We start from the raw sequence: 69,216 nt of genomic DNA on the forward strand, positions 1-69,216 counted from the left end.
ATGTATGAGAATATCTGCTTCCACACCCCAGAGTGTTATTAGCTCTGTTTTCTTTTCTTTTTCTTTTTTTTTTTTTTAGAAAGGAGGGTCTTTTTTTTTTTAAAGATTTTATTTATTTGAGAGCGAGAATGAGAGACAGCATGAGAGGGAGGAGGGTCAGAGGGAGAAGCAGACTCCCTGCTGAGCAGGGAGCCCGATGTGGGACTCGATCCCAGGACTCCAGGATCATGACCTGAGTCGAAGGCAGTCGCCTAACCAACTGAGCCACCCAGGCACCCAGCTCTGTTTTCTTTTCATCTGTGCCAATTTGGTGAGTGAAAATGGTAGGTACCTCCTTGCTCTTTATTTTGCATTTCTTTGAAATGCAATTCAGGAAAGAATTTTTTTTTTCCCATTGGCCATTTTTATTGCTTTGGTGAATTGCTGTGCACTTATACTCTGTATTCTTTCACTTACACCCCCAAGTATCACATGAAGCAGATGTTACTATTCTCATTTTGGAAAACTGAGAAATGCGTGGATTAACTGACTTGCCTGGGATCTCAGTGGCTGGTGACTGGCAGAACCAGGGCAAGAACACGAGTCGGCTTGACTTTGAACCGGCCCTCTTTTCTCCTCAGCTTCTCATGATCTTTTTCTGTAAACTCTAGGGCTGATAGAATTCAACCCACAGAATGGCTGGCACAAGAAAAGACTAGAGCTCGAGTTCCCATTTTGCTCTTCCCTAACACATGGTGCATAACTTGGTCCACTGAAGAGCAGACGAGTTTCCATCACCTGTTTCATTTAAATATTAAAAACTTACTAACAGACATTATTTTCTCTTGATGGTCATCAGAATCTTCTGGTTTTCCAGCAGTGCCACCCAAATTGTATCTGTCTCTAGAGCCTCTCAATGCCTTAGTTTCTTCATTTGTAAAATTAGGTGTTGGACTAGATCATCTTTAAAGTTCTTTCTAGGGGCGCCTGTGTGGCTCAGTCGGTTGGGCGTCTGCCTTCGGCTCCAATCATGATCCCGGAATCCTGGGATCAAGTTTCGCATGGGGCTCCCTGTTCATCTGAGAGTCTGCTTGTCTCTCTCCCTCTGCCCTGCTCATGGTCTCTCTCTCTGTCTCTCTCTTTCTCTCAAATAAACAAATAAAATTTTAAAGTTCTTTCTAGTTCTCTCTTTTTTTTCAAGATTTTATTTTTAAGTCATCTCTATGCCCAACGTGGGATTGAACTCACAACCCCGAGATCAAGAGCCGCACTCCCCACCCACTGAGCCAACCAGGTGCCCCAAGTTCTTTCTAGTTCTTAAATTATATTTTTCTACTAATTTTCTGTAGAAAAAGTTAGCATGCTCCCATCTATCAGCTTTAGTTAATGAGAACTGCATCTAACAGTTTGTGAAGTCTAGGAAATTCCCCTTAGTAATAGCATATAATGCAAGCATTGAGAAAACTTTGAAAGTTTCTTTCTGTGAAATATGATATACTCAATATCTAAATCTGAGTCAGGCATGGGGGGGATCAATGGTTAACATTGGATGTTTGTGTTTTATGTTTATATTATGATGTTCAAAATGCAAGTATAACTTTATATAATTTTAATATTTGTCAACTTGCTTTTTTTTATTCTTATGTTAATCCCCATACATTACATCATTAGTTCTAGATGAAGTGTTCCATGATTCATTGTTTGTGCATAACACCCAGTGCTCCATGCAGAACGTGCCCTCCTCAATACCCACCACCAGGCCAACCCATCCTCCCACCCCCCTCCCCTCTAGAACCCTCAGTTTGTTTTTCAGAGTCCATCGTCTCTCATGGTTCATCCACCCCTCCGATTTCCCACGCTTCATTCTTCCCCTCCCGCTACCTTCTTCTTCTTCTTTTTTTTTTCTTAACATATATTGCATTATTTGTTTCAGAGGTACAGATCTGAGATTCAACAGTCTTGCACAATTCACAGCGCTTACCAGAGCACATACCCTCCCCAGTGTCTATCACCCAGTCACCCCATCCCTCCCACCCCACCCCCCACTCCAACAACACTCAGTTTGTTTCCTGTGATTAAGAATTCCTCATATCAGTGAGATCATATGATACATGTCTTTCTCTGTTTGACTTATTTCACTCAACATAATACCCTCCAGTTCCATCCATGTCGTTGCAAATGGCAAGATCTCATTCCTTTTGATGGCTGCATAATAGTCAACTTGCTTTTACAAAAGTAAATCCTAAATTACTAAACAAAAAAGAAAAAAAAAAGAATGCTTTTTCCTTTCTGACCTGCCTTGTCCTTCTCACTGTCCTTTCCTTTCCCCTTGATATGTTGCATTATTTTCCAGAGGATGTTCCTCTCTTTGTCTCTCTGTTCCCTGGATTTGGATATTCGCCCCTCCCCACCCCAGTTTTGTTTCCATGGTCACATTCTGTGTTTCTACTTTTACCCTTTACCATTCTCTAGATTCTTTACCATTCTCCTTGCTTTACTGTTCTTTACTATTCTCTATGTTCCTCTCTGTGGAAGCTGCAAGATAACCATAAAGCCTGGGAACATAGCTAAAGCTTACTTTTAACAGAGTGAACCCCCTTGATTACTTCTTCTGGGGTATGTAGGTTTATTCAGTGAAAATGAAAGTCAAAGTCAAATTACACAAGACAAGACACCATAGACTCATTTCAGGCATTGATAGAAACTCCATTAGCACTGCGTGCACTGTGGACTGGCCTATCACATTGAACTAAGCATTCCTAATGAGGGGCATTCTATTGACCATATGATGTAATGTTATTGAACATAGCATGTATTGTAATATTTGTAAGTCTTTTATTATGTATATTTGCCTATGTTTCCAGGTTTTATAGCTACTTGTAGTTCATCAATGGATTTTTTTCCTTGCCTTTTCTCTCTCGTTGCGTTATCCATATTTCTTCCTAAGTATGTTCTTCATTAGAACTGGCCCTTGTGGGGCGCCTGGGTGGCTCAGTCATTAACTTGGATCATGATCCCAGTGTCCTGGGATCAAGCCCCACATCAGACTCCCTGTTCCACAGGAAGCCTGCTTCTCCCTCTCCCACTCCCCCTGCTTGTGTTCCCTCTCTCGCTGTGTCTCTCTCTGTCAAATAAATAAATAAAATCTTAAAAAAAAAAAAAGAACTGGCCCTTGTTTTAATGATTTAACTTTGCAAACAGAACCAAATGCTTAAGTGGAGTCTATTGAGAACCAAAAGTTGTAGAACAGTTCAGTTCTATTTTGGCCCTTCTATGTGTCTGTCAAGGGCCAGAATTTCTGTCCCAATTAAGAGGAGGAAGTTACTCAAGAGAGGCCCCTTAACAACACTCAGTATCCATTTAAAAAACTAGCATATCAGCCATGGCCTTTTTACTTATCTGAAACAGTCTGAGAAATTATTAAAAACAATAAAATATGTCTCTACAGAGTACTACTTCCTGAGGCCTTTAAATGTTTATCTGTCATTCCTTTCTTTCCTTTTTCACAATATCATTGAGAGACAAGAATTTATTATTCCCACAGCACAAAAGAGAAACTGGATGTACAGATAGGTTTTGAATTTCCAAAGCTTTCAGTCCGTTGGGCCAGATCTGAAACCAGAAACTGGGTCTGTCTGCTGGCTGAGTCTCTCATCCCGAGCTTTTTATCCTCCTACAAGAAGCCGTCTGATTCGTGTAGAGGATGTGGCTTGCTTATTCATTGCTCTTGGGAAATGAACCTCTCTCTTCCTTCCCACCTTTTACCTCTTAAAAAAAAAAAAAGAGCCAATAATACCCTCACTTTATTAAATAAGCAGGAGAAAAAATATAAAGAATCTATAGCGGCCTGCCCTCTGGAATGGCTCAGGTGATAGCCAGACACCTAGAGACAGGGAAATGGCTGCAGTCACTGGAGATTTCAGTGATTCTTTCCACCACCAGCTGTCATCACAATTTCCAGAAAAACTGCCAAGAAAAAGCAGGAATTTGCATTTCATAGAACCCCCCTCCCCCATGCTATTATGGACCTTGGAACTTTTCCCGACTGCCCTTTGCCCTCATGCCTTCATCCACCGCCACCCCCACCACCACCATTCCAGATAAACAGGCAAGGTATTCGACCTCACCTGCGTTTGAAGAACTCAGTACTCATGGAGGTGCCTCCCTCCTGCCAGAAATCCTTACTGAGACCCAGTTATTATTTCTTTCCCTAATCTAGGATTGTTTTCTTAAAATCAAAACACCCAGGGACAAGCACCTTGTCCATACTTTCCCTTTCTCCTCTTGTCCTCTCTCACTCCAAACAATACACTTGGGTCCTTAGTACTGAGGTACTTACTTATCACACTGTAGTAACTGGCAATGGAAGTGCTTATCTTCACCTCTAAATTATGTGACTCATTTATGTTGTACCCAAACACAGCACAGTGCCTGGCTCATTGTTGGGACGCAGTGAATGATTGTTGAATGGAACTTGCCTAAATTGGCCTTAGGCATCTCCTGAATATCACAGTGTGCCGAGTTCCAGGGAAAATGAGACTAAGCCAACTGCTCCCTTCCTGTCTGGAGAGACCCACCCAAAGAGCAGAACAGGGGCGGCCACACCTCTACAAAGAGAAAGGGCTTGACTGATGTCCCCTTCTGCCGGTGATCCCACCCCATACTTTTTCCTCTGCTGCAGGCTAAGTAAGGCAGTCCTCAAACTTGTTTTTTCCAGGCATTCCTGTGGGGCAGAACTGCTAATAGAACAGGCTGTGGGCTAGATAGGGATCAGGGTAAATAGTGGAGCCTGAATTGTATCACGGACATTGCTAAGAAAGGTTAGAATTTGATGAGGACCTAAGTAGGACTAATCTCCCAAGAGAGGTATCTATCTGTATGCAGGGGTTAAGAGCATGATCTCTATAGAGGTCTACCATCTAGGTTCAAACATTTTTTGCACTTTTTAAATGGTGTGACCTTAGAAAAGCTACTTAACTTCTCTATACCTCAATCCTCTCACCCATGAAGTAGGGATCATAATGGTACCTGCATCATAAGGTTGTTGAAAGGATTAAATAGGTTACTACATGTTAGTGCTCAATATTGTTGTGACTAAGGAGGATGGCTTTGGATGGTAACAAGTTTACCCTGTGAGGTTTGGTGTGCAAATGCAGGGCTGGGGCAGAGTTAAGTAGTGGAGTCTGGAGATAGCAGAATTACTTTGCACAAACAAATGAGAAGAATTTGGAGTTCAAGGTAGGGGAGCAATCACAAGAGAAGACAAGGAGGAGAAATGAGGGAGAAGGGAGAAATTAAAAGCAATTTCAGATTTTCACTAGTAGAATGGCAATATATCTTTTTTTTTTAAAGATTTTATTTATTTATTTGAGAGAGAGAGAATGAGAGACAGAGAGCATGAGAGGGAGGAGGGTCAGAGGGAGAAGCAGACTCCCTGCCAAGCAGGGAGCCCGATGCAGGACTCGATCCTGGGACTCCAGGATCATGACCTGAGCCGAAGGCAGTCGCCTAACCAACTGAGCCACCCAGGCGCCTGGCAAGATATCTTTTAAGAACAGTCATATTTAATTTGAAATTCCTGATGTTGCTGAGATCGAAACTGCCACTAAAGTAAAATGGTGCAACTCCTTGGAGAGCAATTTGGTGCTATCAAAATTAAAATGTACATATCTTTTGATTCCAGGAATCTATCTTACCTTAGTACTTGCAAACAAATTCATGGCCTCTTTGTTTGTAATACCAAAAGCTTGGGAACCACCTAAGAGCCCATCAATATAGTATATCTACACAATGGAATATTACGTAGTTACTACAAAGATCGAGGCAAAGTTATAATACTATTCATGGAATAATACCCAAACTAAAAAAGACAGTTCTATTATAGGCAGAAGGGAAGCACCAAGGAGCCAATGGGAGGAGCCATGCCCAAGTCCAAGCTAGAGTCTATATTCTAGAGGAATATAGAGACATCGTGTTTGGAGTGGCTGGTGGGGGTGATGAGGATTGGGAATAACAATACCTTGGGATGGTGGAATCACAAAGCCTCCCATAAGAGTTGCGTGTAGGCAAGATCCCCAGGACAGCAGTTGGGGAATTAGCAAGAGGGAAGGTCTCTGATGATTCCTTTAAAAAACAGCTGGTACTTGTGGTACTTGTGGTTATCCATATAGAAATTTGTAGTTGTGTGGTGCCTCGGTGGGTTTGTTTTGCTTAATGGGCCAGGGGCAGATCAGAGAAAGGTAGTAAAGGAGCAGGAAGATGGGGCTAAGAAAATGAGGCAAGGGAGTTGTGGGTAGATAATGTAGATTTTTAACTAGCCTTTCAACTGAACTCAAAGGATATTGATTAAAAGATTGATATCAACAAAGAGAGGCCTCACTGTCCTATTAAACATTTTTAAAAATCAATAACTTGCATGATGATCTAGCTGGGAAAGATAATTAATAGAATGGATGATAGCGGTGAGATTTAAAATCATCTTGACAGATTGGAGCAAAGAACCAAAATCAACAAGATGAAATTTGACAGGGATCAAGTGAAGACTTACATTTAGGTTTAAAAACAAAAAAACAAAAAAACACTCCACTGTATAGGAAGTAGTGGTACTAGCTTGGCAGCATTTTATGTGAAAAAGGTTTAGGACTCACCAAACCCACTGCAGTCTCTATTTCATGAAAAAACACAATGTTCGGGTGCCTGGGTGGCTCAGTTGGTTAAGCGACTGCCTTCGGCTCAGGTCATGATCCCGGAGTCCTGGGATCAAGTCCCGCATCGGGCTCCTGGCTCAGCGGGGAGCCTGCTTCTCCCTCTGACCCTATCCCCTCTCATGCTGTTTCTCTCTCTCTCTCTCTCTCTCTCAAATAAATAAATAAATAAAATCTTTAAAAAAAAAAAGAAAAAACACAATGTTGAATCAAGAAAGGTAGCAGTCTCACCGTGTTTTGAATTGGCCAGTTCCGGGAACCCCATATTGAAAAAGACATCAGTGAACTAGTATATGCCCATTGAGAGAACAGATTGGAGAAGGATCCGGTAACTTTACCAGGGGAGGAAGAATTAGTGGAGTTGAGAGATATTAGATATGTGGATAAATAATAGCTGTCCTCAAATAGCTTACTTTGTCAAGTATAAAGCTAACAATAGGAAATTGACAATATTCAATCATTTTAATCTATAAAAATGACAATTTCATGTGAATCAACCTAAGTAGAAGAGGATGTAGCCTCACTTTATAATGTAGCAGAGAGCCAATGAGAGTCATTGGGTGAAAAGGGGAAGCAAATACAACATCAATATAGGAAGGCATTTGTCACAATCAGATGCTTGCGAGCAGAATGAGCGGCCTTGCCCTAGGTTTCCTGTCACTGAGAGAGCCCAAGTAGAGCTTTTTATTTAGTGGGAGACTCTCTGTGATCCAGCCTGAGTCTCCAACTTCTCCAGCTAGACACCACAATATAGGGACAACCAGATTCCTGAGTGCCCTGGCCATTCTGCATTCTGAGTCATCCACAGGGGAGAGCACAAAATTGGAGGGGGGAGGTACATCAAAAACAAAGAATAAAAGGAAAATTCTGAGGTGGGACAGCCAGGACAGATAAGTACATGTGAAAGATACAAGAATGGGGAGGACAATAAATCCTGGCTAAGGGTTAGGAAGGTGTGGTGCCGCTGGGCCAGGATTTTAGGCTTGCAGATCTGATATTCTTTTCAGAGTTTGGGGTTATAGCCCTGTAGCTTTCTTCTTCCCTCCCTATGGCTCACTCTCCCTTCCTCCCCTGTAGGCAGCCCTTATGGAAACTCTGAAACTCTTTTTCTCTTTTCTTCCAGATGGGGAGCTCTGGCAGAATGTTCTGGCCTGTGTGCAATGACTCCGTTCTCTCTGCCAAGGGATAGAGCTAAAATCTGCTTTCTTGGAAACCAGCTAATGTCTTTAGGAAGCATGACCTTAGTTAGGGAGAGATTGGGATCTTTGAATAAAGGGGAGGGTAAGAAAATAATGTTCAGCATCCACTGGCACAGTGATTCACAAGGATATTAGGATCTGAATACCAAAAATTGATTTAAAAATGGAATCTTCAGTCTTGAGATGTAACCTCACAAAGAAGACTATGTTGGTCTTCTTTGAATCTTAGATAACTCTAAAAGGGTTTTCAGCAATCTGTGGAGGAGGCAACAAATCTAGCTCACATTTCCACGGGACAGATATTGAAAGGGACACGTATGAAGCCCAGAAACACATTACAATCGATTTCTTATTGAATCCTCAGGAATTTGGGGATTATAAGAACTTTTGTAAAGTCTAGAAAGCCCAGAACATTGCTATAGGCCATCGGTAACCAGGCTGAGGGAAAGAGAATGGAATTTGGGGTGGGGTTAGGAAACCTGACTTCAGTCACTAGATAGGCCCCTGACTCACTATGTGATAATGACCAGTCACTTCCTGGCTCAGCGTTCCAGTCCTCTTCTCCCCAGCCCCTGTCGCTGTCCAAATAAAATAAAAGAATGCTTTTCTTCTTTCTTGAGAAAGCGAAGCATGATTGTTTCTATAAAAGCAATCTGGAAAATAGCCAATCCCTTAGTGTAGCAACGTGAGATGATTTTGTTCATTTTATAACCAGTGTAACCTCCTGGGTGGTACATAAAGCCATGAAGACCCTAAACCTCTTCTTTGTTTCGCGGATCCTCAGATGGGGATGAAATAAGTGGGTGGTCTGCTTTCTTCTTCTGTCTCTTCTGCCTTCTGGGATGACACGGTCCTGTTGCTAAGGAAGGCTTCTGGAGAGAGATTTGGGAGATAACTGGGTAACACCCAACTAGGTCAGGGAATGAGTCAGGGCTCAAGGACTCGATACCAACCTCTCCCACTCCTGCCAGGAAAGCTCTGGGGTGAGACAGATGAGAGAGTTGCTGAGGGGCGGGCCTCAGGCCGCCTGCCCTGAGGCCTCTGGCTTGTGGTTTCACCCTGGTTTGCCCTGTAGCTGTAACGTGTCTGCTGACACGCAAGCCCGGACAGGCCTTCCCTCCCCCTTTCCCAGACTTCTGCTCTGGCCCAGAAACAGATGGCACGTTCCACCCTAGAAGTGACTATGGGAGAAAAGAGAAGAAAAGGGAAGAACGGAACCAGGTGGAGAAGTGATGCTTCAGAAAACACAGGGCAAAATTAAGAGACTTTTGTCTCGGAGGTGAGCAGGAAGCAGAAACTAAACTCACGTCCAGGGAAAGCAGAATAAGAAGAGGGCAGAAGGGTACTGTGGCTGGGCTGACATGGGGGGGGGGGCGTGTAGGTAGAACAGGACTGAGGGCTAAACCTGAGGAGGACCCAGCAGCACCCTCCTGGAAACCTGCAAGCCTCCAAGCAAAATGGCAAACAGCGACATTTCTCGTTTGGAGGTACTCAGCTCTGACAAATCCATCTCTCTTTCCTCAGCGCCATTTCCAGTTTGTGGCAACTCTTAGGACTCTTCCTCCAGGGTGAGAACAGTGTTAGTCACCTACTATCTACCGATCACATTTCCCTATATGAGTTCACTCAGGGCTCACAGCAGCCCGACGAGGTCAGTTCTATGATCCCCATTTCACAGATGGGTACACTGAGTTTGAAGTAGTGGGTCCAGGTCTGTATCAGTTGCCAGAGCCCTCATGGATTCCGCTACCCCAAGCTGCCTTTGATTTGAAGTCAAATCAAATCAAAATGATGCCAAAGGAGTAGAGACTTCTTAAGCCTTCCAAGGAGCAGGCAGGAAGAGACCAGGTAAGGAACAATGAGCAGAGATCTCTAAATCTCTGAATGGAGGTATTTGAAAATCCTGGAATGGTTAGTATTACTAGGCCTCCCCGCAGCCTGAGATCCCAGTGCAGCCTTGGTACCCTCTAGTGGAAGTTTCCTGCATTCACGCAGCTTCCCTGGCTTCAACCCCAAACTGCTGGGAGGGAAGCCCTCATTCAGTCCCTGGAGAGCGTCCCAGAAGAATGGTCAGTGGGAAGATACATGTTTCTATGTCAGGGTCCATGGGGGGCAGAGGAAAGAATACAGGCTGGAGGGGAGGCGTACTGAGCACTCGGTTCACAAGGGGCTCTAAAGGGAGTCCTCGCTGGTATATAAATGAACTCAGGCCTTTACATTTTTTTTTTTTTAAAGATTTTATTTATTTATTTGAGAGAGAGAGAATGAGAGACAGAGAGCATGAGAGGGAGGAGGGTCAGAGGGAGAAGCAGACTCCCCACCGAGCAGGGAGCCCGATGCGGGACTCGATCCAGGGACTCCAGGATCATGACCTGAGCCGAAGGCAGTCGCTTAACCAACTGAGCCACCCAGGCGCCCAGGCCTTTACATTATTAATAGGAGTTCAGTATACATCACACGGGACTTTGGCTTTTAGGGCTCTAGAAAGAGACTTTTTTTTTAATGGGCAAAATTAGTGATCAGAGACACAAAGTGACTTGCCTGAGGCCACAGGGGAAGTCAATGTCAGCAATGGTGGGACTACATCCTTGTCTCCTGCCTCCCAACCCAGAGCTCCTTCTACTCTATCACGCTCCCCTATTTGTGGGTTGATTGATTTTAGCCATAGTCGGTGTGCATATAAGGATATGAGGTTGTATGTGTAATCAGGGAATTGCTTTTGCCCACAATTTATTTCCTGCCCACAATCTGTACACTTTGCATTCTTTTGTTCAACACATTTATAGAATGCCAGTTATTGCCAAACATTACTCTAGGCACTGCTTTTCAAGTTTGTGGACCCTTTCCCAGGATGCCCCAGCATAAGAGAATAGGCTCCCACGCTCCGGAACCCCATGCTTACAGCCCTCCAGGGAGCCCTCCTGGGGCGTCTTCCTCGGGTTTCCGATGCTAAGGTGTTAGATTTATTTCTGTCTCCCTCCTCCTGCAGAGGTAATCCCTGAGAATGGAAGTGGGTTAGAAACAGATTACTCTGATCCAGGGGCTTTGCCCTCTCCTCCCTGAATGTGGCACGGGGGAGGAGAGGGGCAAGTCACAAATAGCCTGAAATTCCCTTTTAGGATTATTGCTTGATTTCACCAGCTGGGGTGAATGGGGGGGCAAGCAGAGGCAAGGGATTACTTCTAGACCGAGCTTGAAGAGCAGGCTACGTGGGCCTCTTTTTCTGGCTGAGCCCAATGAGCAATATCTCTTCCTCAATATACCTTTAGAAATAAGGAGTCTGAGGCAGGCAGAAAAAGGTAACGGAAATGGCCTTTGTCCTCAGCAGCAGGGATGAGTGGACGGATGGATGAGAAAGAACAGCTAGCAGAAGAAAGGTAGGCAGCATGGAAATAAAGGGTCACTTGTGACCTCGGAAATTACCTGCATCTCGGTAGTCTTAGCTTCAACAGAGGTGAAAACTGCTGCTGAGGGGAAGAGAGCTAACACACAGGGCTTCCCCCGAGGATTTCCAGTTCATATCCAGGTTAAAGGACTCATGGTTTCATATCCTTGCTTTAGGGACACTGAACTGGGATGGACTCTGGGGGAAGGGATGTTACCTCTGTCCAGAACAAAGAGTGGTTACACTTACCAGGACTCTGCTAGGCTCTGTGTATACCTTCAGGACTATCATGAGGCTTGGGAGCAGTGGCCATAACTAACCAGAGTGGGAACTCATTTAATGAGTTATTAACAATTCTACGATTTAGGTGTTTATTTTATTATTTTTTTAAAGGTTTTATTTATTTGACAGAGAGAGCATGAGTGGGGTGGTGGGGTGGGGAGTAGAGGGAGAAGCAGGCTCCCCTCTGAGCGGGGAGCCTGATGTGGGCTCGATCCCAGGACCCTGGGATCATGACCTGAGCCGAAGGCAGATGCTTAACCGACTGAGTCACCCAGGCACCCCTGTGATCTGGGTATTTAATTATTCCCTTTCTATACGTAAGAAAAAAGGGTGGGGCTAAGATGTAAATTCAGGCACTATAGTGTTCTTAAGTACTATAGGAAAGCTATAGACGGTTAACTCTTGGAGTGATAGAGAAGATTTGCTAACATTGTTAGCTAAAGATCAGTTGGGAACATTTCTTAGTAAGTCAGAATTCTTGGTTTCCTCTGTCATTTTATCTTGAACAACTCACTTATTTTGCTTTTCATGCTTTCACTCAAGAGAGGGAAGTACAATATAAACACATGGCAAGCCTATTACTTGCTTCAATCCAAGTATCACATTGTTTACTATAATCAATAAATATTATAATCAGAATCTTCCAGTTCTCCAGAAGGATTTTCTTAGTTCAAATCAACCGTGCGTCTCCTAGAATGTAGGTCACCAGGCACAATTTCAGAAGTTCCAATCTCTGATGTCATCTGCCACTGGGAGGAGAAAAAAAATGCAAGTACATGTCCCACTGCTCAAGGGATATCCCATTCTCTTTGGCTCCATTGAGAAATTTCAATAGGAAAACAAGGGATTCCAGGAACCCCCTGTATTTGAAGAAACAGGAAATCAACTTTGCTATATGCCTTATCATATTCCATCTGGGATTCTACTCATCCATCTATTGAATAAATAAATATTTGAGTGTCTACTATGTGCAAGACTGTTTTTTGCAAGGCTGAGCTCCCAACCACCTTACTCCTTCCTCTAATTGCTCTTATTTTGCCTTTTCAGAAATGCGAACTACTAGGGTTGTAGGATTCAAAAATATCCTTTTGGTGTTTGGTGTTATTTCTCCAACAGCTCCCAATTTTCCAGGGAGTTAATGAGGTAGGAAGATAATATGAATTTTCCAAACGAGCAGCTATTTTAAAAAACCTACTTATGATTCATCTCAGAATGAATTAATTGATATCAACTCCCCTTATTATTTCATCCAGGCTGATATAGAACAAGTTTGCATTCCATGAGAAACTGATCACAGGGGCCCCTGGCTGGCTCAGTCAGTAGAGCATGCAACTCTTGATCTCAGGGTTGTAAGTTTGAGTCCCACGTTAGGTGTAGAGATTACTTTTTTTTTTTAAGTATTATTTATTTGACAGAGACACAGTGAGAGAGGGAACACAAGCAGGGGGAGCGGGAGAGGGAGAAGCAGGCTTCCCGCCCAGCAGGGGGCCCAATGCGGGGCTCGATCCCAGGACCCTGTGATCATGACCTGAGACGAAGGCAGACGCTTAACGACTGAGCCACCCAGGCGCCCCTACTTTTTTTTTTTTAAGATTTTATTCATTTATTTATTTGAGAGAGAGCACATGCGCACAAGCAGGGGGAGCAGCAGCCAGAGGCAGAGGGAGAAGCAGGCTCCCCGCTGAACAGAGAGCCCAACGACTGGGGCTCCATCCCAGGACCCTGGGATCATGACCTGAGCCGAAGGCAGACGCTTGCTTAACCAAATGAGCCACCCAGGGGCCCCAGATGTAGACATTACTCAAAAATAAAATCTTAAAAAAAAAAAAAGGAAAAACAGAAAGAAAAGTAAAATCTCTCCCACTCCCCCCTGCTTGTGTTCCCTCTCGCTGTGTCTCTCTCTGTCAAATAAATAACTAAAATCTTTAAAAAAAGAAAAAAGAAACCGATCAGAGGGCAGACAGAAGTGATCTGGAATGTATTTGCTACTATGTAAAGCTAATACAAAACTCAGTGATGGAGGAGATAATCTCGGATAGAGTTTCTCAGCATTCTGTATTAATAACCACTCATCATGGAATGGAATTTCCTCACTTCGGTAGGGAGACCGGTAGAAAAAAATTCGCATTTTATTTTCTGGGGCATAGAGTCTGTTAAGAAATAATGAACTATCTCTCATTTAAATGCTTAATAATATACATTCTTTTAACACATACATATAGCACCCTAATTTCATGTCCCTATTAATGTGTCATGCTATAGGTTCAGTGCTGTGGCTAGAACTGTGGGGATATTCTTACCTTTGAATAATTTACAGTATAATTGAGAAGCTAAGATTTAAGGCAATACAAGTGATCCTGAAACCCAAAAGTAATCTATCTCCTTTGATAGTCCGTGGCATTTTATCTGGACTTTCGTAACAGTTCTATTCCAGCCTGTAAGCTCTTGTATGTGCATACCACAAGCTCTTAACTCATTGCAAAATAGGTAAGTGCTCAATAAACACTAATTGGCAGAATAAGATAAGAACCTACAGGTAAGTGTGGGAAGTGTTTGGCATTCAGCAATCATGACAGCATTGGATTTTCCAGGATGATCCCAACATCATAAATCCTTTAACAACCGAACGTGAAGCAGTATAGCATAGTAATTAGAGCATGGTTTCCGGATTCAGTCAGCTTGGATTTGAATCCTAGTTCTGACAGTAATTAGCCGTGTGACCTTAAATAAATTACATGCTTGATTTCTCTGTGACCCAACCTCGTAGGTAGGAGTATTACTCTTGTTTGCAGTGAGGAGTGATGAGTTAATATATGCAAAATGCTTAGAAAATTGCCTGGCACCTGGTAAACATTTCTAAAGTATAAGCTATTATTTGTTATGATTAAACCCGTGCCTCTTTCCCAAAAGGACAAACAAGAAATGTTTTTATCAGTCCATGTGTCTTTTGCTTCAAAAACACAGTATTATGTTTGTCCAATAAACATAGTAGACATTAATCTCTTTAATTTGACGGTAAGAATTTTCTTCACATGGTTCAGATTGGGAAAAGTAGCGCTGTTTAAGGTTACATAGCATATTGAGGTCAGATACAGATCCAGAAACCAGTCATTTTCGTTCCGTGATCAAAGTAGGCACTGAAGAAAAACACTTGTCTCCGAAGGGCAGTACCTCTTCATTCTTTGGGGAATGCAAGCAAGGTGCAGCAACATCCCTATCTTCACAAGTACGCAGCAACTCCTTGCGGCCAGAAGGCCTCGAGCGCAGGCGCAGTTCGCGCCCCAGCGCTCTCTGGCGCGTGACAGCCGTGCGCTCCACCCCACCCCCAACGCCGCTAAGTGCGCACGCGCGCAGTCCGTTCTCTATCCACCCCCACAACGCGCACGTGCGCGTTCGCGCCGCTCACACTTCGGCGGAGGGCGCGCGCCCCGGAAAATTCCACACCCGGCGAAGCTCCACCCTATGCGCCCTCTCTCGTGCCCTCGGCTCGTAAAGCCTAGTCGCCATCCCAGTGGCCTTTGCGGCACCAAAATGGCAGCCCCCGTGCCGCGGGGGTTGTTTTGTTTATCCAAAGCTTTAGGATGGTGGTCTCGTCAGGTGGGTAGGGGCCGGGTGGGTAGGATTCTAGGGGCTGGAGGAGGCCACAGAGTAGAGGGGAATACTCGCTTTGCAGCTGTCCTTGGTGGGCTTGGACGATACAAGTCACACCTAGTTAGGAAGAGTTTGAGGTAGACGGGACCCAGCTACTGAGCTAAGTGGCGGCGTGAGGAGAGCCCCTTAAAGGCCCCACGAGGACGAGCACATTCTCGGGGATGAAGTTTCTCCAGTTTGCTTTGGGTCTGTGTGGCGGGGGAGGTATTAAAGGGGAAAGAAGTCATGATTTGGAAGCTGGGCTCGCTTCCCCTTGGTTCTTACGCATGCGCTAAATTGAACAGTTGGAAAGGAGGGAGTTTCATATCGTCACTGTACTGACAGTAAAACTCACGGTCAGAGAAGAGGTCTGGCTTTTAAAGACGTTATTGATCTTTTGGGAGCTAGAATGACAGAATGAAGTTTACAGTTAGGCTCCCAACAGAATGAGCAGGATGTAATCCGAGTAAATATAAGGGAGATGCCAAGAAGAGGACTTTTCTTATGCTTTAATAATAGCATTGCTCTCTTTTCAGTGTTGGGTTGATGTTTAAGTTTCCCATGGGAGTGAAGGTTCTTTGAAAGCAGAAGCCTTGCTTTAATCAACTCTGCATCCCTGGGACTTGGCATAGTCGTGTACTGTGGAACGTACCAGAGGAAAGCCTTTAGATTTTATTTATTTATTCATGAGAGAAGAGAGAGAGGCACAGGGAGAAGCAGGCTCCCAAGGAGCAGGGAGCCTGATGCGGGACTCGATCCCAGGACCCTGGGATCATGACCTGAGCCAAAGGCAGACGCTTAACCGTCTGAGCCACCCAGGCGCCCCAGGAAAGCCTTTAGTAAATGTTGAGTGGTGTTAGTAAAGGTTGCTTACAGGCTTCTAGTTAAGACACCCATGAGTGTTTCCCCGCTGATACGTGGCTTTATAATTGTTCCTAAGTCATTCTTTGGATGTGCCCTTTCTGTCTTTGCTTAGAGTTTGTTCAAGGTAGATTTCTTTCCAGGTCACCTTTATCCTAACCTTTTCCTGTCTTACAGCCAGTCCTGGTGACTCAGTCCACAGTTGTAGTTCCAGTGAGAACTAAGAAACGTTTCACACCTCCTACTTACACACCCAAATACAAATCAGAAAAGGAGTTTATAGAATTTGCCCGGAAAGCAGGTCTGGTCATTCCCCCAGAACGTTTGGAGCGTCCCCTACATCTGGCCTGTACAGGTGAGGCATGGTATTTCTGAGACCCTGACTGAATCTCCTCCTGTCAGAGATATTCTGGAAAATGGAATGATTTAAACCATGATGGACTGTATTTAACTAACTACGAAATCAGCTCAGCCCCAATAATGATTTACTTTGTGTGTACCATATTTTTAAAATATTTATTTTATTTTTATTAAAAGATTTTATTTATTTAATTTACAGGGAGAGACCACGAGAGAGGGAACACAAGCCGGGGGGTGGGGTGGGGGGGTGGGCGAGGGAAAAGCAGGTTTCCTGCCAAGCAGGGAGCCCAATGAGGGGCTCTATCCCAGGAACCTGGAACTATGACCTGAGCCGAAGGCAGTCGATTGACCAACTGAGCCACCCAGGCACCCCTAGTTTATTTATTTTAGAGATAGAGAGAGAGCATGCACGTGCACATGAGTGGGAGGAGGGGCTTAAGGAAAGAATCTCAAGCAGACTCCCCACTGAGCTTGGAGCCCTACTTGTGGCTGGATCCCATAGCCCTGAGCTGAAATTAAGACTCAGATGCTTAACTGACTGAGCCACCCAGGCGCCCTTCATGAGGTCATCTTTGATCTTGTTTACACACCTGTTCTTAGAAGGCAAGGGTGAAATTTCTCCATTTTGTACAAGAAGAAATTGATGCTCTGAGAGAAGACTTAAATTATCTTATTCTGTTTTTTTCTAATGTAACAGAGTTTCCTATACGTGGAAGTCTACTTTATTGGTCTACTTTATACCACAGTACCTCTCAATTTTATATGACCTCAAGATGACTTTTTCCTCAATTTTTCAATGCCTTCTTGTTTTCTTCTTTCACTACAGCTGGTATCTTTGACACCTACATTCCTCCAGAAGGTGATGCTCGCTTGTCATCTCTTGCAAAGGAAGGATTGGCACAGAGAAGTGAGCGATTGAAGAAGAAGGTGGCCTCACAATTGTCGTAGGTGTCTGGGACAACTGGGAATTAATATTAGAACACAAATTTCTTGTTGCTATTTTATTCCAGAGAGGCCATCTTAGGTGAATTGTGTTGGACATAACTCCTTTGATAACTTGACAGTGTATTTTTCTCTGTAACAGAGTTTAATTAATGTAGAAGAATATGGGCTTTTTGATTCTTAGCCTCTCAGCCTTCATTGGTATTTTTGTCACATCAGTTAGGGAGGTGACTTAGAAGTTTGTAGAACACTTTTTTGATCATATTTTAAAATTTTAAATAATGATAAGAGCATATTTATATGGGAAGTACCTTAGAGTTTGAACTACAGAGAATAAAAAGCCAAAAAGGGTCAAAAAGACAGACCTGTTTTACGGAGCTAACTAGGTCTTAACTAAGGAGCAGAAACCAAAACCTTCTTAGTCTCTCTCTTAGTTGAAAGGATGGAAACATTTAGTATTTGTCACTCAGAGGTTCTTTGGGATTGTTTATAGATTTCTGTGCAGAAGCATATTGAGTCTTTATTAATTCTTCATGTAGCCATGAATTTATTTCTCTAAATACAGATCTTATTATATCACTTTTCCATTAAACCTCTTTTGTGGCTCTCTATTACTTGAAAAATAAAATCCAGACTTAGTGGTATTCACAGCTTTTTGTAAATCTGGCTCTTGTCTTCCTTTCCACTGTCATCTTCTTCCACTTTTCTCATCCTAAATCAGCATTTCCAAACTAATTGCCAGTTCCTTGACAGTGTTGTGCTGTGATTCTGTGTCTTTGTACATTCTTTCCTTTGCCTTGAAAATGTCTTTTTCCTCCTTTACTTGATAACTCCAACTCATTTCTCAAGGACCAGTTGTGCATCATGTCTGCTTTTAAGCCTTCCCTGACTCTTTCTGGAGCTGCCTGTACTGTAATTGTAACTGTGCACCTACACTTACTATTTTTTTCTTTTTCTTTTTTTTTTTTTTAAGATTTTATTTATTTATTTGACAGAGAGAGACACAGCGAGAGAGGGAACACAAGCAGGGGGAGTGGGAGAGGGAGAAGCAGGCTTCCCGCGGAGCAGGACTCTGAGATCATGACCTGAGCCGAAAGCAGACACTTAACGACTGAGCCACCCAGGCGCCCCTACACTTACTATTTCATTTCTGATAACTGATTTCCTCTCATGTATTTCTCTCCGGGATTGTGAGCTCTTTGGTGGTAGGGTCCATGATGATGATGAACAAAGCACATATGGTTTTATCATGGACTTATCATATAGGGGAGGAAAACAGCCATTAAATACTGATTGCACACAATTAAATAATTACAGGTATGGTGAAGGATGAGTGCTATGGGATCACATGACAGGGAAAGAGAACTTGGTCTGGGAGTTCAAGGAAAGCTTCCCTCAGAAAATGACATTTAAAGCTGGGACCTAAAGGATTGCTTGCATTTAGCTAGGTAGAGGGGTGTTGTGAGGAATAGCATTCTAGGAACACAACAGCACAAGCAAGGCTCTGAGGTGGAAAGAATGCGGAGGGGGTGTCAGATTTTGTCAAATGCTTTTTCTGTGTCTATCGAGATAGTCATGTGATCATTGTCCTTTATTCTATTGATATATTGTGTTACATTAATGGATTTTTGAATGTTAAGCCAACCTTGCATTCCTGGGATAAATTTCAGTTGGTTACAGTATTTCTCATCCTCCAATATATTTAACTCTTTGATTAGATCAGAATTCCCTGTTTACATTATTATAACTATGAAAAAATACTGTTGACAGCTGAGTCGTGCAGTACACTATCATGACTTTTCCTGCATTTTTTTTTTTTTCTGGAGTTAAGTTGTGTTTTGGTTTTTTTTCCTCATTTGCTTACAGAACCTCTAGTTGTATAAATTTCTTCTTAGCGCATTGAAAACGTTAAGTATTTTATTAATTTCATCTTCAAGAAGAAATCCCTCTTGACCTTTCTTACTTGTTTCTGTCTGGACTGATTGCTCTTTAGACCCACTGTACATCTTGGGATCTACTTCTCTCATCCTCCTGATAACTCCTTTTGTCTCGCTCTGGTGTTGTATTCCCTGTTTCCTGGATTTTATGTCAGTCTCTCATGGTTTATGCTGTTATTTTGGTGGAGCACATTCCTCAGCAGCTTCCTGAGAAAGGGTGCATAGTAGATACATGAAATCATTCAAGTCTAAGAAACACTCTTTTACTCTCCCACTTCATTTATAATTTGCCCAGGTGTGCAATTCTGAGCTAAAAATAATTTCCTTAATTAATAGCACTGCTCCATTGTTTTTCTAACTTCTAATGTTGCTAGAGTTAGAAGCCTGATGTCATTCTGATTCTTGAGCCTTTGTGTAAAACCTGTGTTTTCTTTCTTAGTGCTTATAGGATGTTTTCTTTGATGCCAGAATTCTGAAATTTCGCTATAAGAAGCCTTGGTCTTTCATTAAAATGATTGATGTGTGAATTAGAACGTTGAATTTACAGGACTTAGAACATTCAGGAAACAATTATTGAATAAGTGGACAGACATTAATGACAGTTAACGTAAGTTGTGAGTTATGGATATTATATGAAGTTTTTAGAAATGATTCTTGGGGTACCTGGCTGGCCTACTTGGTAGAGCATGCGACTCTTGATCTCCGGGTTGTGAGTTCAAGCCTCACGTTGGGCATAGAGCTTACTTAAAAAGCGAAAAAAGAAAGAAATGATTCTCATACTTAATTTTACAGAATCCGGAAGATAAGAGAACATGATCCGAATTTTAAAATAAAGGACTTCCCTGAAAAAGCTAAGGATATTTTTATTGAAGCTCACCTTTGTCTGAACAAGTAAGTGAATTCTATCTTATACTTGTTATGTTTTCAGCAGCTGTTATTCTAGGCACAGGGTTTTTTTTTTTTTTTCCTTTGGTTAAGAGTTCTAGAGTGACCTAGATAAGTCTAGGTGTGTGTTTGAGCCAGCCAGGTGGCCCTAGGTTCAGTTTTTAATGTTAATTTCTTATCTTAGGAATTCTTACATCATATAGGTATCATAAATTCTGTGTCCATGTCTGAGTATAATGTGGGCTTAGGACTTTAATTTTTTTAGTCCCCCCAACTCAGCCCCAGACAGAGAGAAGCTTTATCTCTCTACTATTTTTGTAGTCTTCCTTTGTTGCAGGTGCAGGACTTGAAAGTCAGAGCTTCGAGCAGAGATCTCAGTTCCAACTCCCTGCTCTTTGAGGGTTCAAGGATTTAGGAAGAGTGTTCCTAGCCATCAGATCCTATTTCTAGATCCGTTTAATCATCCCATATGCTGTCATGATGTCAGGTTGTGTTCTTTCTATTCTGGTTTTAGTTCTCTTTCCTTTTAGCATCTAGGAAATTTACCTTTCTTGTGAGCTAGAGCATTTTAAAATGTATGTGTGTCTGTGTATATTATATTCCATCCAACATTTCTAGATGTTTATAGTGGGAGTAGTTTCACATGAGCTCAGTCCATTATGTTGGCCAGAAGTGGATGTCTTCCTTTTAATTTTTAAGTGTAAGTTCTATTGTAAATGGTAAGTGAATTCCTAGACAAAGGAATTTATTTCTACTGAAGATCTCTAGGCTAGGATAGTGAGAAGGAAGAGTTCGTTGAGAGGTGCCAGGCCTGGTGGTGGTTGTAGCTGTCATCAACACTCAGGTTAGTCCAGCCTAGTCTAGCCTAGAGCTACAGTGGGGCAAACGGCTTGGGGGAAATGACCTTTTCTGTTAGGAGTAGAGGTGCAAGGGAAGCATGTGGACAGAACTCATCCCTTACCCACTCTGGGATTAGGGACAAGATTGTTTGAAGGAACAAAGATTTAAACTTCCCAGGAGTTATTAAACTGTGGGGAAAAGTCATGAATGTGTATCTGAAAGACACTAATTCATGCCTGATCTCAGGTTTATTTGAAACCCCTCAGCTAGGAACCTTCTAAAATCCTGTATGTCCAGGAGCTGGGATTTGCTGTCTGTTTTCTTACTATTACTGCATAGAATCAGCATGACTAGGTCACTCTGGTAGCAGCAAGGATTGGGGGAGGTGGGGGGTGGGGTGGAAGGAAAGGACCAGAAAAGACAGCTGCTTATCTTTTGGCTAGGTTCACAGACAGTGTGAGATGTGGGACACCTGGCTGGCTCAGTTGGTGGAGCATGCGACTCTTAATCTCAGGGTTGTGAGTTTGAGCCCCATGTTGGGTGTAGAGATTATTAAAAAAAAAAAAAAAGTGTAAGGTGCAAGGCCAATCCAGTTGGTATTGATGATGTGTCTGAGGTAAGAGAAGATGAGATGAGGTTTTGATTTTTTGTGATGGATTTGTGAGGGTCTCTTGCCCTTCTTAAGGATGTATGGTAATTTCTGAGAAATTTGTTTCTGCTCTTGAGTTTCAAAAATAATTTCACTCTGCAGTTAGATCTCAGGGTCTTTTAACCATGTTCATCTTTATGTGCTCAGGACTTAGCATATTACCTGGCTTATTGTAGGCATGCAGAAAATGTTTGTAAAAAGAATTGTCCATTTTGAGGGCCATTTTCAACTTTCAGAAGGGGTATCATAAAGCAGGAGCCAGTGATCTATATCTTTTTCTTTTTTAGCTCAGACCATGACCGGCTTCATACCTTGGTAACGGAAAACTGTTTTCCGGTAGGTCTTCAACCTCCTCAGAACTGTGGGATGCCTGAATGGGCAGATTCTAGACATCACCTCCGGTTTCTTAAGAAGGATCGGTTTTGCAAGTACAGGAAGTTTAAGGCAAAAGCTGAGGTTCCTTTGTTTTTGGCTGAAAGGTCCTGACTTGATATGGACTTTGGTAAGGGCCTTGCGGATCAGGAAGGAGGAAGTCCCACAGTAAGCAGCACTGAAACCTCAGGCTATGGGGGCTGAGGTCAGCGTGTGGGCCATATTAGGCAGCCCTCTGTGCACCTACAGTATAATAAAGGATCTAGCGAGCATTCAGGAGGCTTACATAGTGTGTTAACCAGGGTGCTAGGTACTTGGGGAGATGCCCCAATATGGGGACTTTGTGGTTCAAGAATAAGAACTTTAGGGATGCCTGGGTGGCTCAGTCAGTTAAGCATCTGCCTTCGGCTCAGGTCATGATCCCAGGGTCCTGGGAGACCAAGCCCTCTCCCTCTGCCTGCCCCTCCCCCTGCTTGTGTGCGCATGTGCTCTCTCGCTGTCTCTGACAAATAAATAAAAAAAAAAAAGAATGAGAACTTTAGTTTCTGTCAGCTCAACCTCATCTCCCTGTGGTCACATACAACTGATGTGGTCCTCGCAGGCTAGCCTTTCTATCCCTGTAAAATCCCATTCTTCAGTGCTAGCAGGCGGGGGGGATAAGACAACATATATGCAGTCAACAGATATACATGCAATAACTAGCAGGTTATAAAAGTGTAAGGGAGGGGGCACCTGGGTGACTCAGTCATTAAGCGTCTGCCTTCGGCTCAGGTCATGATCCCAGGGTCCTGGGATCGAGCCCCACATCGGGCTCCCTGCTCTGTGGGAAGCCTGCTTCTCCCTCTCCCACTCCCCCTGCTTGTGTTCCCTCTCTCGCTGTCTCTCTCTCTATCCAAAAAAAAAAAAAGTGTAAGGGAGGGGCGCCCGGCCAGCTCTGTTGGCAGAGCATGCAACTCTTGATCTCAGGTTGTAAGTTCGAGTCCCATGTTGGGTGCAGAGATTACTTAAAAAAAAAAATCTTTAAAAAATAAAAAATATATTTAAAAAAGTGTAAGGAGGGGGTAATGGTGTATTAGATAAGCTGACATTTTGGAGTGTGGTTTTCGCTGATTTGGAGAAGGTTCCTTAAGAAGGTAGGTGGGTCTTGAGTTGTTGATTTGGGTCATTTCGAGGTGGGCTTAAGCAATAGCTTGATCAAAACTGAGGAAGGAGAGAAATGGCAGGCACAGGAAAGCATTTGGTGGGATATGTTGTGTGATGGCTGTAGTATTGATGGAGGTGAGAACAGGTGTGGAAGGACGCGCCAGCTTTCCTAAGGGAAAGGAAAACCCCAGTTGACCTTTTTCTCCTCTGCCCTCAGGACATGGTCTGGGACATCACATATAAGACCGTCCGCTGGAGCTTCATAGAATCTTTAGAGCCACCGCAGGTGGTTCAGGTTCGCTGTTCGAATCTGCTGAACCAGGGCAACGTATACGGCCAGGTCACTGTCCGCCTGCACACCCGGCAGGTAGGGTCACCAGTCTGCTTTCCTCCTAGCTTTTCTTCACTCTCAGGTCAGCTACCTACCTCTGGGGTCCTGGGGACAGCTTCCCAAGACTGGGCTCTAAGGAAAGGTTCACCATGGTCTTCTTTGCTCGGTCAGTGTGCCCTACGCAGTGCTAGGTGTTAGCTCTGCTAAGACAGGTGTGAGGATACTCTCTCCCACCCTTCCTGATCCTCCCTCTCCCACCTCTCCAGCCCTGGTCAAAGACCCTCCAAGAGGAAAGTGTCAGTAGTTGATCACTTAGTCTAGATTCCGAATTCCGAAATAATTTGTCCTGCCCATTAAAAATTTTTGTTATGGTTGTTTAAAATGGTTTTGTGGCATAAAAAATAAAAATAAAAACAAAGAAAAATAGAAACAAAACAAGAAAACCAACTCTGAGTACTAACAGACCAGATTTGCTTTCATCCTTGCAGACTCTGGCCATCTATGACCGGTTTGGCCGGCTGATGTACGGACAGGAAGATGTGCCCAGGGATGTCTTGGAGTATGTTGTGTTTGAAAAGCACCTGGTAAATCCCTATGGGAGCTGGAGAATGCATGGCAAGATCATTCCCCCATGGGCACCCCCTAAGCAGGCCATCCTTAAGGTAAGCGTGATTTAAGAGAGCTGGGGCAGTGCTTATGCCATCTTAAGCCACTCCTGTTGGGCTCCACCTAGTGGAGGGAGGGGGTGATGCAGCACCAGGGAAGGGGAAGCCTCCATGGAGGAGGTGAGGGTGAATCTCTTCTGTGTAAGTCATGGGCTCAGATGTAGGTAACTCAGCTTCCTGCTCTTTCAGACGGTGATGATTCCTGGGCCCCAGCTGAAACCCTGGGAAGACTATGAAGAGCCACAGGGAGAGGCCCATAAGCCTCAGCTATCTTGATGGCAAAAATGACTCCTGGGTTGAAACATGGGTGATGAGGTGGCTAGACGCTGTGGAGTCTTGGAGCTGTGAAGTCCATCATCTCTCCATCATGCTGTAGAAAGATCTACCTTTGTCCTTTCCTCTCCTGCTCGGGTGTTTCCAGCCATCTCCTCGGTAGCCATGGCTGATGGCTGGTCCCAGGTGGGTGGGTAGCTGATGTGCACATCCATGAACCCAGTTCTTTCTTTTTAAATTGTATGTCTAGCTTCTGAGTCTCAATGGAAAGTATGTTTTGGATACCTGTTTTTTCTGCGGTGGAGACCGTCAGGAGCAAACTGGCAGAATTTTCTTTTTTAATTACAATGCAGGGATTAGAGTTTGAAATAAAACACTGTCAGGGTATTGGACAAACTGTGGTGAGTTGTGTACCTGTCCCGGGCTTAGGCTAGAAGTAGACCAGAGGGCAAAAATGGAAGATGGGCTGAACTGTGAGTGATGTGGCTTCCAAGAAGCCCAGCATGGGAAGAATAATTAGTGTTCATTGAAGATTCAAGGTCTTTTCTCATATGCTGACTCACCTAATCAGCATTTGTACTTCATAGAAGAATGTAAATCCAAAGAAATCATTTATCCTTTAGCCTTTGGATTGTGTTGCTAATTATCAGCTGCATCCTGGTGTGGTCCCAGGAAGCGTGGGAGGACGCAGGGGCCATGGAGGAGGTGATACATTTGGGAAACCCATCTGTAAGACTTTGTTCCCGGGCGCCTGGGTGGCTCAGTTGGTTGAGCGACTGCCTTCGGCTCAGGTCATGATCCTGGAGTCCCGGGATCGGGTCCCGCATCGGGCTCCCTGCTCGGCAGGGAGTCTGCTTCTCCCTCTGACCCTCCCCCCTCTCATGTGCTGTCTCTCATTCTCTCTGTCTCAAATAAATAAATAAAATCTTTAAAAAAAAAAAAAAAAAAAGACTTTGTTCCCTGATTTGTAGCACCTCTTGGAGATGATGACTGTTCTTTCCAGCCCCCATTGATAAAGCAAATGTACTAGAATATGAACCTGTTTTGAGTGAAGCAGCCTCGCCCCTCCTTGTTCCTGAGCTCTAGCTGGGCTGTCAGGAGGAAGATGTGGGACTTGATCTGCTTAAGTGTCCTGGGTGGTCTGAGGTATGACAAGGGAAATCGCTCTGTACCAGCAGCAAGCTTGGCTTGTACTATAACTTTCATCAGCCCAGTGTGGGCTCCCCTTAAAAAACAGGACCTTAATTGTCATACTTTCTATTTTCCCAGCCTAGAATTTTCTTTTAATGAGTCTGTCACTTAGGGTCAGGATTAATCTGTTCTGACCTTATCCTGAGAGCAGAATCCAAAGAAACTAGAATCAGGTCAAGAATAACCTAACTCCTTGGGGTGCCTGGGTGGCTCAGTCAGTTGAGCATGCAACTCTCAATTTTGGCTTAGGTCATTATCTCAGGGTCCTGGGATGGAGCCCCGAGTTGGGTTCCGCACTCAATAGGGGAGTCTGCTTGGTATTCTCTCTCTTTCCCTCCCCTTTTGCCCCTCCCCCCAATTATGCTCTCACTTTCTCTCTCCCTCAAATAAGTTTATTAAAAAAGAAGAACCTAACTCCTCAGTCTTTCTGAAACCACCATCTCAGCAAAGCCTCCAACAGACCAGTCCTCACTGGGGAAAACTGATGTTTTTACAACAGCTGCTGAATGCAGACTACGGGAACGAGATGTGTACGCCTAGGGGAGGGGCAGCACTGGTGGGTTAATCCAAAGCAGCCACTCTTAATCATATTACTTAAGTCTCAACCCTTTTGGCTTAAAATGTACATCATTTTTGAGGCATTTCTGCTGAAGTGAGGTTTGGCCACATCCTATTTGCCTGAGCCCTGGATTAAGGCAAAATGAGAAGGCAAGTGCTTTCAGCAGGATCCACAGCTGGGGAGTATGGAGTAAGAGGAAGTAATCCAGGGAGGGTAGGGAAGCAGAGGAATGAAAAGAGCGCACTTACTGGGCACGTGACCAGTTGATTTCTCTGAATATGTAGAAACAGTGCTTCAGATGACTGTTTCCTCCCACTCCCCGAGGTCTGTGTCAGGGGTCTCTAGATAATCCTGAATAGTGGCTAAGCGCTAGCTGCCACCAGGGCACCAGAGGATAAGTGCAATTTCCATCTCCCCTTGGGATCAGATCCAGCGGAGCAGATGGCCCAGATGTAAAGGATTGGCTCGACGGGCTGGGCAGAGACCGTCTGCAGTGCCAGCCACAGAGCTGGGGACTGGCTGAGAATTAGCCAGACCACCCCGAAGGCCTGAAGGCTGCAGTGTGTTACCTCGGGCTTACTCTTGTTTCCCCACCTATCTACTGTGCCCGTTTAAGAACATTGGAGAAAGAAAATCACCATAATGAATAAGCTAGAACTAACTCTAGTGGTCAAGAAAAGCATTCTTTATTTCCCCCCATGGTTTATTTCACAGCAGGGGTTATGGGAACAACTTTTCTGTTCCCAGCTAGACCAGACCCAACGGACTTGTTCTGATGTGCGGTTAGCAAAATTGTCATCGGCTTAGCAGCAGTGAGGTTAACTAGCCAGAGCCCAGAGCAACAGTACACTTTAATTACTGCTCTGAAATCCCAGGGCAAGGGACCAGGTAAGTGGAAGGGGCTAGATATGGGAACAAGGGCATCGAGTCCCTGAAAGACTGGGTTTTTCCATTCCTTGTTTTGGAAATAGAGCATTTTGCTACTTTTTCTGGCAAAGTCCTGAAGCTGCCCAGAGTATTTATATGCAAACTCATTTTTTCCTCCACTGGGTATTTGGTCTCTTGTTTTGTCATTTCCTTCCCTGTGAATGGCATCAGGATCTGCGCAGTTAGAGGGTGGGCTTATTGCCATCTTCAGGGCCCCTGCCAAGCTCTGCCGTGTTTAGTCTGTCTGTTTCCTCACCCCACCTCACCCCTGCCAATGCCGGGACTTTGACCAGTGCTTTTCTCTTTCCTCATTTCCCTCTGATAGTATCCTCTCATTCCAGCACTGTTCTCTAGGACCACTTAAGCAAGGGTAGCCTGAACTGACTTGAGAGGATAGAGCTGAGCTAAGAAAAAGGCTTTGTTTTAAACATTTTTTTTTTTTAAGATTTTATTTATTTATTTGACAGAGAGAGATAGTGAGAGCAGGAACACAAGCAGGGGGAGTGGGAGAGGGAGAAGCAGGCTTCCCGCTGAGCAGGGAGCCCAATGCGGGACTCGATCCCAGGACCCTGCGATCATGACCTGAGCCGAAGGCAGACGCTTAACGACCGAGCCACCCAGGCACCCCAAGAAGAAGGCTTTGTGTTTCCATGATGCATTTTCCCTTGCCCTCAGGCCTCGAACCTGCCTGGTAGCATTACTCTTTCTGAGGGCAGTTCTTGTGCCGGCTGTAAACAGGACCTACTTGCTTTCTTGCTTCTTGGGAAGGCAACTGATGCAGGCCTCTTGTTACTGAGCAAGTGATTTGGAGTTCTCACATCAGAACCAGAAACTCCCCTGGCTCCGATTGCACTGACAACAGAGAGGGGTCCGTTTGATGACAGCCCTGGGAGGCTGGGAGGAGAACAAGCCAGTGAGGTGAACTCGAGATGTAAGAGATGGGGCAGACGTGGGGAGGAACCATCTGAAAAAGCTAGCAAGGGGCACACGCAGACAGAGAGGGGGTCTAGAAGGGAGGGCTCCCCCCGGGCCAGTGTGGAGGACTTAGAGCCACTGCCTTTTCTCCTGTGCTCTCGGTCTCTGGTGTTGCTTTGGATGCCAGATGTTGATAAGGAAGTAGGAGTGCTTGATTGACTGCACGTCAGTAGCCAAACTGGGCAGGCATGAGGATCAGTACGGCAGGAACGAGAGATCCAAAGTCAAGATGGCAAGGTCGTTAAGGCATTTCGGGCTCCTCTTCTGAGCCATTTAAGTTTTTCGCCTGATTTATCTTTGAACTTGAATTAAGCGGCTTCACAAGCTGCCTATGGTGACCTTTACAGCCTTTCTCAATCCCTAATGTTGCCAGTGCCTTGCATGGTTTCATTTCTTCTCAAAAAAGGGTCGTCTCCTTACGAGAACATGTGGGCTGGGCCTGCTGACTTCCTTTCATCCCTAACATGGACTGCACCAGCGGGTGTCCAGACACAGCTTGTGTCCAGTCCTCTAGCTGGATGGGAGGATTCCTTAGAAGCAGAGGGTCTGGCCTTTGTTCTCTGGAGCAGGAACAAAAGTGGGAAGTAAAGAGAGGGTGAGACTCTGTTGGGGTCTGAGTACAGTTTGTCTTCGGACCTGTCTTGTACAGTTTGTCTTCGGAATGAGTTGACTTCTGGCCTTGTTGGAGAGGGGAGGTGGCCCAGTGTCTCTGACTCAGCTCTTGTAGGAACATGTAGGACTTGGAAAGGACCTTGGCTCCTGAAAACCAGCCACCTGACGTTTCACCTCACATGATGGAGTTGTTACTCGCAGTCCCAAGGATAGACATTTGGAGGGGAGAGTTCCTCATGTGGAGCTGTGGAATCGCCTTCTCCTTGGTCTTCAGTCAAGGAGGAGGACTCCTGAGCCTCAGCTTCTTGGAGACTCGGCCCTGGGGCTGAGCTGGTCCTCGGTGCGTGTCCTGAGGCGTCTTGGAGCTCTCTGACACCTTCCGGGGTACAAGTACTGGCTGCCTTGCTCACCTCAGGGCGGGAGCTTTTGCTTTCTGGAAGGAAGCTACCTGGAGGTCTGTGAACTAAAAGGCATGGTGGGTTCTCAGGGACTGTGGGGAGAAATATTTCTGTCTGAGTTGCTGTTAAAGCCAGAAGGCCGGATTCCTCAGATGGGGCTCCAGTTCCCTCCCAATCACAGATGTCTGCCATGATGCCCTTTATCTTATTCCCTTCTGGATCTGTGACTTCCCATTGACACAGCTCTGCCGTCCTGCTGCCCACACCGCTTGCTCCCTGGGGACTGCCTATGGGTTGGCCAGTGTTGGAAGCGTCTGGCTGGGGCCAGGGCGCCCCCGAATCTGTGCCTTCCCGGGGGCAGACTGTCTCCTGCTCTCCGCTGACTTCAGCTGTTTCTTTGGGAAAGTGTTCTTCATTCCCTCCAGATGCTGCCTTTTGAAGGATCATCTCTCCCTGCCCTTGGGACTTTCTGTCCGCCTCTTGTTCCGGTCGCCCTTTCTCTACGGCTTCTTTATTCACTTCCCAAGGGCAGATTTCCAGATGGAAATCTTTGGCAGATGGGGCCTCTTCTGCTTCCCACGGACACACTTCTGCCACCTTGGCCCCCACACTGCCTGCTTCCTCAGAACTGCCTTTGCCCCTGTCAGAAGCTCGCAGGGCTGGTTGTGGAGGCAGCCCCCCAGAGTCTTCACTCTCCCAGGGACACACCGCCTCCTGTTTCCCATCTGCCCTCTCTGGCTTCTGAACCGCCACAGCTTTGGGCTCTGGTCTTCCTGGGGCTCTCCCCTTCTCCTCTTGAGGTTGCCCTTTTCCATCTTGGCTTGCTGTCCCTTCATCAGGGACACTTTCAGTCGCCTCCCAGGGGCAGATCTCAGCTTTGGAGCTGCTGTCAGGTTTAGGAGCATCCAAGGCGGGAGCATCCCATGGGCACACCTCAGTGAGCCTGCCCCCAACGCAGACCAGTGCCTGAGAGCCAGCTTTAGGTTGGTCACAGCCCTGACTGTCCGGGTGAGAGAGAGCGCCTGCCGGCGCCATGCTTTCCCATGGACAGATAGATTGCAGCTCGTTGCTTGCTTTCCCCCCATCTTCAGTAGTGAATTCTCCTGCTTTTGAAGATGGGGCTTTTTCTGGGGTTTTGTGTTCTGGGAGGGAGCCCGTCTTTGGGTCTTGTGTCAGGCATCCTTTCTCTGCTGCCTCATCCCTCACTTCCAAGGAGTGTCCCTCTGCCGCTTTGCTACTCGTGCTGAGGGGCGAGCCTGAGGCCTCAGGGCTCTGCGCAGAGGGTTCCCTCAAGGCCTTCTCCCAAGGACAAACAGCTTCCTGCTCTTGATTCCATTTTGTCTCCCATTTTGATATGTCTTCTCCCAGGGAGATGAGTCTCTCTTTTTCTAGAGTTTTCCCCTCCTGCTCTGCTGAGTCACTCCTCTCTTGTTCCGATCCCGGCCCAGTAGCTCCTTCATTCAGCTCCCGGGGATGGATCTTGGCTTTCTCACTGGTAGGCGCTTTGTCCACTTCCCAGGGACACACCTCAGCTGCCCTGCAGCCCATGCGGTCCAGTTCCTGGAATCCAGCTTTTGGTCTATCTGTGCCCAGAGTGTCTGAATGCCAAGAGGAGCTGCCTGGATCCAAGCTTTCCCAGGGACAGGCCACCTCCCGCTCCCAGGCTGGCCTCTCTGGCTTCTCTGGAGCAGTAACAGCTGTCTTGCTGGGGCCAGGACATGCAGAAGCCTTTCCTGTGTCCTTTGGAAATTTCCTAATGGCCTCAACTCCCAAAGCCCCTTCCTGCCCTGCTCCAGCACCCACCTCCCACGGACAGACCTCAGCCTTCTCAGCAGGCACGGTATCGTCCGTGTCCCATGGACAGATCTCAGCAGTTTGGCTTCCCACACTGCCCGACACGTGGCGACTGGCTCTGGGTCCGTCTGTGTCTTGAGGACCTGGTTGTGGGGAGAAGCTGCCAGGGTCCCTGTTCTCCCAAGGACAGACTGCTTCCTGCTTTTGGATTTGTCCTGCGGGCTTTTCCCCAGCTGTGCCGTCTTTGATCCCTGACATTCCAGGCGCTTTCTCCTTGTCCTTTTGAGATTCTCCTGCTTTTGCTGTCTGGCCCGATGTCCAGTCCTCCCTTATTCTTTCATTTACCTCCCAAGGACAGAGTTCTGCCCTGGCGGGTATTACTTGCTTCAGCTCTGGCCTGGGATCTTCCTGGGGACCTACCTGCGTTTCTCTGCTTTCTCCATTGCTAAGGAGTTGGCCACCAGCTTTGGCTGAGGAATTATCTAGACATGGGCTGGAGGGCCCAGGGGCTGAGCTCTCCTGGGGACACACTGACTCCTGCTGTTGACCCCTTTTCTGCACCACCTTCCCAGCTCGTTCTCCCATCTCTGCAAAGAGCCCTTGTCTGGAGGGTTTCCCCTTTTCCTGGAGAAATTCTCCCCCTGTCCCCTGACTCAGCATTTCCTTCCCAACTACCTCATCACCCAGCTCCCAGGGACAGATCTCTGCTTTCCTGATAGGAGCATCTCTTGCCTCCCAGGGACCCACCTCCGAGATGCTGCTGCCCAAACTCCCAGAGCAGCCAGGGGTTCCTGGGGCCGGGGTGGGGACTGCCGAGGGGCCCCGGAAATCTGTCCTCTCCCATGGACAAAAAGACTCCAAGTTTCCGCTCAGTTTCTGTTCTTTCCAGAAGGTTGCTTTCTTGGAGGTTTCCTGCTTTTCCTGGGGAAGCTTCTTTACTCCCTCCTGGAATGGTTTCCCATTCTCTCCCTCGAATGCCTCCCAGGGACAGAGCTCTGCCTTGGCAGTGTCAGGTGTACAAACTTCTGGGCCTGTGGCTTCCCGCTGATGCTTCTCCACCTCTCCGGCTTCTCTGCTGCCCACTGCCTCAGACCTGCCCTTGGTTCTGTCAGAGTCCTGAGAGACTGACCGAGGGGACTGACTCCCGGGATCGGCACCCTCCCAGGGACACACGGCCTCCTGCCCCCTGACCAGCCTCTCTGGCTTTTTCCGGGCAACAGCCGCCACACTTTGGGTCTCTGACTTCTCCGAGGCTTTCCCTCTCTCTTGGGAATCATCTAGAGCTTGTCGTAACACTCCCTTCTCAGGGGTCCCTTCGCTTGCCTCCCAGGGGCAGATCTGGGCCTTGTAGCCATGGTCAGGCTGACTTGCTTCTGACTGGGTGACTTCCCTGGGACACATCTCTGCCATCCTGCGGTCAGCACTGCCCAGGGGCTGGAGGCCAGCTTTGGGCAGTTCCCGCCATGCACCGGGGGCTTCTTTTGCTCGCTCAGCACTTTTGTCCCCAACTGTGCCTTGCCTGGCTTGCCTCAGTGTAGCAGACCCTGCTTTACTTGCTCTCTCTACTTTCCCCTCCCCTAGACTGTGGGATGTCCTCCTGCCTCTGTCTTGTTCCCTGCTGCCCTCCCGGTGACAGACTTGAAGCATTCTGCTGGTGTGAGCATTCTGTTGGTTCTGGAGGGACTCCTCATCATCACAGGGTGCAAGGGTGGCCTGCTTACTCACCACCGCCTTGGGCCAGCCTAGCCTGGGGGATCTGGGGCATGCCCCCACACCTTGTCCTGCAGCTCTGCCCTTCTCCTCTGTCTCAGGACTCCCTCCCTCGCTCTCCTTCTCTTTGTGAGTGCTCCGAGAACGGGTCAGAGCTTTGATAGCCAGGCCTAGACTGTGCATGGAACCCTGCTGCATGGCGGTCTTGAGGCTATGGGATTTAGAGAAGACCTTAGGCTTGTCCTCGTCCCCCTCATCAGCTCCCCCTTGGAGACGTCTGTCCTCTGTGTCTCCCGCACTCTCCCCAGTGCCCCCTTTCTCGACTGCAACAGAGAGGGCTCTCCAGAGCTTGGCCCGAGCTGGGGCAGGGGAGAGGCTGCTGCGCTCTGGCCCTGAGGGGCCTTCTTGAGCCGCATTTCCTTTCTTGACTGGCAGTTCTGCATTCTCCCAGGGGCAGATGAAAGCGAGTAAGCTGGGGCTTTGGAGGGGTACGGGAACTGGTGCCAGGGCAGGGACCGGGGTCGGGGCTGGGGCTGGAGCCAAGGTGGAGGTGGGAGACAGCCTGCTCGGCTCTCCCGGGCATTCTCCTGACAGGGCCATGATGGGCGTGGAGACCTGGTGCCGGACCGGCGGGTGAGGCAGCCTTCTCGCAGCCTCCTCCTGTAGCCTCCCGGCGGCAGCCATGTGGGAGCCGTCCACACCGCAGCTCCTGGCCGGGGAGGGTGGGGCTGACCGGGGGGCCCCTTGGGCTCCATCCAGCCTCCTGACCGACGACAGCCTCCTCCCCGGGCTCGCCAGGGCTGCCTCGGCCTTCTTTCTCTCCTCTCGCTCCTTGGCCTGCCGATAGGTCTCCTCCAGGTAGGCCTGGCTGGCCACGAGCAGGGCCTTTTCCCCGGAGCCCGCCACCACGCTGAGCGACTTCTGCAGGGACGCGGGCCGGGCCCGGGGGAGCCTCTCGCACACTGTCAGGTTGTGGGCGCTGGCCGACCGGAAGCCCAGGGCAGGGGGCCCGTTCACCGACTCCAGGCTCCCCCTGCTTTCCCTCGAGGCCTTCTTGGCCAGCTTCCTGCGCAGCAGCGAGTCGAGGAGCGGGGGGTCCTGCTCCCGGCGGGGGCCCCGGCGCTCGTGGTCGTAGGCGCTGCGGGACTTGCGCAGGGCCGGGGGCCCCTCGGAGTCCCGGAGGCTGGAGCTGAGGAGCCGGCGGCGCGAGGAGCCGGGCAGGCTGCCGCGGCTGGGGGAGCCCCAGTCCCGGGAGTGCTGCCGGGCCAGGGCCTCTGGGAACTCGGCCAGGTACCTCATGAAGGAGCAGCCCAGGCCCCGGCGCCAGCTGCCCCGCTTCTTAGGCAGGTGCGGGTTGTTCGCAGCCATTTCCTTGGTCTTGTGGACCTCCAGCTGGGCGTAGAGCTTCTTCAGCTCGTCCTGCGGGGAGGGGGGCGTGAGGAGAGCAGAGCCCACTGTCAGAGGGCGAAGCTCTTTCCAGCCCCTGGCTGCCCTGCCTCCCCTTCTCCCGGCCATTATTTGGACCATTTTCTCTGGAGCATCTCTTTCCCACCAAGTTGTGTCCCTTCCCTGCTTGGAGAACTCTCAGAAGCCACCCGTCCGCTCTGAGCCACGTCCGCTTGGCTCTGAGGGTGCAGGGTGCACTCCTTTCTCTGTGATCTGTTGGGAGGCCACCCGCTGGGGGACGGGAAGCCTGGGTTCGAGGCTGCTGACCCAGCCTGTGCCTGAAGGCTATTGAGCTCTCAGAGCCTCTGCTTCTATGAAGGAACAAGAGCTGGCTGCCTACTGTTAGCTTCTTTAGGAGGATCACATGAGACTGATGGTGTGAAAAGTGCCCTCTTCGGGTGCAAGTAAGGGAATGGAACTTTGAGAGTCTTCTACTTTGGATTTCTCCCCAAAGCCAGCATCAGCATCGGGAGAGAGACTGGGTGCTGCTCCACAAAGTAGGGGGTGCAGGGTGGCATTGCTGTGGCCGGCGCCTCCACACTCTCCGGCCTCCCTGCTCGACTGGGGCCTTGGTTGAGCCTCTTCCCAGGGGGGCAGAGCCCAGAGGGAGAGGAGGACACGGGGGAAAGACAGACAGGCAGAGGCAGTTGGGACAAGGAGGGAATTGGGAGATGTAAACAAGTCAGGTGGACAGGGAGTCCCCAGTGGAGATGGAGGGAATGGACAAAATGGCTTCCTGAGGTTGTTCCCACACCGTAGGTTTTATCAAACAACAGGCTGAGACCGCCAGCTTTCCTTATTTCCTACCCACTGAGCTTCTGATCTGGGTTCCATGACTATGCCACCCCTAAGCAGAAAAAGAAGGGTAAAGATACTCTCCTGATGTAAGACTCAGGAAAAACTTCCTTTCTCTAAGACTGCCGGGTCCAGGGAATGGATATCCGGCTGTAGAACTCTCTGGTAGGCACTAACCACCTGAACTACGAAGCCCCGTTGCTGGCCCTCGGGTCACCAACTGCCTAAGGGTGCTGCCCCTCATGATGCCCCTGCTGGTGGGAGTAGAGCTCCACCCACGGCTCTGACTCTCGCCAAGTGGCCTGGGCCTCAGGGATCTGGGTTCTGGGCCTCTGGGGGTCTTTCCACTTAGGCGGTGTGTGACCTCATCTGAACCGACTCAGCGGAGGCGGCTGAGGGCAATGGTGGAGAAGGGAGGGGGGCACGTCTTCGAGAGAGGGAAAGCGAGGGGCAGGGGAGGGGCCCTGCAGGGTACACAGCCCAGACGGCAGGGCAGCAGTGATCCTGGCCCAGTCCCTAAAAGCAAGCATCCAAAGCAGGCGAGGAGGGCGGCACATACCCGAATGTCTCCGGGGTCCAGGCTGTGCTCACTCCAGGCTGAGGCGATGCTGCTGTCCAGGTAGGAGCCTGAGCGCTGCAGGTCCAGCTCGTCCTCGTACACCTCATCCACCATCTCCTCTCGGGGAGGAGCCCCCGGCTTCTGGAACTGATCGGGGGGCGGAGTATGATGGGGAGGGGAGTCAGCTTGGCTCCCTGTTTACTCCTATTGCCATCTGCCCCATGGAATCCATCTTTACTTTGGGAATCTTCAGCCCCTCTCTAATTTGCAATTCCAAGGGCACGAAGAATTTTGCTCCCCCTCATCCTCCCTGATTTTCTTTATCTCAGAGACCGAGGAGAGGGGTGTCCTACGCAGCCGCCCCCACAATTCTTAGCATGTCCTTCAGCTCCCTGACCTATCTCTCTGTAACTGCGTCCAAGTTGATTTTTCGGAGCCCACCAAACTAAACTGCCAGGTGTTATAAGGACCCCTCCAGCCCTAGCTCGGATTTCCTTTTCCCTGAGATGGGAGGCAGAGAGATACAGTAGCTTCCTCCCCACCCCCACCCCAAGTGGGCTCCTCACTCAGGCCCCTGTGGCTCAGCCCACTCACGCCAGGGTGTCATCCTCACTCTGACCTGGAGAGGGCGCTGTGGCGGCAGCAGATCCACGGTGCCCCTTGTAAAGGGGCTGGGGTCTGGCTCACAACCAGGAGGGGGAAGACCTCACCTTAGGAATGAAGATCAGAGCTAGTGTGGTGGTGACGGTGCTGTGGGTGTGGAGGAAGAAGAGGAGCAGGGTCCAGTCTGGGTGCAGGGAGGGAACCAGCACAAACCTGAGGGTGGGAGGGAGGGGTCCGTTAGCTGTGGGTGGGAGTGGCCTCTTCCCCCTCACCTGTCCCACTGGCTCACCTCCCAGCCCCAGCCCTGATCTCTGTGGAGGTTCTGGGTGGGTTGAAAAGGGCCCTTTTCCTTCTTCCTGCCCTCTCTAGGACGTAGGTCCTACCTCAAGGCTCACATTAACCCCCACCTCCGAGAGGCCCTCCCAGACTACTCTTCTCTTCTCTGGTTGCCTAGAGCACAGACCTGTGCTCCCCAACTCTGTTATGGACCGCCCTGTGGGGTGATTTTGCCCCTACCACAGGGCCAAGTCCTTGTGAACACTCATAGCAGGCCTGCTGCTGGATGGGCCGAGGTGTGAGGTGGGGGAAAGGCAGGGAGAATTGAGCATGTGTGGGAAGGAGCATGGTGGAGGTGCTGGAGATGTGGCTTAGGAATAGGAGAAGAATTAGGCGTGGGCATGCTTCCTCTTTTGGCGTGCTGGGTGAGACATGGGGTGCAGGGAGGGCATCTGTGGGGAAGGGAGAGAGCTACAGATGGAGGGGCCTTCCTCGCCTTGCCGAGGCCTAGCCGTGTGTCGGGGATGGCTGTGGGATGGGGTTCCCTGGCCTGGGAGAGGTGAGTGGTGTGAGGTGGGGAGGAGTCGTGGATCGGACGGCCTGCCCTCACCTGGCTGTGTGGAAGGCAGCCGAGAGTGGCAGCTCATTGTGCAGGGCGATGCCCATGTAGCGCGGCTCGCGGAGGGCCGAGGGTACGGCTCGGGTGGCGTAGCAGAGGAAGCTGCCCCAGCCCAGGAGCAGCATCTCGGCTGTGGGAGAGCAGGGGGCAGAGAGCCAGGCGCCAGCTCAGCAGCCACGCGGCCCCTTTCTGTGTCTGGTGTGCTGGGGGAGGGGGGGGCCTGGGCCAGGGGCACTGGGGACGAGGCAGGAGGGCCAGGTAGGTCAGGAGGACCCCTGGAGGTGCAGCGTGGAGGGCCAGAGTGAGGCGGGCTCAGCAGAAGCAGCTCACCCACAACCATGATGTAGTCCCAGCGGTCGTGATGGCAGAGGTAGAAGTGGCGGCCCGTGGGAGTGTGGCCTCGGGTCACCAGGGGCGTGTGGCTGCCTCGTTCCAGGGCCCCCACGGTCCACACCACCAGGAAGCCCAGCACGAGCAGCAGGAGCAGTCCCAGCCGCTGCAGCAGCTGCCCAGTACTCAGGTGGGGGCCCCGCTGGGCCGAGCGAGACAGAAACACCTGGAGCACCCTACAAGGGTGTGGATGGCGGATGGACAGGGGCATGGGGGGAGGCCCAAGGAGAGGGGCCAGGGCTCTGGCCTCTGTCCATGGCTTCCTTCCCCTCCACGCCTGCCTGTCCTCCCGTCCTTTCCATGTTTTGCTGCCCCCCAAAATGTTACATGCTGGGGAGGGCTATGGTGATAAGGGCAGGCCTGGGGCGGGGGGTGGGGGGGGAGGGTGGTACACCGGGGAGTAGAACAGGTAAGGGTCTGGCTGGGAAGAACTCCACTCCATTCCAAACGCGCTGGGGCCGCCTGGAGTGAGCAGCACGAGAGCACGGTCTGCCCCCGACCCTACCTATAAAGCTTGAGTATAATGGTGCCGTAGACAGTGGCAAAACCCAGCAACCGGACCCAGCGGAGAGCGATGCAGCGGAATACGCTGGGCTTGAAGTACAGGATGAAGACCTGGGGTGGGGGTGGGGGCGGTGAACAAAAGTCACTCTTCTCCGATACACTTCCTCTCTCTGATCTGCTGATCTTCCTAACAGCCTTGCCATAGGGGCGTTGTCACCTCCATTCCTCAGAGAGCAGCTGAAGTATCAGAGAGGTTAGGTCATTTGTCCTAAGTCACACAATAGGCCAGGGAGCTCTTTTTAGCCTAGACTCTTTGGCTCCAGAACTCACCAGGCCAGCCTGCCATTTGTAGATATGAGTATGGGGATTTTGAGGCCTCCGAATCTCCCTAAGAGGGCAGAAAGGAGGAGGGATTCTGGGGTTTGGAGGGCGCCAGCCAGGGATCAGATGGGGCCAGTTTCTGGCCACAAACTCACAGGGAAGTAGAGCAGCAGGGATCCAAAAAGGATGGTTTCCAGCAGGACAACACCAGAGGTTCGGATCCTCTGTGAACCCAGGAAAGAGAGAGGCGGGTGAGCCCGGCAGTGGGAGGGCAGAGCCTGGACGATGGTGGGGGAGAATCTCAGGTCTGTTTTAGAGGTCACTTGGTGGCCCTGGGCTAAGGCCTCACCCTGTAACATCAGCTCCGCCCTCTCCGTCCACAGCCACGGCCCCCACCCCCACCACAGGCTAAGACCAAGGTTGCACTTAGCTCCTGTCCCCCAGTCCCAGCCAGGGCCTGGCTGCAGACCTGGGCTCCAGTCACAAGTTGCTGGAGCTAGAAGGATCTCACACATTCCCCCAAACTTTGGGTCAGACTGCTAACCCCTTCTCTGCCTGACAACCCTTCGGTTGACCTTCAAGCCTGGCTCAAATGTTACGTTCTCCAGACAGGCTTTCCCAGACCATTTCAGGCAGGACAACTGGGTCCTTTCTCGGAGCTCTCGTGGCAACCAACACACTCTTCCATCCTCGCCTCTGTTTTGCTGTGCTGTCATTTTCTTTATTATGCCTGCTTCCTCTGTTCAACTGGGAGCTCCAGGAGGGTCTAGGTCACTTCTCCCCAGCGCCTACACAGTGTTTTGAATCAAGTCCAATGCCTACACTTTACAGGTGAGGAAACAAATCTAAGGCAGTGGGGTCACTTGCCCAATGTCACCTAGTGGGTTAGATTAAGAATTAAGACCAGAGCCCATTTCTTCTGAGTTCTAGTCTTAGGGAGTCTCGGGCCCCTACTTGATGCTAGGGACCCCGTATAGGTAGGGCGTGCGCGGGAGCTGTGGGGCCTTCCTTGCCTTGCTCCGGCGGTGCCGGTAGGCGAGCAGCATGCTCAGGAAGACGGCCAGCATGCAGCAGGTCTGAGAGGCCAGCACCGCCACCCGAAGCGCCGAGGCTTCCTCCACCAGGCACGGCCTGGCATCCGCGCAGCTGGTGCAGCCCTCAGCACATGGCTGGCACCGCAGCAGCCTCCCAGAGCTGCCGTGAGGGGAGCCGGACGGCCCAGTGGGCTGGGCGGCACTCTCTTCCAACCCTATAAAGAACAAGATGGGTGCAAGGAGAGGGGCTCGGCCGGGGCATAGCAGCATTTTCTCCCACTGGTCACCATAGCCCTCTCCCTGCCCTCCGACGGTCTGTCACCACCGGGGTCGGGCTGGGAAGGGGGGAGAGTGAGGAAGTGGATACTCCCAGGGGAGGACCGGGTAACAGGAAGAGGTGATGCCAGGCTAGGGCTCACTGCAGGCTCAACTTGGGTCAGACTGGTGTGTTAGGGGCTCATTTTCAGAAGGCACAGACACCCCACATTGGACCCTGCCTGCCTCGCTTGCTTCTCTCGACCTTCTGCCCTCGCCCCGCAAGACCCTTCCCGGTGTCTCACCCCAGCCTTTTCTCCCCAGATGCCCCCTCCACCCAGCCCAGCCTGGCCCTCACCACAGTTAACATACCCCCAGAGCGGCTTGCCCCGTAGAAGCCAGGTCGGCAGCGGCAGAGGTAATGGCCAAGGACAAATCCCCGACTCTCCAGGGGGACACACTGCAAGGATGACAAACACGATAGGTATTTATATGGGGCTTTCCCTCCTGGGAAGAGATGGAGGGTCCACGTACCTTCCTATCCACAGCACCTCCTCCATATGAGGGACCCCCCCCCCAGAAGTCCTCCCTAGTCCTTAGGAAGCCTTTCCTCTCTGGAAACCCTACTTTATCCCCACCATGGCCTCTTTTCAACAAAGAGTATGGGAAGAGATCACCCTTTTATTCTGAGTGGCAATGACAGGAGCCTCACAGGACCCATTTCCCAGTGCCCAGCTGTTGGTACAGCGAAGTGCTGGGGGAGGTGGAAGTGGGGAGAACTTGGAGTCCAATCACACCTGTGTGCCTACATCCTGCTTCAAGGGGTCCCCGTCAGCCTCCCTCTTTGGCTCGCAGGTGGGTTGAAAAGGCCCCCACAGAGGAGCAGCTTCCCCTACCAGGAGCCATCTGGCTTTGGCACAGGACTGCTTTCCCCGGCCCTAATGCCAGGCTAATGCCAGGCTGGAGGGATGCCAAGGCCGGCTCTTTTTTCCAGCTCCGTCCATGATGTTTGCCCAGCAGGGGATGGAGCAGACCTCAGAGCCAGGCAGGGGAGATGAGCACATGGATGAGGTCAGATCTGCTGTGGGCAGTGGTTAGGGACAGACCTAACAGTGGGACAAAGGAAGGGGTCCGCCCTGGGGGGTTCTACATCGAGCGCCTGACTTCACCTAGAAAAGTTGCAGGGTGGTGCTTCTGAAATTGTGGCTCAGCTTCCCTTCTTGCCAGGAGCACTAGAACACTGTTCCTGCCACCGTCTGCTCAATCAGGCCAATGTGCACTGAGAGGTGATGTGGCTGGGTTTAATAATGCACTGAATAATGGGAGCCCTTCTCCCTGGACTTAGTGTTCCAAAAACATGTGCCCCAAAACATGTGCCCCAAAGAGCCACAGATGCCCAAACCCGCCCCACCTCCCAGCAGGCTGCAGGGCTCGCCTTGGCTTTGGTTCAGCTCAGGCACGACACGCGGTCAAGTGCAGCCGTGGAGCAGATTAGTTCACTGGCCTCCCAGTTTCTCAGTCCTGGGCTTGCAGGATTACCAGCCATTGCTTTCCATTATCCAGATTCTCCTGCATCCATGCCTTTGAGTCTGCTGGCATCTGGCTTGGGTTCCATCACCTTTACCAATCCCAGAGCTCTTCAAGCTCCTTCTTGAAGATTCCTCCCACACCCCAACCAACAATTACACTTAGAAACCGAGAGCTCTGTCGACATGGAGAATGTGGTCCAGGAGAAGGAAAGGGGATGATTAACAGGGGCTCAGGAAGTGGTCCTGGGGATGGATCCTACAGCACCCGATACCAGAAGGGAGAGAAGGCAGGGATGAGGGTGGCTATCTCCAGTGGGGGACGGGGAGTAGGCTGTAAGTGTCCTCACTTTTTTTTTTTTTTAACGTAGGCTCTACGCCCAATGTGGGGCTTGAACTCAAGGCCCCCAGAGATCAAGAGTCAAATGCTGTATGGACTGAGCCAGCTAGTCCCCCCTCACTTTTTTCCCCCAAGGTTCATATTTTTTATTAGTCATTCAACTTTTTTCTTTTTTAAGATTTTATTTATTTATTTGACAGAGAGAGAGAGCGAGAGCAGGAACACAAGCAGGGGGAGTGGGAGAGGGAGAAGCAGGCTTCCCGCTGAGCAAGGAGCCCGATGCGGGGCTCGATCGCAGGACCCTGGGATCATGACCTGAGCCGAAGGCAGACGCTTAACGACTGAGCCACCCAGGCACCTGTAGTCATTCAACTTTAAGTGCCTATTATGTATCAAGCAGGAGGAGTTGGGAATTTCTCAGAAATGACCATCAACATATCATTTCTGAATTTTCTTTTCTTTTAGTTTTTATTTTTTATTGAAGTATTTTTTTGACAGTTTAAGTGTCCTCACTTTTAAATAGCCTGGTATCTTGGGGCGCCTGGGTAGCTCAGTCGGTTAAGGGTCTGACTTCAGCTCGGGTTATGATCTCTGGGTTGTGGGATGGGCTCCTTGCTCAGTGGGGAGTCTGCTTGTCCCTCTGCCCGCGCACGTGCACACACACACACACTCTCTCTCTCTCTCTCAATCTCAAATAAATAAATAAAATCTTTAAAAAATAAAAATTAAAAAATTAAAAGCCTGGTATCTCATTTCTGTCTCTCTCATTGCTAGGGATTCCCCTGAAGCCCGGAGGTTGGTATGCTTTGGTCAGCTGCTCCTGGGAGCTGGGTGGGGGCAGGGATGGGAAAGGGGAAGGGAGGCAGGACCCAAGTGCCCCACCCCACCATCCTCCTTATCCTTACCTGGGTGCTGTTGAGATCACACAGGTGTGTGTTAGAGTACCAGCCTGGCCCACTGGCACACTGATTGATGTCCACGCTCTGAAGATCTACGTCCATCTGCACCTGCCCCCTAGGGCAGTGAATTGGCAGTTAGGGGTGCAGTGAAGGATGCCAAGGTAGATATGTGCCCTCAGGCCCCAAACCAGGGAACAATGCAAGCTTTGCAAGCTTTAGCAAAGTGGTTACAGTGCGTCAGGAGAGAGGGCACACCTGCATTCCATTTCTCCAGTGCTATTAATCCTCACTGTTTCTGTGGGCAACAATCTTCTTCCCTGTAGGTTGTTCCCTGACATCCCTCAGCTTTTCAACATCCTAGCATTTCCTTTTTCTATCAATGGGTAGAGGGAGGGGGCGTGTCAAGACATGTGGGAGCTGGGGCTCTGATGATCTGTCTGAAGGGGATTATCACACTTCTCCACTGCATGCATACACACACACACACACACATGCACAGGCACAGAACTCAGCTATTAACCACCCCCTCACTCTGCCCAAACCAGATCTGAATTGATCACAGCAAAGGAACTATGGAATGGAGCTGCCTGGCCCCAGTGCTCCCAACCCCTGCTCTGGGCTGAGCAGGGAGAGCTGGCTAGGGGCCAGGCTGCTGGCTGGCAGGAGGGAAAGCCTGCTGGGAGCAATGCATAGGGACACATAGCTGGAAAAACAATGTTGATTGTTGAGTGCCTGCAGTTCGGTGCCCATTTGCTGCCTCCTTCCCACCAGGGCTCCCAATCACCTCTTTATTCCGGTTGAAGGAGGAAGTCAGTTATTTGAAGAGTACCAGTCAGGATAGGCAGGACTGGAACCTACTTGATGTAAGAATATAGCCACTGGGAGTGACCCTGGGGACCTGGCCAACTCCTAGACAGAAAGGGCAATGAATGGTTCCAGGCTTCCCCCCGAGAACTTTTCTTTCCTTCGAGAAGCCTCCGTTTATAGTTCTAGATTGCTTGAGAACAGCAGGGTTGACTCCTGGAATACCCACGAGACGTCTCTTGCATGACTTGTCACTGTCATCCACACTAAGCGCTCTCCTGCCTTCTCCCCACTACCCAGACCTGGGGGCCAAGACCCATGCCTGGCTGTACACACACGTATGGATATACCTACGTATGAGTGGATTGATTCATCCGCACTATGTACACTCACACCTGTATGTGTTAACAGACAGTTATAGATTCCCAGAGTCAACTGCAAATATGCACAGCTGAATGCAAATAGACACATCTGTGCCCCCCAGATACATACGTGTGTGCCAAATGGCCCACGCACAGCTGGCTGGACTAGGGGCCCCCACCCCCGCATACCCACAAGTGCATCAAAGACTGCACAAACCTACTTACCTGACCTCTGGGCTGAGGTCTGGCTTGAGTCCATAGAAGGTGGCAGAAAGTCTGATAAGCCAGCCAGGACGGAGCCGGCCCTCCTGGCATTCCAGGAAGGGAGGAGATAGCTTCACATGCTGCATGTCGCCCACGTAGCCATCCCCCTGTGGCCACTTGGGGCTGCCGAGGCTCCCTAGGTCATTGGTCAGCACCCGCTTCTGTAGGGCAGAGGTGTCCGGGGCCCCGGTTGGGCTCTCCTCCTGTACTCTGCTCCCAGCCAAGTCCTGAAGGATGGTCTCCTCCCCCATCCGGGTGGCCTGCAGGGCCAGCGGCAGGTGGCTGGCCCCTGGTGGAGGGTCAAAGGTCAGAAAAGCCCGGTATGCCCTTGGGTCCCCCTCGGCCACGCTGCGGACCAGTGCCTGGTACCACTCCACATCCTCCTCCACACTGGACTCGCGGATGTCATTGGCTTGTAGCAGCATGTTGAGGAAATTAGCGGCCTGGGCAAGGGAGCCCGCTGCCCTCCGCAGGACTGGGGGGAGTCCTGGTCCGGCTCCTGTGCCGTGGGCTTCGTAAGGCTCGCTGCAATTAGCCCCCGACAGCTGTTGGGCATCTCCGGAGTAGAGAAAAGCCAGAGCTGCCTCGCCCCCTTCTGGGGGCACCCGCATGGGCACAGACCCCAGTTTGACTTGGGAGGACAGAGGTGGCAGAGAGCGGAGGGGCCGCGGACCCCCCAGAGCCCAGCTGCCGAGGAAACAGCAACCCAGCAGCCCCCACACAGGGTGGGGCACGACCACTGCCCTGGGGCCCATCCTCAGGGCAGCTCTCAGGGACCCAGGGGTCCAGGCTGCCTGGGGGAATCTGGTGGCTCAGGAGAGCCCAGGCAGAGGTTGGCTGGCTCTGCGCCTCCTATCCTCGCTTTCTCTTTCCCTCTCTCCCTCTCTCTCTCTCTCTCTCATGCTGTGCTGTCTTGCCTGTTTTTCCTTCTCTCTAACGTCATCAGCTGGCTTCTGGATGTAGGCATGAGGGCTCTGCCCCTCCTCTCTCAGTGTGACCCCCCATTGCAAACCCTCTTAATCCTGGCACCACCCCTCTTCCCTCCTCCTCTCATCCAGCATCTAGGCTCCCTTCCCCCACTCCCCACCCCACATCAGCGAGAGAGAGAGAGAGAGAGAGAGAGAGAGAGAAACAGGAGGGGAGAGAAAGAGACCAGTCGTTCTCTCCCTCCCTCCCTCTGCCCTTCGCTCCATTAGGAGAGATGGGCAAATCCAGGATGGGGCGTCATAGCAACCGCAGATGAGCTCGTGCCCCTCTCTCCACCCCTCTGCTCCACTCAGCCTCCTGGCAGCAGTTGCGATGGGCATGATAAAGGGCCGAGCTGCAACTCCTGGCAAGCTGCTCTGGCTGCCTGGACCCCCCGACACAGTGCTGCCGAACTGCAATTTGAGATTCGGGGTGGCGAGGGTGGGGAAGAGAGCCTAACATAACCACAGCCAGTCTCCATACAAACTGTGGCAGTTTATCAAGTATTTCTCGTGTGCGTTATCTCAATGAATCTTCCCCACAAGCATGTGCGGAAGGTCAATATTCTTATCCCCATTTCACAGATGCAGGCACTGAGGCTCAGAGACGCACCCGAGATCACATAGCTCACTTTAAGTTGAGACTCAAACCCTGTTTGAGCTCTGACTCTCAACACTGGCCCCCATCAAACTCCCATGACCCTGTTATTCAAGCCTCGTTAAGCTTAAGAGCTTAAGAGGTGTGAATCAAGGCTCTGAGAGGTAGAAGGACTCCCCCTCGGATCACACTGTCACTGTCGTTCATGACAGAGCGGGAGCCTCCAACCGGTCTTCACCTCCCCACCCAGGGGAGCCTCTCTGCTCCAGCCCCACTCAGTTAACAACCACAGCCAGTGGGGGGGGGGGGGTGCGCGCGCGCGTGCGTGTGTAATGGCGACAGGAAGAAGAGAGTGAACAAAGTTTTGCTTCTGCTTCTTCCACCTTCATTTTGTCATCCTAAATCCTCTCTTCCTTTCTTCACAAAAAGGTGCCTAATCTCTCTTGCTCTTCCTGGTTTTCTTACCCCCACAACTTCTCTTAGCTGGACATGATAACTGGTGGTTGGGGGAATCGAGTTAGCACTTCCTTGGATCCAGAAGGTGTGGGTTCTTTTTTTTTTTTTTTTAAAGATTTTATTTATTTATTTATTTATTTTAAAAGATTATTTATTTATTTATTTGACAGAGAGAGACACAGCGAGAGAGGGAACACAAGCAGGGGGAGTGGGAGAGGGAGAAGCAGGCTCTCTGTGGAGCAGGGAGCCCGATGCGGGGCTCGATCCCAGGACCCTGGGATCATGACCTGAGCCGAAGGCAGATGCTTAACCAACTGAGCCACCCAGTGTCCCAGATTCTGCTTTTTTTTTTTTTTTTTTTTATTCATGAGAGACAGAGAGAGAGAGAGAGAGGCAGAGGGAGGAGCAGGCTCCCAAGGAGCAGGGAGCCCGATGCGGGGCTCGATCCCAGGACCCTGGGATCAGGACCTGAGCTGAAGGCAGATGCTTAACGACTGAGCCACCCAGGCACCCCACTTCTGAATACTTTAGCATGTCTCTTCTTCTTCTTCTTTTTTTTTTTAAAGATTTTATTTATTTATTTGAGAGAGAGAGAATGAGAGACAGAGAGCATGAGAGGGAGGAGGGTCAGAGGGAGCAGCAGACTCCCCGGCGAGCAGGGATCCCGACCCAGGGCTCCATCCCAGGACCCCGGGATCACAACCGGAGGCAAAGGCAGATGCTTAATGGACCAAGCCCCCCAGGTGCCCCAGCAGGGTGTGGATTCTTGCAGGTAGCCATAGAACAACGCTCCTGCCTTCCTCTTCCTGCTGTCTTACATCACTGCTGTGCTCCCCACCCCCCAGAGAGCTGGCCCCACATACACAAGCTGTCTCTTGGCTTCTTCCTCTCTTGCTCTGCCCACTCCCTTAAACCTTTGATGTCCCGGAGCACTGACTGTATGCAGGAAGGGTTGGGTGGTGGTTTCTAGAAACTCCCCTTCCTTTACCGGTGGGCTTTGCAAACAATTCTGGTTGGATCCTAAGTGGGAACGTCAGAGTGGGAGGGAGAGGAGGGGCTTGAGGGCAGGCCCCCCAGCAGAACCCCTGTGACGGCAGAACTGGAAGGGCCTCTAGCTCGGGCCTTTCTCCGATAGAAAAGGAAACCAAAACTAAAACTGTAGGCCGGCGCAGCTGACCTTCTCAAAGCCATGAAGCCGGTGAGCGGAGTCAGACCCCTATGACGCATGCATAGCTCTCTCCTCAGCCTCTCTGATTCTGTGTGCTAAGAGAGAGGGATGGAGGGGAAAAGACACCCATTCCAAGCTCTTGGCCTTACTGGTCACTGTTAGTGGAGGGCCATAAACACATTGTATGAAGACACAATAATAATTGTTTTGGTCCCCCAAGAAGCTTTTCACAATAATAACTACTAACGTTTGTGTCATGTTTTAGCATTTCTGTGTAAGTGTTCATTTAACCCCCACAAAAGCCCCTGGGGGGGATTTTTATTGAACTATTTTTTGCCAATAAAACACAGGTGCAAAGATACTAGATTATTTGTTCTTGGTCATCCATCCGGGAAATGGTGTGATTAGGACTCAAAGTAGCTGGCGAGCTCCAGAGGGGCAAGGACGGTCCCTATCTCCCTCATCACTGCAGTCCCGAGGCCGAGCCCATTGCTGAATGACTAAGTGACCTCAGGACCGGTTTCAGTTCTCTGGGCTTTTCTCCTCAAACCTTTGAAACTAGGGTCCTACCTCTTCAGGGACCACCTAGATGGGCCTCAGTGAAAGAGATATGCGTAGACACAAGACCTGTTCAACAAATACACACAAATCCCAAGATAACACTTCCTTTGCTTGAAGGTGAATTTTCAGTACTTTTTCCCAGGACCTGGGCTACAGGCCTGGACATTTAAGGAAATGGAGAAAGGCAGTATTCCTTGCCCTGCCTTTGAAAGAGCTTCTGTGTGTTGTCCTGTGCCTCTGTGTGCTCTGGAGCAGTGGAAAGACCCCAGATGGGGACACGCCAGGTGGGGACATAGCTTCCCTCCCAGGCCAAGAAAGTAGCTGGACAGCAGAGGGCGCTGCAGAGCTACAGACCTTGCATTCATGGGCTAGGGAGGTTTTCCAGGGACAACCAGGCATCTTGGGGGGTCTTCTAAAGCCTCCGGTGTTCTGTGATCCTATAGCAATTTCTCTTCTTTTCTCCAGAAATCTGAGTGACACCTGCCAGGGAGCTGAAGGAGAGTGGTGGTTTTGAATTCCACTGTACCTTTTCGAATTGTGTGACCTTAGGTAAATAACTCTCTGAGCGTCCGTTTCTTCACGGGCAAGGAAAGATGGTGTGCTGTGCAGAACTAGACATGAGTTTGTATCAGGAGCCCCTTGCAAAGCATGAGGTTGAACAACCATGCCACGCTTATATTTCCATGGTTCACTCTGTGCCCTGCAGCGTCTCTGGTATGGGGAAGAGTCCATGATGGGCAAAAAGCCAACCTGGCTCCTGCCCTTGTGGAGTTTACAGCTTAGTAGGGAAGACAGATTTTAATCAAATAACCCCACGGAGAGATGAAAAATCACAGCTGTTTCGTCAGTGTGACAAAAGAGCGGCCTGGGAGCTAGGTGGAGAGAAGTAAGGACACAGTCAGAGAGATTTCCCTGAGGTAGTGAGGAGTGAGTTCAACTTAAGGATGAGTAGGAGTTTACTAAGCAAAAAGAGAAGGAAAAAGCCTTTTAAGAAAAGGGAATAGCTTATGTAATGGCCATATGTGTGTGAGCCCCACACAGGGCTAGTGGAACTGCAGGGGTGGGAGAACAAAGTGAAGGTTGGTGGGAGATGAGGCCAGATGGAAGCAGGGGTCAGATCACACAGGACCCCATAGGCCTCCTTAAGGGGTTTTCTCTTCAGCCTAAGAACAATGGGAAACCACAAAGGGTTATAATCATGGGTTATAGACAAATTTCCATGTTATTATTTTTTTATTTTAATTTTTTTAAGATTTTATTTATTCATTTGAGACACAGAGATACAGAGAGAGAGAGAGAAAGAGAGAGAGAGAGCATGAGCAGGGGAAGAGGCAGAGGGAGAGGGAGAAGCAGGTGCCCCGCTGAGCCAGGAGCCCAACATGGGGCTCGATCCCGGGACCCTGGGATCACGACCTGAGCCGAAGGCAGACACTTAACATCTGAGCCACACAGGCGCCCCAATTTTAATTTTATTTTTAAGTAATCTCTACACACAACATGCGGCTTGAACTCATGACCCTGAGATAAAGAGTCGCAAGCTCTTCGGACTGAGCCAGCCAGGTGCCCCGACAAATTTTCATTTTAAAAAGCTCTCTCTGGCTCCAGGACTCATACCCTCCTCACTCCAGTGCACCCTCAGGTACAAAGTTGCTAAGTTCTGCTGGCTGATCGTTCCTCCTTATCTCTTGCATCCCTCGACATCTCTCAGGGGCCAATTACAATAGTTTCCTAGCTGATCTCCCGGCCTGCTGTCTCCAGTCCAGTCCTCTCCCTCCCCTCCAGTCCAGTATCCTCTACACAGCAAGCTTTCTCTTATTTGATCTTCACAGCATGTCTGCAAGAAGGTGAAGCAGTCATCTTTATTCCTATTTTGCAGATGAGATAACTGAGGTATGAAGATGCTGTGAAGCTGGCTCATACAGGACTATGAAAGTCAACTGTTAAAATTTCAGGAATTTGCAAGCCAGTTGTGAAACACAGCCACTATTCAAAATTAAATTATGCACACTTATAATTAAATGTTTAAAATAAAGGTAATATATTTTCAAAACTCATCACTTTCTAATAATTTTACTATTACTCTTTACCTATGTTCCTGGGGTTGTTATTGTAGCTGCACCATGAAACTATTACATAAGGGTATGCTACTGCTCATCTCTTTCTAACTCCGTGTTCAGTAACTCTGTGTTCTGAAAATTGAAATCAGCCATGGTGGGAGTATTTACACCATGGATATCAGCAAATGCTACAAATCAGGGCCTTGATTTAGTGTTTTGTCGATTATCTAGATTTAAGAAAGTGATGGAGGGAAAGTTAGTAATTCAGATTTAAATTTAATGTGTTATGCCTGTAGCCATTACATTGTGAATAGCACAAAAATTAAGGAAATCTTTTTTTAAATATTTTATTCATTTATTTGAGAGAGAGGGGGGAGGGAGAGAGAGCACACAAGCGGGGGTGGGGAGGGGTTGCAGAGGGAGAGGGAGAAACAGACTCCCCACCCAGCAAAGAGCCCCAAGGTGGGCTCCATCTCAGGACCCTGGGATCATCACCTGAGCGGAAGGCAGATGCTTAACCGACTGAGCCACCTAGGCGCCCCCCAAATTAAGGGAATATTCTTTCAGTATTTGAAAACTGTTTTCTGATTCAGCAAGCAAGTCACTCCCATAATTGCCAGTTAAGACCGTCTTTATTTTTTTCATTTTCCTCTTACACTGACATTGAGGAAAACATCAACCAACATTTCATGCTGCGATTCCTTGGTCAACTGAAACCACAGGTTGGCCACCCATACAAGGGTTTGACCAAAGCCAATGAAAGGATTCTTGAGAATCAATTGGTTATATAGAATTTGCAATCGTATACTATTGTTATCATTTGTAAATTGTGTGCTATACAATCTTTACATCAGTAAAATTCATGATAAACTTATGTACATATATATATATATATATGCATGTAATGCCCTCTTCCCCCCAGAGAGCCAGCTGTTCAACATTTATCAGCACACCCCTGGCTCTAGAACACACATTATTCATGTGTCATTCCACAAACATTCACTGGAAGCCAGCGGGGATACAGTCAGTCAATGAAGAAATGACTCGGTCACGGTCACACCAAGCAAGCGGCACAGGCGGGACCACATCACAGGTATTCCCAGAGGCCGGCCGCTCTCTCGGCCAGGACCAACCCAGGCTTTCCACCGCCGCTCCCCCCGCACCGGGGAGGGGCGGCTTCGGCCTCAGCGCCCGGGAAGTAAAAAGCAAGGGTCGGGCCAGGGGACCAACGGCCAGGCGAGAAGCCGCCCACCGCCAATAGCGGCCCGGGCTGCACTCAACGTCACGCTCCGCCGAGGCCAGCGCGAGCACGCCCTGGGGAGGGGGCGTGGTCACAGCCTCCCGGAAGTGACGCTATCCGGGGGCGGTCCTCGGCGGCGGCGGCGGCGCGCAGCCTGGGCTCGCGCTGGGCTCCGCGCGCCCCCCGCCCCCCTCTATGAGGCAGAGGCCGCGGCGGCCGTTAGCGCTGTCGCTCCGGGGGCCGCGGCGGGCGGGGCTCCGGCGGGGCCCGGCCTAGTCCCCACCCCAGCCCGGCTCCCAGCCGCCCGCCCTCCCTCCCTCTCCCCGATGCAGGGGGCCGAGCTCCGGGATGGCGAGGCGGCGGCGGCGGCCGCTTCGTACCGCGTCCTGAGCCGCCTGCTCGGCTATGGAGAGGCGGCCCCCGAGCCAGGCCCGCCGCCGCCGCCCCCGGGCCATGGCCCCCCGCCGCCACCCTTCCTCGCGCGGCCCGGTCCGCGGGGCTCCCGGCCGCCGCAGCTGATGGTGTTCCGCAACGTGGGTCGGCCGCCGGAGGAGGAGGACGCGGAGGCGGCCCCGGAGCCGGGACCCTCGGAACTGCTGTGTCCCCGGCACCGCTGTGCCCTGGACCCCAAGGCCCTGCCGCCGGGGTTGGCGCTCGAGCGGACCTGGGGCCCGGCGGCTGGACTGGAGGCGCAGTTGGCGGCTCTGGGGCTCGGGCAGCCGGCGGCGCCAGGGGTCAAGACGGTCGGTGGGGGTTGCTGCCCGTGCCCGTGCCCCCCGCAGCCGCCCCCTCCGCAGCCCCAGCCGCCTGCTGCCGCCCCGCAGGCCGGGGAGGACCCCACGGAGACGAGCGACGCGCTGCTGGTCCTGGAGGGCTTGGAGTCGGAGGCCGAGAGCCTGGAGACTAACAGCTGCTCGGAAGAGGAGCTCAGCAGCCCGGGCCGCGGAGGAGGAGGGGGCGGCCGGCTTCTGCTGCAGCCCCCGGGTCCTGAATTACCCCCGGTGCCCTTCCCGATGCAGGACTTGGTCCCCCCAGGGCGCTTGGGTAGAGGGGAGCCGCAGCCCCCGCCCCCGCCCCCGCCTCCTCCCGGGCCCCTCCGGCCACTGGCGGGCCCTTCTCGGAAGGGCTCCCTCAAAATCCGCCTCAGTCGCCTCTTTCGCACGAAGAGCTGCAACGGCGGCTCCGGCGGTGGGGATGGGGCCGGCAAGAGGCCTTCTGGAGAGCTGGCTACTTCTGCTGCGAGCCTGACAGACATGGGAGGCTCTGCGGGCCGGGAGCTGGACGCGGGGAGGTGAGACTGGCCGGGGGGCTGACTGCCAAAACCTCCTTGTCTTGTTTCATTTCCCTTTTATTCTGCTGTGACCATGCTTCTGACAGTTCTAGGATGTGCTTTTCATAAGGAGGCCCAGAGACTTAGGGCTAAAGGTGGTGACATCGCCCGTTCCGTCAGAGCTAATTGGGGGAACAGTTTTCACTCTTAGGAAGTTCACTCCGGTGACATTTCTCAGCTGGTTAGCATCCCTCCAGTTGGGAGATGATATGAAACCATCCTCCCACCCCCCACCCTGGCCTGGCTTTTAAAGTTTTCCAAGGTGTCTGTCTACCATTATATCTGGTAGGGAGGTTGCTGGAAATGTTTGGTCTTTGGGGCAGAAAAGTTGGTGTTGTAACCATTTTGCTTATTATTCTTTCTGTTTACCCCACCCCTTTCACACTCATGCCTGCAGATGATGTGACACACGTGCAGTTGTAGGCCAGCAATTGTTTGGGTATCTCTATTCAACATGTTAATGCTTTCCTGGTTGGTTTCTTAGATACACTTGGTATCTCAAGCCTGTGTGCTGACCACCGTCTGGGAGAATAGAAAATAGTTTGCTCTCAAGCCCATGTGAGTATTCTAAGTGTGAGGTATAGACATGGGTCCGTGAGTTCTAGGCCAGTTGATGAATATTCCAAACTTGGACGTCGATTTTTTTTTTTCTCTGCATTTCTGAAGGGTGGACAGCACTCTGGCATTCAGTGTTAGGTCTGTATATTAGTTTAAAAAGCTGTCAACTTTTGTGTCAAGAAGTGAGACTTCGCTTGTGGTAACTGCCATTGTGGTTTGCACCGCCGAGTGGATTCTGAACAAAGATTGGAATTGGTTTTGGTGCAGCTCATATGGTGGATTCTTTTTTTTTTTTTTTAAGATTTTATTTATTTATATTATTTGAGAGAGAGAGAATGAGAGAGAGAGAACACCTGAGAGGGGATGGGGTCTGAGGACGAAGCAGACTCCCTGCCGAGCAGGAAGCCCGATGCGGGACTCGATCCAGGGACTCCAGGATCATGACCTGAGCCGAAGGCAGTCGCTTAACCAACTGAGCCACCCAGGCGCCCCATATGGTGGATTCTTGAGACACACTGGCAACCACAACCCAAGGCTGAAGAACGGGTAGACCAGTAGATTTGAGAACTTTACTGTGTACCAGAATCACGTGGGGAGCTTTGGGAAAAGATCAGTATGTCTGAGGGCCCAAGAGTTTGAATTTCTACAAAGCTTCCCACATGACCCTGAAGTATGACCTCGACTGGGAACCACTCATCCTTGGACCTCTCCTTTCAGGGGAGTTTGCATGCCCCCAAGAGGAAAGTGTGGGTCAATTTTGACTTAGCTGCCCTTTCTGAACAGTTGTGCCAGAGCATCATCTTGGGAATCAGACCCAACCCAAATTCCCTAAAGAAATCAGTAGGTTGATGTGTGTTGCCCCCTCAGGTCGACCTATGTTTCTGCCTTTGCTTCCCAGTGAACTTATGCTGGGAGCTCAGGTCTTAAAACATGTGTGGCTGCCGAAACAGCATTTTTATTGTAGGCTCTGCATTCGATGCTCCACTTACCAGTATAGATGAAATTTTCATCAGATGGGGGGAGGGCAGGATTGAATCTGTGGGTAATGACATGGGATAGACTGCTAATTTTCTTGTGGTTTGTCTTGCCTTTGTTCCATATTGACCAGGACTTGGTCTAAGATTCCAGAGACGCCAAATATGAGGTGTGGCGTGAAATTAGCTGCTACGTCTAATAGATTAGGAAGAGGAAAAGGCATATAACATTATACGTTTTTTTGCCTTTGGAAGCAGAATTTAATGGTCATTGGCTGCTCTTTTACCAACCCTCACACTAAGCACAATACAGATTTCTGCTGCAGAGCAAATTGGGCTGTAGCTCTGCGCGGAAGCTTAGCTCAGGGCACTGGAGAATTACATTTTTTGGTCCAAGGGCTTTTTCTGATGAATTGGAGAAGAGCTAGGTATTTGTGTATGAACGTTTGGCTGACTGCTATTAGGAGGCAGTGTGTTGCACAGAGAACATGAACATCTAGATTCTGCTTACAACTCCAGCATCTGTGGAATGTAGGCCAATTTTGTTTTCTTCGTGCTTCCTCTTTTTTTTCCATCTGTAAAATGGGAGTGATTCTTGTCTTGTTCCTGTCCTTGTAGGAATTGAATGAAGACAAGAGAAATTGAGATGGAATATTTTGTGCTTTTGGAGGAGAAGGAATAAGATTGAACTGGTAAATTTTTTTTTAATGCTTAGAATTTGGTGCTGCTAGATTTGCTTGTTAGCTTTTCCACAGCTTACTATGTGCCAGTCTTGTTGGCAGCCTCGCAGCTGTGAGAAACTTGGTAAGTCTGGCTAGGGTAGTTGTGATTTCTATGGATCTGCACCTCCTAAGTCCGCCCTGTTGGGAAGAAGGATGAGTTTGGAATTTTAGGTTGTTTTCTTGTTTTGATTGGTAAGGACCTGGAGGCTGTGAGAAATGTCAGTCTTTTGCCAGAAGGTATATGACCTCCCTTATTGTTAGTTGGAGTTAATTACGAGTCTCTGCAATCTCTGCTGTATAATTTGGGGCTTTTCAGTAACCTCTGGGTATGGTTCTCTTTGCCCTTTTCCACATCTGCCCTTCCCACAGCTATCACTAGAAAGTACTTCCTGCCGTCATTTTATAAGGCTTGATAGTTTCCATATTTTAACATGTAGCAAACCTTTAGTTCCTTTCAGATGCTTTAGAGTCCTAAATGGACCTGCCTGGATATACTGAGTCTTAAGTCTCGTGTGAATTAGCTTAGAGAACCCTTTTCAAGTGAAGGAAGAAATGGGCCCGTCGACTAATCAGGTTTCTGTTCTGGAGAACTGGGCTAGGCCTTGTAACACACATATGTTGGAATTCAAAGAGCTGGGCTTGATGCCTGAGGGCCTCGGTGTGATATAGAATTGCTATTTCAGGAAAACCAGTGAAGTTCCCTTGTCTTTTCCACATATGTTGAAATGATTGTCTTCCTTTGTATTTGCTGAGAAATAGCATTTGCTCTAACCTTTTAAAATCATCACATCAGGGGCGCCTGGGTGGCTCAGTCGGTTAAGCATCTGCCTTCTGCTCAGGTCATGATCCCAGGGTCCTGGGATCCAGCCCCGCGTCGGGCTCCCTGCTCGGCGGGAAGTCTGTTTCTCCCTCTCCCACTCCCCCTGCTTGTGTTCCCTCTCTCGTTGTGTCTCTCTCTGTCAGATAAATAAATAAAATCTTTAAAAAATAAAAATAAAATAAAATAAAATAAAATCATCACATAATACATACATGGTTGGAAATGGGTACCTTGTTCATTTTTCAAGGTTTGTTTTTTCCGAGTTAACAGTTGAGATTATTACTGGCAGTCTTCGTAATTGTGAGGTGGGAAAATGGAGGACAGTTCTGTAGTGGTTTCCTATTTGTTTGGAAAAAAGATAGAATTCTGGAAAGAGAGGCAGGCTGCCTTGGCATTAGTCTGGGGCCCTGCTGTCGTGGACAGACCCGGCAGACACGAGAAAGCCTTTTCTGTTTCCTCGGGTCTTCAGGTCTCAGGGAATCTGTTTGAGAAATAGCCTGACATGCTGAGAACAAGATGATTTTGTGGTGTGTGCTGAGGAAGTTCTGACTTTGGGTTTGGGTTTTGGGTCCATACTCCATGGATCTTTTCAACTCTCGTGCCACAAAGTGGTTGCGGTTGGCATCTTATCTTTTGGAATGAGCAACCTAGCTTCGGAAATCTCTGTCCATTCCAGCCTGTGCCTTTCACTCCTTAACATTTTCCCTGCTAAAATCATTCCAAGGTTTTAGACGTTGGACCACGCCTCTTGGCTTTTCCCCGGAAGTTCCCTCCGTAGGTTCTTCAGTTGGCAAATGGTGGAGTTTTGGATCTGACCTTGCTGCACAGATGTCTGTGTATTGGAACTACAAATGAACACATGGTTTTTGTGCCTGCAGCACATGAACAGACACTGGCTTATGACGTGTTGGAAATGGCACGGGCTGGCTGACTTGGCATCGTGTGCTCTGGCAGGCGCAGAGGTAAATTGTGGCCATCAAACCTGGCATTTGGACATCCGAGTTTGGGAGTTACTGTAGAAGAGGACATGTTTAAGTCTTAGGACATCAGTAGATGGGGTTTATGGACAAGAGAGAGGGAGGACATCGTTATTTCATGGTTTAGGTTTTAGGTTTCAAGGAATTTGAAAAGTGGCCATTGGTTTTATCAATGTGCTGTCAGCCCATCTAGTCTAATGTTTGTAACCCATTTTATCCCACGGATCTGTTGCCGTCCAGTTAGTAGTTTGCAGAGTGGAAGTGGACACAGGCATTCTGTTTGTCATCTGTAGCAGAAGCAATGGTGTAGCTGACACAAAGGACTGCTAGCCCCAAAGAAGACCTTTGCCTCAGGTCTTCTGCTGCCTCTGTCCTTTTCTGCCACTTGAGGTATAGCGCACCAGATCCTACCCCACCCTACCTCGCAAGTCTTTCTGCCGCTAAGATGCAAGTGGCCCACTGGCAGAGTTAGAATGACTTAACTTTGCACCCTAATGCTTGTCAGGATGATCTGGGGAGGAATAAAATAACATGGGAATGTAGTATGGAAGGGTTAGTTAAAAATGTTACCGGAGCTGAATCATTCATGTTGTTTTCCCAAAACGGCACATCCAGCTTAGATGGGCTTTTATCGTTTTAAATGCTTCATGTCTACAAAAGGAGATACATAAAGTGTATGTACTATAATAATAATGAATTGCATACTTGGGTACCCACCACTAAGCTTAGCAAATAGAATGTTATCAGTATCTTTGAAGACCCCTGTGTGTTGCTTCCTGATTACATCTCTTCCCTCCCCCACGTAACCACCATCCTCAATTTTATGTTAATTGTTCCCTTGCTTTGTTTTTTATAGTTGTCTAGATTGGTCTTTTCATGAATGACTGCCATTAGAATGCTCTCAGGATCCTTGAGACAGAAACTGCTTTGGATTTTTAGTTAGACAGCGTCTACCTGAAGAGAGAAGGAAGCACTTATTTTTATTATTAGCCTATCAGCCCTCTAGACCTTCTACCTCTTCAAGCATCCAGCCCCGAGGCCCCCTTATTTGCCAGAAAAAGCCATCCCAGGGCTCTCAAATGGCTCTGCCTGTGTTCAGATTCTGATGTATTTCTTTTTCTAGATCCTAGAAACTATGATTTTCTTCTGCAGAATGCCGGGGGTGGGGGAGAAGATGAGCCCCCGCAAGATGTGTGCATTTGGGTACTGCCGTTCTTCAGCGCTTGGCACTGAGGAGCCTCGTCCCCAGCATGGGCAGATGGCAGAGTAATGCAGCTTCCTTTGAAAAGAGGCAAACGGCCAAATGGCTGAGGTGTGAACCCTTTGAGAGGCCAGTGCTTTAGGTTTCTACTTGCTGGGTTTAATGTTGGACCCACAAGTTATCAAATAAAAATCAGCTTGGAAGCTCTTCAGTCTTAAAGTTCATGTCCAGCAGAATTACCTTTCCATTCCAGCCCCCTGGAGTGTTGGAACTAAGCTGCAGACGGTCAGGGTCAACTTTTCTAAACAGAGGAGTCTGGGTGGTTGTGTCGTGGTTTTTTTTTTTTTTTTTTTTTAAGATTGTATTTATTTATTTGACAGAGAGAGACACAGCGAGAGAGGGAACACAAGCAGGGGGAGTGGGAGAGGGAGAAGCAGGCTTCCCGCGGAGCAGGGAGCCCGATGCGGGGCTCGATCCCAGGACCCTGTGATCATGACCTGAGCCGAAGGCAGACGCTTAACGACTGAGCCACCCAGGCGCCCCTTCCTGTCGTGTTTTGATGCAGCCCTGTCTCCTGTGTGTGCCTTGGGTGGGGCAGGTACAGGGAGCACCACCATTAGATGAGAAGTCTCAGCATCGAAGAAGTTGCAGAGGGAGTGTGAGATAGGAATCCAGCGTCTTGGCTGTTTCTGAGTAAGGTCTTCCCAGTATGGTTTTGAATTTCTGTTTGAAGGGAGTCTCGAGAAGCTTAGACGTCTGTGTTAAAACAAATGCGTAAAGATCTTCCAAAGTCAAATAATTTAAATAGGGTTTTTGGATTTTTGGATTTTTGGATTTTCTGTGTATTGGATTTTCTGTGCAGCTTCTCTGTTGGTGCCTTTGAAGTTTTATTTAGTCCTTTGGGTGAGAGTAATTTTGGAAGGTGAGCCAGGTATAAGGCCTAGAGTCAGGCACTCAATTCGTGGGTTTTTTCCTTTTTCTTTTTTAAGTCTGGTTTGTTGAGGTATAATTTATGACGCCTAAAATTCACCTTTTTTTTTTTTTTTTTTAGGTGTCCGGTTCTGTTAGTTTTGGCAAGGATATGCAGTCATATAAGCTCTGCCACAGTGCAGATAGAGCATATTTTTATCACTTCTGCAAGTTCTTTCCCTTGTAGTCAATTCAGTCAGCCTGAGGTGAGGTTTTTGAGCTTAGCACATTTCTGGCCAGAAAGTCTTTGTCAGAGTCTTTTGGATTTCTTTCATTTCTCACTGAAAAGCCAGTTGAAATTGGTACAAAGTGAAGTTACCTTTGGTGTATCTTTTCACAGGAGATCTAGGTTTTCCAGCTGGCTCCCCGGAGCAGGATCAAGAAGTCATGGGGAGAGCCATGTGACTGCCACTCAGAGAGGGGAAGGGCCATTTTCTTTGGGAGCCGGGCAGAGCCCTGAACCTGAGGGGGCCCCCTTGTTAGCTGATGGCTTTGTACCATGGCTCAGGGCATTTGTGTAGAAATCAGGGATCTTAGTGGTTGAACATTGCCTGTGCTTCTTATGCCATTCTCAAGTCCAAATCTATTCCCTGGTTCCCTTTGGGACCTCCTGCACCTTGGGGCAGGGCCATAGGGAAAGTGTTTGCTCCAATAGGACACCTGCTCAGGTCAAGAGCCATTTTCTTGGCTCCCTTATGAAAATCAGCCTTGCATCTGACTTCCTTCCTCTAGAAATGGACTTGCTAATTACCACTCAAGGTGTTTTACTCTTCCATTATTCTGGGTGTGGAGAGATCCAAAGGGATTTCTCATGGCTTTGTAGGCTAAACTTTGTAGCCAAATCTATTTAAGAAATTGCCTGAATTATTTCATTCTCCCCCTTTAAATTTTAGGCTGTATTACAAAAGTGTTGTTGACAGTGACTAGGATTTGCTTGGTTTTTCAGTGCGTCTAGAATTGAGTGTCGTAGTGGCTTAAATGTGTATGTGTTCATTCCCCCATCCTCCCTTATATTCTCTGTGTGCTCTCTCACCCCCTAGGAAACCCAGGTTGACAAGAACTCAAAGTGCCTTTTCTCCGGTCTCCTTCAGCCCCCTGTTCACAGGTAAGGGTGATCGCTCTCTTTTTCTTCTGACCTACGAAAGCAGGAGTGTTCTGAGACCTGTCCGGGGACACTTGCAGATGCACTGCAGAGCGAGCTTCTGGCGGGCCTGCAGCCACTTCCTTCATTCCATGCCTGCTGGGGTTGGGGTGAGGCTATTTTTATGGTGTGGAATGTGTTCTTGACTTTGGAGGCTTATTAGTTGGAGACAGAGACTGCTTGCAGGTCATTAGGTAGCCCTGGCAGGTGCGCAGTGCTTCGTTCAGGGCCATCACGTATAAATTAAAAGTAGGAATTACAAATTTATAGGCTCAGAGTGCATAAAGGACTCTCTAGAAGTCATACAATTCCTGTTCCTACTTCCAAGGGAGTTCATGGATGATCTAATAAACATGATCCACGATTATCTGGTCTATTTTTAAAGACTTTGGGCAAAGGGGATTATGTGAACTCTTGTCTTACCCATTTTAGGGGCCAGGAGTTCTTGCAGCTGTTAGAGTTCTTCACTGTGTCTAATTTAAGTCTTTCCTATTGCAGCAGGGAACACAGTTGCTCAAGTAGGAAAGTGCTTGAATATCCTTTGGGCAACTGCCTTCTCCTTAATGGGGATCTTGTTCAGATAGGGAGCCTTTTCGTTTGTCAGTCATATATGGAGCTCCTGCTTAAGTAAGTGGCAGAGAAGGTCTTTAGCACTCTGCCTCCAGTCTCGGGAACGAGTACTCCTCATTGTTTGTGGCCCAACCAAAAATTCCTAACTTCAAACTCCTTTGGAGGTTGTATCCCTCGAAAAGATGACAGGAAGAATTATGATTTAGGAATGGACATGTCCAGAAGATGTTCAGCAGGCTAGTGGGACCCCCGTTACTGCATAGACCACCGTGAGGTGTCAGAAGAAGTGAGTTGGTGTCTGCAATAGGCACAGGTGGAGAGGGAGGCCTCTGTTCTTACCCGAAGCCCAGAATTAAAGAATCCTGCCCTGTGGCAGCATGTCTTTCTCGTTAATAATTGTTTCCTCTTTAAAGTAAGGAACGCTCACCCACATTTGTACTTTCAGGTTTGGTGTTCCTGTTTCAGACAGCCTTAGCTCTCTTGAATTACATCTTTTTTTTTTTTAATTACATGTTTTACTTGAGTGCTATACCTAGGGGCACGTGGCTGGTTCAGTCAGTTAAGCATCTGCCTTCAGCTCATGTCATGATCTCAGGGTTCTGGGATCAAGCCCCACATCGGGCTCCCTGCGCAGCGGGGAGTCTGCTTCTCCTTCTCCCTCTGTCCCTACCCCCGCTCGTGCTCTCTCTCTCTCTCTCTCAAGTAAATAAATAAAATCTTAAAAAAAAAAAAAGTAAGTGATATACCTATCGTCCAGATCTCTGACCCTTCAGGAAACACACTTGTCTGGGCTCACTGCATTGCTCTGGGCTGCTAGGCTCTCAGTTACTAAGCTATGTGATGAGTCTGGGCCCAGCTTCCCAGAGCTTCCACTGATGACTTTTAGTAGAGCTTTCTTTTTTTTCTTTGTCTCTCTCTCTCTCTCTTTTTTTTTTAAGATTTTATTTTTTATTTTATTTTGACAGAGAGAGACACAGCAAGAGAGGGAACACAAGCAGAGGGAGTGGGAGAGGGAGAAGCAGGCTTCCTGCAGAGCAGGGAACCCGATGCGGGGCTCGATCCCAGGACCCTGGGATCATGACCTGAGCCGAAGATAGACGCTTAATGACTGAGCCACCCAGGCACCCCTCTTTCTTTCAGTAAACTCTGCGCCCTACATGGGGCTCGACTCATGACCCTGAGATCAAGAGTCACATGCTCTACTGACTATGCCAGCCAGGTCCCCCTGGCAGAGCTTTTCTGCTTATCTTAATTAGTGCTCAAGACCTTTATAAAAAACTGTGTATTAGATTCTGAAAGCCCAACTCTTGGCCTTCTAGAGATATTGGTTACCTCATTTTCTTAATTGGGAAATAATAAAATTCTAGCTGAGGAGCTAATTCAGCCTCCTGAATGAGAAAAAGTTGTTGGAAGTAACACCCGAAGGGCCAAATTAGAGAAATCTTGAGAGTCCTCCCCCTGTGGGTCAGACCTACCAAAACTTGTCAGTCAGTCTTTGTTATATAATACCCTTTTCCCTCTGGTGACTGAAGAGGAGAGAGGGTAGATGGGCTTGGATCGCAAGAAGGAGGGTATATGCAGAGAACAGAACTGCATGATAGGCAGGAAATAGGAGAAACCATGTGCCATCTCCCATCAAGCTCCACTGGAGCTTACCTGATTTGGCTGACTGTGGAAGTAGTTCATTATTAGGATTATAAATGCACTTTTTGGCCTTGGTAGCCTTAGCTATTAAGAATGAGTTGATAGGGCGCCTGGGTGGCTCAGTTGGTTAAGCGACTGCCTTCAGCTCAGGTCATGATCCTGGAGTCCCTGGATCGAGTCCCGTATCGGGCTCCCTGCTCGGCAGGGAGCCTGCTTCTGCCTCTGACCCTCCCCCCTCTCATGTGCTCTCTCTCTCATTCTCTCTGTCTCAAATAAATAAATAAAATCTTAAAAAAAAAAAAAAAAGAATCAGTTGATATGTGAAATGGTTGGTTCTCTTATGAGTGAATATTCTGGAAAATCTAGATGTAGAAAGCCATTTAGGAAGAAGCTGGGGCTCACCTTGGGACCTTTATCTGCATTCAGGTTACCATGCAGTTCTTACATTTTTCTGGCACTTGCTTTCCATGTCCATTTGGACTTGTAACAAGCTGCTTGCCTTGCTCCCTAAGGCAGAAATTGGTACACACATCTGTAAACATAAATGCTGTGAGTTCCATTTGAATAAAGAGCCCTTGTTAAGGTTACGTAGTCAGTGGCACAACCACAATTAATTGGTCTTTCCACTGTTAATCCCATGTTTCTGTCCTAAAGAATCCTTGACCTTTAACAGGACCAAGAAATGATAGAATTTAAAATTGACTTCCCAGGTGTTTGGGGGTGATTCCAGCTCTGGGAAGCATTAGGTTTTGAGATTTTTGAGAGCCAGAGACCCCTAGCCTCCCTTGCTTGCCCTTTGCTTTCCTTTGCTTTCGACTTCAGCTGCGGGCAAGGTGCTTCTGTAACATGCTTGGTCTGTGAATCCCTCAGGTGAAACTGTGTCACTTGTGGACGTGGACATCTCTCAGCGGGGCCTGACCTCTCCACACCCTCCAACTCCCCCTCCTCCTCCGAGGAGAAGCCTCAGCCTCCTAGGTATAGTCTCTGCCCTTCTCTGCCTTCTTGCCCTAGTGGGAGGGGGTGAGCTCTAGAAACCTGTTGTTCTTTTCCAGGACTGGTTTCTAATAATGACCCAATTATTCCCTGTCCCTTTCTCAGCACCCTATCATCTCCCTAAGCAGTTAAATGGGTTTCTTACCTGCATGCTGTAACATTTACTGTCCATACGTTGATTAGACCTGTATTTATCTTGCCCTGAATCTACTGCTAGTAGACTGCTTTAGGAATATCCTTACATTTCTGCTTTCAACAAAGGAAACCAGGTTAAGATGATTGTTGCCTCTATGCAAAAAGACAGGGTGAAGGTCAGGCCATCTTGCTCCAGAGGGCAGCCTGATGATCCTTCTCCCTCTCCTCTGCTTCACCTCACTCATCTGTGCTCATATTTCTGAACCTCTTGCTTCTGTTCTCTCTTCTAGATGATATCAGTGGGACGCTGCCTACATCTGTCCTTGTGGCTCCGATGGGGTCTTCCCTGCAGTCTTTCCCCCTACCTCCGCCTCCTCCACCCCATGCCCCAGGTTAGCTTAGTTTAGAGGCAAGCCTTGTAAAAGTTGGGAGTACAAAGTGATATACTCTTGAAGGATGGGAGACGTCTATTTATGGAAATAATAGGACTTATGAGAAAGCTTAAATCTTATCCCCTTGGCTGGGCTAGAACTCCTTGGAATTGAGGCCAAGAACTGGTTTTTCTAACCCATTTTCCCTGTGGAGGTGAATCTGACTTTTGTTGGGATAAAAGACTTAAATTTCTCACCTCTTTGCTGCCGAACCTGCTTTGCGGTCTCTGAGTAGATCTCACTTAGGAGACTGCCTTAATTTCCAAATGGTGAGGAGGTTTAAAGTTTTCAGAGTTCTCTGGTGTTTCTAAGCTTTTAGTATTTACTGCAGCCTTGTAAATAAGTACCAAGCATTTAGTAGCCCATACCTGCTTTGCCAGCCTCCAGTCCCCAAGGAGTAAAATGAATGAAATCGGCATTCTTTTCCACTTGCCTGGCAAAATCGTTCCTCTTCCTGGGCAAGTAAGCGAGTCACTATTTCCAAGGCTGCTTTACCGGCGCTTCACCTCGAGGTGGGAGAAGCTGGAATCGCTCTAGGCTGGTGAAGCCCATGAAGTAGTCACCTTAGTCAGGTTAGTGAGCAGCTCCCCTAGCCCTCTCTTGGGGTCAAACGCCCCCACCCATCCTTCACAGCTTACACGAGCCCACACAGCTTTTTGTTACAGCCCATCCAGCTCCTTTCCACTGCTTTGGCGTCCACCCTTTCCAGCTTAGCTTCTAATGCCTTGCCCCTCTTCAGTTAGCATCTCTGTTTTGCGGGGAGGGTCTGCTTGTGCTTGGGAGCTGGGAGGGTGAACAAGTGACCACCACTCTCTTGCCCGGCAGATGCATTTCCCCGGATTGCTCCCATCCGAGCAGCTGAATCCCTGCACAGCCAGCCCCCCCAGCATCTCCAGTGTCCGCTCTACCGGCCCGACTCAAGCAGCTTTGCCGCCAGCCTTCGAGAGTTGGAGAAGGTAGGCGGTGCCCGGAGACTGGCGGCTGGCCTCCTCTCCCACTCTCCTTCTTCTGTCCTGGGCTCTCCTTGTCTTATTTTTAGAAGAAGAGTAGTTCTCTTGCCTCTATATTTACAGTGCCAAAGCAATATGCTGCTATGATCAATTCCATAAGGGACGTTGTAAAATGGAATCTTGGAGAAAAACATTTGAATGTGGTGAAGAACGGATGTGGAGAACTGTTTACTTAGTGGAAGCTGAGTTTGACAGATTAACTGACCCAGTTCCCTCTCCTTTTCTTTGTAGAGCCCTGGTAATGGGACTGTAAGCTTATTCTTCTGTTACTCTGGAGGGCTAAAATGAATGAGCCTGCTGTTCATTGCTAATGGTTAAGACACTCTTAGCAGCTCTTACCTAGTGAAATGTTTTGGAAGTGATGGGAGGGTGGGGATTCTCCTGCAGTAAAATCGATTGTGCTGAAAACGTGCACTTTCCCCCCATGCTGTGAAGTACTTGACCACTTCTTGTCTTTGATAGTGTGGTTGGTACTGGGGACCCATGAACTGGGAAGATGCAGAGATGAAGCTGAAAGGGAAGCCAGATGGCTCTTTCCTGGTACGAGATAGCTCTGATCCTCGTTACATCCTGAGCCTCAGTTTCCGGTCACAGGGTATCACCCACCACACGAGAATGGAGCACTACAGAGGTAAGAGGTGCTGCCGTTTGGGGAAAGCCTTCTTCCCCCTTTGCCGGTCTCTACTCTTGCTATCTGGCCTTTTTGCGGGAAGGTTTTATAGAAGTGGAACTACGGATAGGGAGGAAAATCTCATACTCCGTTGAATGTTGTTATGGGTACTGGTTTCAGTCCTAGAAGCAATGTTGGCAGGGGTAGGGAGGAAGGTGAGGGTTCTGTTGAAAAGTATTCTCAGCATTTCTCTCCAAAAGAGGAGGGCCTGAACAAGACTGTCAAACAGAGCAAAGCCAGTAGAATTCTCTTGGTAGAAGGAAGAGATAACCTAGGACCATTCCACAAATTCTCCCAAGCTCTGTTCGTAATTAGACTTAACGCGTGATGTTGCTTCAACTTTCACCCCATGTAGGTAACTGCTGTATCTATATCTCATAAAGAAAAAATAATTAGACAACATCTAGAGAGACTTCTGTTAAATCCTATACACAAAGAGGAGAATTTGGTGTTCATCCTGTGACCGTCCTGTAGTGAATTTCTTTGCCTGAGAGTCACATCGGCTCTTCCTGTCAGACAGCATGGTGATCATTTCTTTAGGTCACCTATGTGGTCTCTTAGGAAATAGTCATCAGAACTCAGAGACTTTGTGGGATCAACATGCTTTAGAGTATCTGCCTTGCTTCCTGGGGGGTCCCTCCTCCTCTGTGGTCAGCTGGTGCTGAATGCTGCGCTCGTGTATAGAAGCTGATTTGTTCAACCCTGCTGTCTGGATTGACTTTGCATCGTGGCATTCTGTGTTTGTCCTGGGCCAGAAACTCGTGACGGTCAGCAGTGGCGGGGCTGGGTACTACGTCCTTTGTCCAAATAACTGCCTGTGTCACAAATTTGAAAAGTGGAGAGAACTTTGGGGAGTTTCAGGGATCAGCCTTAAACGAGCTGTGTTAGCCACAGGCTCACAAGCCAGAGTCTCTTGCAGGCTCTTCTCAGCCCCCACCGTGTCTTTTCTGCTGTCAGCCATGTTGTGCTGTATATATTTGGTTTGCTTCTCATGTGGGGCAGGAAGTAGTGTGTTAGGCCAGCATAGCTTTGTCCATGGTTTCCTCTGTCCTCACCCCTGCCTTAAAGGTGCATGAAGAGAGGCCCTTCAGTCCACAGACCTGAGAGTTAGTTAGATAGCTGTGGCCTAGCCTGCTGCCCCCTCTCCTGCTATTTCCAAAGGCCAAAATCAAACCAGCAGAAAAACACCATGCAAAGTAAAGCATTTTCAAATGAAGTACTTTTTTTTTTTTTAAAAACATTTTATTTATTTATTTGACAGAGACACAGTGAGAGAGGGAACACAAGCAAGGGGAGTGGGAGAGGGAGAAGCAAGCTTCCCGCTGAGCAGGGAGCCCGATACGGGGCTTGATCCCAGGACCCTGGGACCATGACCTGAGCCGAAGGCAGACGCTTAACGACTGAGCCACCCAGGCGCCCCTCAAATGAAGTATTTTTATAAATCTATGAAAATGATGAATGACTAGGCCATGAGAATGAGGAATAAATGCCTGACCTCTAAGGTCCCTGATAGAGAAGAGGCTGGTAAGGAGAGAACCTTCAAATGATGCTCCAGTTACTTTTTGTTCAAAGGGGCTTTTCTTCCTCGAATAAATGGAATTTTTAATAGAAGCCTTGTGGGTCTTTCAGTTGCCAGTTTGCAATGGAGCATTTGTCTTCGTCTTTTTAAGTGATACTGTAAGAGTAGCTAGAGAGACTCAAATCTGTAGTTCTCTTGGATTCCGTCCCTTTTGTGGGTGATTCCTTTGCATTTAGTGCTTGAGTTTTTGGTTTGTTTTTAGTCACGGGAGTTCAGTTTCCCTTTTGCTTTTGGGACTCTAAAATTTTGGGGTGGGATCTTTGCAACATACTGTGGGGGGGTGTGAATTTAGAAGTTAAAGAAGAAAAGACTTAGAATTTGATGTTTTGTGCATAACACATGAATGAGTGAGACTTGCAAAACCACTCTTCCTTTCTTGCCTCGACTATTCCATGAATGCTTGAACACAGAGTTTCTTGAGGGGATGGCATTTCAACTGGCTTTTGCTGTGGCAGTCTTTTTTTTATGGTCTGTGATTTAAGGATTAGGGCTCATACTAATGTCTTATTAAAGGTGATTTCTTCCTTTCCATTCATTGTGGGGCAAACAGGACCAGGCGTCTTCAGGGACCTCTGTCTGACAGCTTGCCCACAAACGACCCTCCCAGAATTGCGAATCGTTTCAATGTTTAAGTGAGCTTCCCAGATGTTTTAAAAGTAAGTTTTTACATCTTTACCTCTCCCTAATTTACCATGGCAGGAACTTTCAGCCTGTGGTGTCACCCCAAGTTTGAGGATCGCTGTCAGTCAGTGGTGGAGTTCATTAAGAGAGCCATCATGCACTCCAAGAATGGGAAGTTCCTCTATTTCTTGAGATCCAGGGTTCCAGGTAAGGCTAGAGTTACATTAATTATATAAATTACTTGGGTATGATGCATTATAGTATCAAAATGTGTCCCCCTGCCTCCCAGAAAAAACCACACTTACTTGAAGTCCTTTTTCCTGGCTCTTCTTGGAGTCCAGTGGTTAATCTCCTGCTCTTGTACATTAATCCTTCAACATACTGAGAAGGAATCTTTGCTTTTCTGAACACACGAATGAGAAAATGGATCCCACCTCTGCTGCCCAGGCGTCATGTGAATATTTAACATTCAGAGGCATCTCCTTGTCCCTGATCCAGGCATCTCACGCTTCCATGTGAAGCAAAGAGGTGAGAACTCGCTCAGGCCATTTCTACGGGAACAGGGAAGGTAAAAGAGTATTCACTAGAAAGGCCTCGGTGAGTGTCAAGGAGGCTGAATTCAATGACAGTCTGCTGTGGATTTTGTCCATTCGTACTAAACTTGCTATTAAAGAGTAGATAGTTCTTGTTGTATATCTCTACTAGCATTAAATATAAAGACATCTCTCCATTTGGGAGCATTGGGAAGTTCCGTTCCCATCCTTGCCGGCGTGGTTATATAGTCTTTCTGCCCACAAAGTAGGGAGCTACCTATCTAATCTCTCCCAAAGGGAGAGACGGGATGGTTTGGAGGAGTCTGTCTGCTTTTATAGGGTTGGGGAAAAGCGAAATGACAAGCATATTAATTGAGGAATTTGTAAGATACAAACAGAACTTAAAATGAGAACTTCATCCGTTCCCAGTGAATCAAATTGAGATTCTTAGACAAACTGTGTGCCAAGAAATTGCTTTAAAAAGAAGTTCCAGGGGAGCCCCAGGCAGAACATCAGTAACAGGATTGAGCCAGGTTACAGGAATGCGTTTTATAATCTTGGTGATTTAAATAAGGCATGACAGGGTGAGAACTGTATTAATTCTCACTTCATTTCGTATTTGCCTCAGCGCTGTCAACACAGTTGGGTCTCATGCAGTTGACTTGGTTAAAGGGAAAAGTTAGAATCCTTTCTTATAGGAATTGACTCTTTAGTAATTTTTAAAGTTCGTGGCTTTTGGAGGTTATTTATTTAACAGACATTTATTCTGTAACTCAGTATCAAAAATAAGCCATATTTCTACCCTCATAGCCTCAGAGAGAGGACAGGTAGGAAGATAAAGGCAAGAGCACATGTAGAACTCAGTACAAGGCATGGCAGTCAGCGGTGGGTGATTGACAAGGGCAGGGGAAGCAGCTCTTTTTATGGGTGAACCAGGGAAATCCTCTCAGAGGATTCTGGAGTCTGGAGCATATATCTACTTGTAGAGTATTTGAGAGACTTGGACTCTGCTATAAGCTCATTTCATTCTACAAATGTGCCCTGTCTGCAGAAATTTTAACTAAGATTCTTAACATTGGTAAGGGTTAGAACTTGTAACAGTTGCTACTGTTTATTGACTGTGTATCCTGTGCCAATTACTTTGTCAGGTTCTTTATTTGAACAGCTCTCATTTCTTACAACAACCCAAAGTTAGCTAATAGATTGGTCTATTTATAGATAAGACCATTTTCATTTGACAGTGAAGAAACTGAGGCTGAGGCTCAAATGTGAAGTCACTTAGCTGATCAGTGCTGAAGTCAGAGTTCAAACCCAGGCTCAGCTGACTCCAAATCCTGTGCTTTATTTGCTACCAGTCTGTTACTGGGGAAAAGATAACAGCAAGCAAATTGAAACCTGAGTTTGCTGAGACTTGTGGAGACTACATAAGGAAGTCAGAAGTGTGTTTATTAGTGGAGGGTGTCTTTTTAGGACCTATGAGGAATGCTACAGAGAGGGTATCTACTTGCACTTAAAATTGTAATCAAACTGAGAAGGCAAAGCAGAGTTAGTATTTGCTCCTAGACCCTGTGTGACCTCTCTGAAGGACTGGGACAAAAGGCAAAGTCAGTGTTCTCCTTTACCGTTGTTTGCTGTCCTCCTTTGCTTGTCATAAAAGTCTAGGCATTCTGTGAGGTTGATTCTGTGAGAACTT

General features: G+C 48.7%; 3 protein-coding genes across 8 annotated transcripts in view; 2 read left to right on the forward strand and 1 right to left on the reverse strand.

Moving 5' to 3' along the window:
* The first annotated feature begins 14,942 nt into the window (after positions 1-14,942).
* Positions 14,943-24,825, forward strand: MRPL45 (mitochondrial ribosomal protein L45). Its single transcript, XM_045889031.3, has 8 exons — positions 14,943-15,146; positions 16,218-16,395; positions 17,227-17,344; positions 20,072-20,170; positions 21,941-21,989; positions 23,386-23,535; positions 23,988-24,161; positions 24,354-24,825. The coding sequence occupies exons 1-8, from the start codon at positions 15,012-15,014 to the stop codon at positions 24,438-24,440; spliced, it is 990 nt and encodes a 329-aa protein (XP_045744987.1). The 5' UTR covers positions 14,943-15,011; the 3' UTR covers positions 24,441-24,825.
* A 2,369-nt stretch (positions 24,826-27,194) lies between these two features.
* On the reverse strand, positions 27,195-44,355 carry GPR179 (G protein-coupled receptor 179). The gene is made up of 11 exons (XM_045888087.2): positions 43,562-44,355; positions 42,177-42,285; positions 39,778-39,865; positions 39,130-39,365; positions 38,272-38,340; positions 37,797-37,906; positions 37,232-37,467; positions 36,893-37,031; positions 36,114-36,219; positions 35,404-35,550; positions 27,195-34,022 (listed from the first exon to the last, which is right to left on the reverse strand). Exons 1-11 carry the CDS (start codon positions 44,353-44,355, stop codon positions 28,893-28,895), a joined length of 7,164 nt encoding a protein of 2,387 aa, XP_045744043.1. The 3' UTR covers positions 27,195-28,892.
* Positions 44,356-50,753: 6,398 nt separating this feature from the next.
* SOCS7 (suppressor of cytokine signaling 7) overlaps positions 50,754-69,216 on the forward strand; it is a 31,736-nt gene continuing 13,273 nt past the window's right edge. For 2 of the 6 annotated variants that reach the window (XR_010408717.1, XR_010408718.1), the window contains exons 1-7: positions 50,754-51,936; positions 59,237-59,301; positions 62,422-62,526; positions 62,970-63,071; positions 63,936-64,066; positions 64,583-64,751; positions 67,069-67,197. Coding sequence is in view for 3 of the 6 variants with exons in the window: in XM_045889028.3 (XP_045744984.1) it covers positions 50,972-51,936; positions 59,237-59,301; positions 62,422-62,526; positions 62,970-63,071; positions 63,936-64,066; positions 64,583-64,751; positions 67,069-67,197 (1,666 nt within the window). In the remaining 3 variants the exon portion in view is untranslated. The remainder of the gene's footprint in view (positions 51,937-59,236; positions 59,302-62,421; positions 62,527-62,969; positions 63,072-63,935; positions 64,067-64,582; positions 64,752-67,068; positions 67,198-69,216) is intronic. The other 4 variants (XR_010408719.1, XM_045889028.3, XM_045889029.3 and 1 more) reach the window with 4 other exon arrangements.

Source organism: Mirounga angustirostris, unplaced genomic scaffold (genome assembly GCF_029215605.1).
Source record: "Mirounga angustirostris isolate CCGP_5_RB_7025 unplaced genomic scaffold, mMirAng1.0.hap1 SCAF_17, whole genome shotgun sequence".
NCBI classification, from domain to species: domain Eukaryota; kingdom Metazoa; phylum Chordata; class Mammalia; order Carnivora; family Phocidae; genus Mirounga; species Mirounga angustirostris.

What these genes read in the sequence shown, in the direction of transcription:
- MRPL45 (XM_045889031.3), top strand. Translation starts at nt 15,012, where the DNA reads ATGCGCCCTCTCTCGTGCCCTCGGCTCGTAAAGCCTAGTCGCCATCCC. An exon ending in TAACGGAAAACTGTTTTCCG is followed by an intron (nt 21,990 to 23,385) that starts GTAGGTCTTCAA and finishes CTCTGCCCTCAG; the next exon opens with GACATGGTCTGGGACATCAC. An exon ending in CTAAGCAGGCCATCCTTAAG is followed by an intron (nt 24,162 to 24,353) that starts GTAAGCGTGATT and finishes CTGCTCTTTCAG; the next exon opens with ACGGTGATGATTCCTGGGCC.
- GPR179 (XM_045888087.2), bottom strand. Translation starts at nt 44,355, where the DNA reads ATGGGCCCCAGGGCAGTGGTCGTGCCCCACCCTGTGTGGGGGCTGCTG. An exon ending in GTGATCTCAACAGCACCCAG is followed by an intron (nt 39,866 to 42,176) that starts GTAAGGATAAGG and finishes TCATCCTTGCAG; the next exon opens with TGTGTCCCCCTGGAGAGTCG. An exon ending in ACCGGCACCGCCGGAGCAAG is followed by an intron (nt 38,341 to 39,129) that starts GCAAGGAAGGCC and finishes CTGGGTTCACAG; the next exon opens with AGGATCCGAACCTCTGGTGT.